Raw genomic sequence first — 72,089 nt, forward strand, 5'->3', positions numbered from 1 at the left:
ATACACTAAACTGATCCAGAAGGATGTAGGTTGCAGTAGGTGCTGGGAGATGAAGAAGCTTACACGGGATAGAGTAGCATGTAGAGCTGCATCAAACCAGTCTATGGACTTAAGACCACAACAACAACAATAACATACATGTAAGTCCAAACATCGACATAATCGTAACTGCCGACTTGTAACGTGGTGAAAAGTTCCATTGAAGAAACAGAAATCCACGCAAACGTCACACTGCAGGTGTACAAGTCTTAGCTGTAGCAGAGTTTCCACGCTGACAACAGAATCCGAAAATCAGTGAACTTGCGCAACTCTTCGCAAGCTGGAAAGCAGTACGGTACCTTCATCTAACTGCAGAGTCATTCGTTGTGTATTTCTCATGAAAATAAAAATGTACGAGGTTTGTAACTTTAACAGTGGCAACTATTTATTCACAGCTCGTACCAAGTAGATTAATGTTTCAAAGTTTTACTGGCCTTCAAAGTAGTCACCAGCATTATGTATAACTCGTTGCCAGCGATGTGGTAGTCGTCGGATGCTCTTAGCAGTGCCAGTTGTGTTGACAGTTCTAGTGGCGCGGTCTATTGCCCGACGAATTTGTAGCAGTTCTGAAGCGAATGCCGTGAAGTGTTTCCTTCAGTTTAGAAATCCAGTTGAACTCACGAGGGCTTAAGTCAGGGGAGTGCAGTAGGTGGTGTAGCACTTAGCAGCCCCATCTGTCAAAGGAATGAGTAACAGCTTGCACTGTACATGCTTGATCATTGTCCTGCAAAATGATGTTCAGGTCCTGCAGAAAGTGTGATCACTTCTGTCTCTAAGCTGGTCGTAGGTTGTGTTCCAAAAATGAACAGCATACAGACAGAAGTGATGACACTTTCTGCGGGACCTGGCTACCTTGCCCTAAAACTATGCTGTTTTTTGTGGATAGTCTCCCTTTGCATTTATTCTTTTTAAGGTTTGTGGAACGGCAGTAAGTCACTTCTTGTTTGTTTGTTAATCCCTTTGTAACTCAGTAAAGCCTGAATGAACTCTATTGTCTCAGCACTAAAAAGCGGACACTACTTGCCAGTCAAAGGTCAACTGCATTACTGGAATCTGGGAGAAAGCTAGGCACACTACGATCTGATGTGGGGACAGGGACAAGAAACTTTCCGCAGGAAATGGGCTTGGGCCTTCCCCACAATACGCCGCAGGTAGCGGTGGCCACGCCGGTGTATCCTACTTCTGGAACACCCTTTCCACTGCCTACAGTGTCCTGGGCTCCGTACAAATGTCAACACATTCTCTCTCCGTGCAAGTGTCACAAACTCGTCAAACGCTTCCCGGAAACCAGGAAATACTGCATCTACCTGACAGCCTTGATCCAAAGCTTTCAGCGTGACATGTAGGAAAAGTGCGAGTTAGATTTAGCATGAGGGATGTTCTCGGAATTCATGCTAGTTACTTATAGGACGTCATGCTGTTCGGAATACCTCAATATCTTTGAGCTCTTTATATGTTCTAAGATTCTACAACAAATCTATATCAAAGATATCGAACGGTAGTTTCGTGGATCACTTCTATGCTCTTCTTGTAAACTGGTGTGATCTGTGGTTTCATCCAACTTCTGGTCACGGTTTCTTGTTCTAGGGATTTACAATGGATTGCAGTTAACAGAGGGGCTAACTCATCCGCAAATTCAGTGTAGAATCTGATAGGGATGTCATCGGGCCATGGTACTTCGTTGAGTTTTAACGATTTCAGATGTTTCTGAATATCACTGAGACTAAATCTTATTTCGCTCATCTTTTCATTGGTAAGGGGATTACATTGGGGCAATTCTCCTGGGTCTTCCTTTGTGAAGGAGCATTCGAATACGGAGTTAAGCATTTCAGCTTTCGCTTTGCTCCCCTTAGTTTCAGTTACTGTCTCATTCGCGAATGAGTGGATGCTAACTTTGGTGCCACTAACGGGCTTTATGTTTTGTGAAACATCATTTGACAATATTCTGCCATGGTAGTCATTGAAGGCTTCACATATTGATCTCTTGACAGTCAGACGCGTTTAATTCAACATCTATCTAGAGCCCCACGCTTTCTTTTACACCTATTATGCAGTAGTCTCTGTTTCTTTAGAAGTTTCTGTACAGTGACTGTACACCTTGGAGGGTTTCTCCCAGTATGATCTGTGCTGCTGGTTACATATCTATCTCTTAAGTTTGAGCCATAGTTCCTCTACGCGTTCCTGTCCTGTGTTGAAAGTTTAAAGTTCCTCATAGGTAGAGGTCTGCGCGGATGCAGATATCCGCGGTATTCGTTACTTGGCGGATAAAATCGCGACCGGCGCGGATATCCGCGGGTCATCTGCGGACAATGAGCAGGGCATCTGCCCAGTACGTATGTTGCAATGTTGGTTCAAAACTTCAAGTCTGTTGACATTCTTGGAATCTTGCAGGGCCCTGGTAGAGCGGATGTCTGTTGTCCTTAGCCCCTGGCTACGACCGACGTAGCTGTGCCCAAGAGACCTGTGCCTAATCCGTTTCCGCGACCGTGTCTTTTGTGTGGCCTGTGAAGTGCTCTCTGGGTGGCAAAACTGCCCACTGTCTACCAGACAGGAGGTGCCCGTTGCAATTTTCCGCTGCCTTCAGTTAGCGCTGTGTAGCAAATATCAGTGATAGTTCTTTCTTCAAATGAACACCATATCGATGGATCCCCCCATGAACCATGGACCTTGCCGTTGGTGGGGAGGCTTGTGCGCCTCAGCGATACAGATGGCCGTACCGTAGGTGCAACCACAACGGAGGGGTATCTGTTGAGAGGCCAGACAAACGTGTGGTTCCTGAAGAGGGGCAGCAGCCTTTTCAGTAGTTGCAAGGGCAACAGTCTGGATAATTGACTGATGTGGCCTTGTAACAATAACCAAAACGGCCTTGCTGTGCTGGTACTGCGAACGGCTGAAAGCAAGGGGAAACTACGGCCGTAATTTTTCCCGAGGGCATGCAGCTTTTACTGTATGATTAAATGATGATGGCGTCCTCTTGGGTAAAATATTCCGTTTGAATTTGAATAGGATTGGGGAGAAGAGAAGTTTGTGGCACAACTTGACCAGAAGAAGGGATCGGTTGGTAGGACATGTTCTGAGACATCAAGGGATCACCAATTTAGTATTGGAGGGCAGCGTGGAGGGTAAAAATCGTAGGGGGAGACCAAGAGATGAATACACTAAGCAGATTCAGAAGGATGTAGGTTGCAGTAGGTACTGGGAGATGAAGAAGCTTGCACAGGATAGAGTAGCATGGAGAGCTGCATCAAACCAGTCTCAGGACTGAAGACCACAACAACAACATCGATGGATACAATTTCGTGTAAGGTGAAAAAAGGTGATTTTACATTGGTGAAGGAAAACAAATTGAAATCGCCAATTTGGAAAAAATTCGCATACGTATTTGATGGCAACGAAAAGATAAAAGATACAGTGGCTTGTTTTGCACGTAAAAATGTATATTCCTACACTGGACACAAAAGTGGAACTTCAAATTTGCTAAAACATTCGTGTGACGCTCGACAAAGTAGCATAATTATTTATTTAAATACCAAGAGGAACGTGAAAGTCCCTGAAGTTCCGCCAAATTTGAAGACAGCCGCGACAGAAAAACTTATCAATCTTGTCAGCAAAGACATTTTACCATTCGAAGTTGCGTGTGGATCTGGGTTTCTTATTGATGTGGGGGCCAAGTACGGTGCAGTGAGTGCTAAGGAACTGCTACCACATCCAACCACTCCTAATTTCTATAACCACTGATTTTGTTGTCACTCTTCGGAAGACGAGTTATTTCTTCCAGACAACGTCAATTATTGCTGGCAGTTTAACTTTTGCACAGGTGCGCCAGCGTTTTGCAGTGTAGGCTTAATACTGTAAATATTTTCACCTGGAAATGACGAGGACTGAACGCGTAAGCTATAATATAATCGTCAGCTGACAAGAATGGCTTCAAAATTTGACACATCCAAGCAGTGAGTAAAAAAAAAACTGTCGGTAAATGATGCAATGTGCTAGTAACAGTTTAAAACCGTCGTCATTTTCAGCTGCCTTGGCACAAGAGCAGCGAAATACAATTGTTTCTGCACACATATTTTCATCATTTAATACTATTACATTGAATTTTATTTTTTTTAAATAGCGTTTCCAATCTCACGAGATCCGAGCCGCTACTGTGTGTGCTCTGGAGCGCCAATGCTTTCCTGTTTGGAATGGTCTGTTTTAGAGTAGGTATGCAGCATTTCCTGTGATTTAAGAAGTCAAAAGTAGTTAAGTTGTCGCAGAAATGGCACCCTAACAACAACTATGTCATTACATACCATAATTCTAACAAGGGAACCTCCCCATCGCACCCCCCTCAGATTTAGTTATAAGTTGGCACAGTGGACAGGCCTTGAAAAACTGAACACAGATCAATCGAGAAAACAGGAAGAAGTTGTGTGGAACTATGGAAAAAATAAGTAAAATATACAAACTGAGTAGTCCATGTGCAAGATAAGCAACATCAAGCATATTTTCAGTTCAGGAGCGCCGTGGTCCCGTGGTTAGCGTGAACGAAACGAGAGGTCCTTGGTTCTAGTCTTCCCTCGGGTGAAAATTTTACTTTATTTATTTTCGCAAAGTTATGATCTGTCAGTTCGTTCATTGACGTCTGTGTTCACTGTAGTAAGTTTAGTTTGTGTGTTTTGCGACCGCACCGCAAAACCGTGCGATTAGTAGACGAAAGTACGTTCCTGTCCAATGGGAACCGAAAACATTTGATCGCAAGGTCATAGGTCAACCGATTCCTCCACAGGAAAACACGTCTGATATATTCTATACGACACTGGTGACGGCATGTGCACCACATGACAGGAATATGTTGTCGACCCACCTAACTTGTACACTTGGGCGAATGGGTAAAAACATTCTTCTACCTTGCCCGATTTAGGTTTTCCTGTGGATGTGATAATAACTCCCAAAAAAGTGATGAAAACATAAGAGTTTGTCACATAAACTGCAACAAATGAACGCAACAGTTTCACAGTCACACAGATTTCCCTGTGCTCTGTCAAAACATATGTTTTTAACGTTTTCCAATTTTTTCCGTGTGTGGACCGTCAAATCCTGCATACGTCCAAGCAAATCTGAACATGTCCTGGAATTTTCGAGAGCGAAGTTGATTGTGTGAGTGCCTGAACTTTGATAATTGACACACGTCAATTGCTAGAAAATAAAAAAGTTAAAATTTTTACTCGAGGGAAGACTTAAACCAAGGTCCTCTCGTCCCGCAGTTGCTTACGCTAACCACGAGACCACGGGCTCCTCTGATCACAGCGTTCTTGATGTGGCTTATGTTACACGTCGACTACTCAATTTGTATATTTTGCTTTTTTTTTTTTCATAGTTCGACAAAACTTCTTCCTGTTTTCTCGATTGATCTGTGTTCAGTTTTTCAAGGCGTATCCACTGTGCCAACTTATAACTAAATCTGAGGGGGGTGCGATGGGGAGATTCCCTTGTAAGTACTACTGTCTATTACTATTAATTACTCATTCAAAACTTAAATATATGCGGATGTGGATAAGGAACTTGTGGATGCGGATGCGGATGCGGATTAGGACCTTGCGGATGCGGTGCGGATGCGGATTGCACTTTTCTTATCCGCGCAGACCTCTACTCATAGGTCCAATAAGTGCCAGAGGGATAGCAGTCAGACAGCTGGTAGGATGGCTGCTCGTAGACGTGCAATTTTTGTGAAGGGAAGAGCGTCCAGGCTAGTGTAGGAGAGCTGGGCAGGTAGAGGGGACGTTTGCCGACACAAAGGACAGGCCGCCTCTCGCTCAGCAGGTAGCGGCAAGAGCTGGCCAGGCCGGAAGAGGCGTGCCGTTTAAAAGTGTTGCCACCAGCCATCTGCGCCCCAGCAGAACTCCCCGCTGCAAACAGCTCTCGCGTGCCCGGTATTAGCTCTGAGAAACACCTCCTTCTTCTTTGGCGTTGCCGCCCAGCAGTTAGCCTTATCCGACGTCCACAGGCCTCTTCTGTTCCGGTCATCCGGTCCTAGACTTCTGTCTTCCATTGCTTCCTCTACGTATTTTTTCCGTCTTAGCGCTGGCCTTCCACTCATTTTTCTGCCGACCGGCTACCAGTTCAACATCTTCCTTGGATACCCATGGCTGGGTATTCTTTGTACGTGCCCGTGCCACTGAAGCCATCTATTCTTCAAAATTTTGGCATGGAGCAAATTATCTTCATCCGCCTCCATACCTTGTCATTTCGTATCTTGTCTCGTCAATTGCAAGTGTCTTCTCATAACGTCTGGTCATATAGTCCATTTCCACTGTTCTGAATTTATCCTAATTTTCCTTGTCTAAGTTCCATATACGAGGGTCGTCCACAAAGTAAGTTGCGTTTCTATTTCTATCTGCGGCAGCGCTACGATCGCAATTGCGAGCATGCGCGGCAGTTACTCTGACTCAAGGAGAAGACACGTACGCCATTTTCAGATCGCTGCTGCCGACGTGTGCTTTGTAGTCAGCCGTAATTGAAAATCCTGCCCAGTGTCAAATCATATCTGTGATTGGTTTTCTAAATGCAAAGAATGTTGGACCAAAGAAAATTCATCGGCAAGACCATTAAGAAATTGCGCCGCGCAATAAAAAGAAGCGCCGAGGATTACTGTCAAAAGGTGTTTTTTCCACGATAATGACCGACCTCACATGGCGAATGTGACCAAACAACTCTTACGGGAATTTCACTGGGACGCGTTTGATCATCCTCCGTACAGCCTGGACCTCGCTCCTAGCGACTTTCATCTCTTCTTACACCTAAAATTTGTCCTTGGTGGTCAACACTTCAACCATGATGACGAGCTGAAAGAACATGTTACCATATGATTGAATACACAGGCGACAACCTTCTATGAAGAAGGCATACAAAAACTTGTGTCACGCTGTGACAAGTGCCTACAAAATTTCGGAAGCTATGTAGAAAAGTAGTTTAACAGGTATAGATTTTTGTACAATAAATATATTTTGTGTATCTGTACACGTTTGTTTTATATAAGCAAGCGGAAATTACTTTGTGGAGATACCTCGTAGAACTGTGTTCTCCATCACACTATGGCATTTTCTTTTCTTAGGGTGTTGCCGAATATTACTGTCCCATATTATTACACGCAAAGCTTTACCAGCTCTCTCCCCAGTGCTATTCGGGAACTCATATCCTTGTTACACGTACGAGAGTCATCTACTCGTATAGACACTTGACTCGCATTCGGGAGGACGACGGTTCAATCCCGCGTCCGGCCATCCTGATTTAGGTTTTGCGCGATTTCCCTAAATCGCTCCAGGCAAATGCCGGGATGGTTCCTTTCAATGGGCACGACCGACTTCCTTCCCCGTCCTTCCCTAATCCGATGAGACCGATGACCACGCTGTCTGGTCTCCTTCCCCAAAACAACCCAACCCAATCCCTTCACAATAACACCAACACCAACATCTACTCGTATTATCCTTCCCAAGTATTTGTAGCTTCTGGTAAATTGTATTTCTCCTCCCACTGAGCCAATTTTCATCAAATCCTGTCCCGTACACATACACTCCATCTTGTCCAGATTTCTCCCCCGAACTCTATTTTCTCTGCTCCTTCTTAAGCTCCTTCTCCGAGAGATGCTTAAGCCTCAAAGTCGATGAAAGAAACTGCGTTTCGAAGCACTACGCTAATGAGATACATAATATAGTTCTAGCCAGAATAGTAAAAATCACAAAGGACCCTGAGGGTCGATGGTTTTACAACCAATACCAATGAAGCGAATAACCCCCCAATTCCACCTCCAGCGAGTGCTACCTCTCCTTCAATGTTGTAAAGCCCCTGGGCAACAACCATATGAAAATCTGTCCGACAGTTGTGTTCTCGAGACTTCTACCTTACAGTCATCAACCATCCAATTCAACAGACTAAAAATCTAAAATACCTTTGACTAACACTTGACGGGAAGCTAACCTATTAACCATCCTAAAGAAAGCCCGCAATAATCTACTATTACAAGGTGAAACATTACACGACCGTCATACATGCCCACAACATCATCATACCAGCCATCCTCGCCTATGTAGTTGTTGCATGGGTCTTTGCCCCTCTCAGGATAGAACTACTCAACAGAGAAAATAGTAAATGATGTTTTTGTGAAATTTACTGAACGGTTTTGCACAAATAGACTAGCTTTAAGCTTTGAAAGAAGCAAGAAAAAGTTTAGGAAAGGTTTGAAATTTTTCTTAAAGTTTTTTGAGGCCTAATTGTGAGACATTGGATGAATGTGGTGTGGGTAATTTACGTTCCATTTTAAAATCTTTAGCCCTTGCCAATGTCAATAACGCATCTACCCCATTCTATCCAGGCAAACTGTGTTTCAACTTTTACCCGCCAAGTTAAATGTTACTGCGGACATCCGTGTCCGGACAGGTCCCTGCATATGGAGTCCGGTGGCAACGCAAAAACTAGTTTTGTTACATGTCAAGAACAGTATATTGTCTGAAGCAAGGCGTTGCCGCATTGTGCTACTATGAAGACGACACGGTACTCATTGTACCGATTTACTGCCGAAAATACTAATTATTCTCTTTCTTTTTCTATCACCCTCTAAAATATTCTTGAAGAATACAAAATACGCTAATTTCATGGCGTAATAAAATTAAACTTCTAACCATCTTTTGTTTCTAAGGACAATGAAATCGACACATGGGACATCAAGGAACGGTATTCGTATGGCCCGATCAGAGCTACACACAACAATCATTAAACCGAATATATCTTCCAAATCACCACATAGGCCCTGCATGGCCTGTGATGATGCTGACGAGAGGCATCTGTGTGCACTCCGTCTTTCAATATGTTGAATGCAGCACTGCATCTCTTTCTACTATTTACCAGTCTTTTCAATTCAGCATAGGCTTAATACTAGTATTTACAAGAATATTCTAATTTTGTCTGCTCCACCAAACTTTAGCCTCTGTTGCTTTCTTTCAACACATTTTCGTAGTACCGCATTTCCGGAACTAAACACTGCTCTAGGTTGCCACATACACTGGATCTTGAATGTTCCCCGCAACCAGTCTCTGACGTCGGCTGTACTGTTTCCACACACCAGTGCCGGAATTTCTATTGGCACAGTTTCCAGCTTGATGTCAACAGAAGTAATTCACTATGGATGGTAGTGCTGATTTTAGCTCAACTGCTTAGCGATGGCTTGGCGCAGAGGAAACGGGCACACGTGTTCAGTACGAAAGAGTATTTCTGCATCCACACTCTGCAAATACATGTGGGAAGTGTGGAAGGTGTTGCCCTTCACTGTACCGATTTTCAGGGCTTACTGCCGTCCCATTGACAGATGGGATGTCAGATGAACGAATGGTTGTATATTTCTGTACGAGCTCGTGTTTGTTTAGTTTTATCTGCCAGATCTGTATGGGACAGATACGTAAGAGTTGAAGAATATTCCTATTTTCTGCCATCGCAGTTCTTATAATAAATGAGCAAACACCGCCTCGATCAAATTTCCTTTTAAAAACGTTTTTGTTCTACACTGCAGATCACCTTCAGGTCTAAGTTCGAAAAGGAAAAAAAAAAAAGGCGACAAAGTAGAAATTACCATAGTATAACATTACAAAAAATACCACCAATGGTAGCACAAGTACTATCAAAAAAAGGTTCAGTTTGTCAACAGTGGTATGAATGAAATAAAACTAACGTAAAAACAGAAAGGAATTAGCTCGAAACTGACTATACAATTATTCCCATGCTGTAGCGTTTCATTCATACCAATGCTCGCAAACTAAACATACGGCGCCAGGTACGTCGTGGTTTTATGGTGTTTAGGTGTTATTTGTGCTACCTTTGTTGGTACTGTTTGTAATATTACACTTTTGTTATTTTTATTTTGTTGTCACTTTCTCCTTTTCCAACTTACATCTGAAGGTGATCTGCAGAGCAGATCGAAACTGGTAGTAGTTACTAACAGAAATTGTGATACAGACGCTGTTTCTTCATTTGTTACCTTCATCTTTTTTAAGTAGGTTCTCGCGAGATTTGTGGCGTCTTTCATCAAGTCTCAGACAGGATTTTTCACCGTTTCTGCTTCTCACATCAGTCAAACAGACCTGTGACCATTCATGGCACCAATCTTCGTATTTTATCGATGTCGCCTGTTAGTGAAGTCTAATATGGATCTAATACAGCTGAGGAGTATCGAGAAGTATTGGCCACAAATGTATTTTGTTCGTAGTCTCTTTCAGTGACAAAATGCGGTTTCGCGGTATCCTACCGTTCAACCGTTGCCTTCCATTTGCTTTACCTACAGCGGAGCCTGAGGCGTGAGTGTTCATTCGACTTCGTACTTCTATACAATGTTACTCTCATGTAATTGTCACATGGCTGATTTTAGCTGCGTCTCATTAACCCGGTAGTCAGCATTATATTTTGTCAAGAGCGCAACGTCTACACTGCCGGTTAGTGTACCAGGCTGATGTTTTGTCGAGATCTAACTGGATATTGCTGAAATTTTTACCGGGCAGAATTCCACCACAATTAACTGCCTCATCTACACAAAGCCTGTGGCTTCGACTGACTCTATACAGGGTGTCTAGAAAGAGGTGGCACGTATTCCTACGGAAGGTACTATTGGTCAGAACGAGAATGAGAACTCCAAGCAGTGCCGCATGTGACTGGTACGCATCCTGAGATATCCTTCAGCCCCTCTTCGCAGTGAATCACGCACTCTTTCAAATAAACCTCGCTCTGAGGCTTTCATTACAGTTGCAAAAGACAGTATTTAGCCCGTAAAACTTGTGCACCTCGCTCCATTTGGATAGCGTCTCATACACTGGTCACATCGTCCTCTAACGTATGCACATTGTCGATGGGTTGGGCTGTACAGTAACGCCTTTAAATGTCCCCTTAGTCAGAAATCCAACCGCAGCCGTTGTTCCTGCAGAGGTAGCATTCTCCAACGGCGCTGATAATTTATCGCGCAGAAATCAGTCATAAGCACTACAGTGTATGGCCATATGGTTCTGTCGCTGGCAATTCCAGCCCATACATTGGCAATGAAGCGATCCAGATGCCTCATCTCCATGATTGCTAGAGGATTTGCATCTGCCCACATGAGTATGGTGGTAATTTAAATGATGAAACACTGCACCAGTTACGTATGTTTTTGTGCAATATTTCCAAAAATAACTATTGTCACCATCATCATCAGTGTTCTGCCCTAGGGCAGATCTATGAGTGTACTCGTAGCTCTCCATGCAGTCCTGTCATTTGCTATCCTCTCCGTTTTCTCATAAGTTTCCTATCCTTATCCTGTCCATCGTCTAGCATCTTCTTCTTCTTCTTCTTTTTCTTCCATTCACCGTTCCTTTCGTAGCATCCATCAGTGTCCAAGTCAACTGTGCTTCCTCTTGCTGATTACCTTGAAGATGTCTCTCTCTCTTCCCCTACTCTTCTCAACATCTCCTCCTTTCTACCCATTTTATCCCACCGACCCTCCTCCAAATCCATACCTCAAATGCTTCTATTCGTCTTTCTCCCTCTTTTTTCTGTATCCATGTCTCAGCTCTGTATATTGCCACGCTCCAAATGAAGCACTCCGCCAGTCTCCTCCTCAGATCCCTGTCCATGCACCCACGTAGAAGCCCCTTGTTCTTATTAAATGCTTCCTTAGCAATTTCTATACGCGTTTTCAGTCTTTATTACATCTCATGCCGTCTCTGATAATGCTTCCCAAATACGTGACAGCACTAACATGTTCTATAACTTCCTGTCCTACCTTTATAGTCGTTCTTACTTTTCTTGCACTTATCACAATACATTTTGTCTTTTTCTTATTAACTCTCATTCCGATTATTTCTCACATGTACTATGTAATTCTTTTAACATTCGAGACATAGTTCTTCTGCTCTTTGCCAGTAATACCACATCATCTGCAAATCGACTACATTATATCCTTCTGCCGCGCGGGGTTACCCGAGCGGTCTGAGGCGCTGCAGTCATGGACTGTGCGGCTGGTCCCGGAGGAGGTTCGAGTCCTCCCTCGGGCATGGGTGTGTCTGTTTGTCCTTAGGATATTTTAGGTTAAGTAGTGTGTAAGCTTCGGGACTGATGAGCTTAGCAGTTAAGTCCCATAAGATTTCACACACATCTGAACATCAAATATCCTTCTAACATGAATCCACACGCATATATTTTCTTTCAAACGTCTGAATAATATGCCCCAGATGTATTTTAAATAGTATTGGTAAGAGACAGCAGCGTCGTCTTCCTCTTTGTATCTCTCACCTGTAATTCTCAGTAGTCAAATGGTTCAAATGCCCCTGAGCACTGTGGGACTTAACTTCTGAGGTCATCAGTCCCCTAGGACTTAGAACTACTTAAGCCTGAGTAATCTAAGGACATCACACACATCCATGCCCGAGGCCGGATTCAAACATGCGACCGTAGGAGTCGCGCGGTTCCGGACTGAAGCGCATAGAACCGCTCGGCCACCGCGGCCGGCAATTGAGAAGTCTCCAATGTCTGAATATAGGAGATACACTCCTGGAAATTGAAATAAGAACACCGTGAATTCATTGTCCCAGGAAGGGGAAACTTTATTGACACATTCCTGGGGTCAGATACATCACATGATCACATTGACAGAACCACAGGCACATAGACACAGGCAACAGAGCATGCACAATGTCGGCACTAGTACAGTGTATATCCACCTTTCGCAGCAATGCAGGCTGCTACTCTCCCATGGAGACGATCGTAGAGATGCTGGATGTAGTCCTGTGGGACGGCTTGCCATGCCATTTCCACCTGGCGCCTCAGTTGGACCAGCATTCGTGCTAGACGTGCAGACCGCGTGAGACGACGCTTCATCCAGTCCCAAACATGCTCAATGGGGAACAGATCCGGAGATCTTGCTGGCCAGGGTAGTTGACTTACACCTTCTAGAGCACGTTGGGTGGCACGGGATACATGCGGTCGTGCATTGTCCTGTTGGAACAGCAAGTTCTCTTGCCGGTCTAGGAATGGTAGAACGATGGGTTCGATGACGGTTTGGATGTACCGTGCACTATTCAGTGTCCCCTCGACGATCACCAGTGGTGTACGGCCAGTGTAGGAGATCGCTCCCCACACCATGATGCCGGGTGTTGGCCCTGTGTGCCTCGGTCGTATGCAGTCCCGATTGTGGCGCTCACCTGCACGGCGCCAAACACACATACGACCATCATTGGCACCAAGGCAGAAGCGACTCTCATCGCTGAAGACGACACGTCTCCATTCGTCCCTCCATTCACGCCTGTCGCGACACCACTGGAGGCGTTCTGCACGATGTTGGGGCGTGAGCGGAAGACGGCCTAACGGTGTGCGGGACCGTAGCCCAGCTTCATGGAGACGGTTGCGAATGGTCCTCGCCGATACCCCAGGAGCAACAGTGTCCCTAATTTGCTGGGAAGTGGCGGTGCGGTCCCCTACGGCACTGCGTAGGATCCTACGGTGTTGGCGTGCATCCGTGCGTCGCTGCGGTCCGGTCCCAGGTCGACGGGCACGTGCACCTTCCGCCGACCACTGGTGACAACATCGATGTACTGTGGAGACCTCACGCCCCACGTGTTGAGCAATTCGGCAGTACGTCCACCCGGCCTCCCGCATGCCCACTATACGCCCTCGCTCAAAGTCCGTCAACTGCACATACGGTTCACGTCCACGCTGTCGCGGCATTCTACCAGTGTTAAAAGACTGCGATGGAGCTCCGTATGCCACGGCAAACTGGCTGACACTGACGGCGGCGGTGCACAAATGCTGCGCAGCTAGCGCCATTCGACGGCCAACACCGCGGTTCCTGGTGTGTCCGCTGTGCCGTGCGTGTGATCATTGCTTGTACAGCCCTCTCGCAGTGTCCGGAGCAAGTATGGTGGGTCTGACACACCGGTGTCAATGTGTTCTTTTTTCCATTTCCAGGAGTGTAGTTAAGAAAACATAATTTGAATGGTCTATTGAAGCGCAAGAGACTGCAAAAAATATGTTTATAATTTCTTCTGAATGCCTGTTACTCGCATTATGCAAAACGTAAGGCACGAAGTTGGATGCTGTTTTGATACTTATATTGTTGCGGGTCCAATGTAAAATCTGGTACATATTTCTTCCTTATAAGCAGCCTAGAAGCAGAGTTATAACAGTTTTACCATAAGACCGTGTGCGGATACCAGTGTCGTAGCTAGGGGGTCGGCACTTGGCACCCACAGCCAGCACTCCGTTGGGGCACAGGCACGAAATTATTGTGGATTGAACACGATATTACAAAAAGCTATAAATGTTGACCATGTAACTGATAAATCAGACTCAGAAAAATCCCGAATACTGTAGACTTACTTTGATGAAAGCTCCTAGTTCTTCGAAATAAGCTTTAAAGAAAAAGCAAGTCGAAAATATCAGTTCGTTTAGCGTTACCCAGGGTGCACCACAAGGAGGCGAACTGATTCACACCCCAAAAAATCTTACATTTTTAATTTTTTTTTTTTTTTTGCTTTTTAAGTATATTTACAAAAAAATCATTTTATCCTAATATGTTTATATACATCTAAAAATCACAGGTATTTATTGTGTAGCTGCAGGTTTGATTTTGTATGAGACTGATTTTACGTACTGAAATCTGAAAATTTTACCAGCTTCGAAATTTTCCACTTGCTTTTCCACAATTTTTAAGTGTGGGCAATTTCTTTCCTTTTTCTTCGTTTTCGACTAATTTATTGCAATTTTAGAATCGAGCTGAGTTTGTTTCAGCACTTCAAGAAGTCGCATTGCGTCATTTTGGGAGGATTCGGTCCTGTTACCTGCTCACCTAGCTGGTTTCGGGACGATTCGGGGCTACGCCCGTGGTACTCCACTGTGCCATCTCTTGTGGATCCTGCAACATCTGTAAATGAAATGCAGGCTGGGAACTGCGGACCTACAACTATACATATCTCCGCAGGTATTGCTTTCCAGATAAATCGTTATAGGAACTTTTCTTCTAGTTTTGGCCAGTAGGAATAGGTGACAGGTTTCTTTTTTTTTTTTTTTCTACTCCCTGCATGTGCATTCCATGTTTCACACCTCCCCTCTTTGTTTAGCACTGGCTGGCATGTGACTCTTAATAGTCACGCAACTGCTTCTCTTTTTTTGTAAAGAGTTTTTTTTACGATGAGGAATATGCATGTGTGAAGGCCGGGCTCACAGTGTTTCTGCGTGGACAAGTGGTAGCGTGTGGGCTGGCTTAAGTTGTCAATGGCTGCGGAAAGCCAGGTGTAGACGGGAAATGGCATAAGGCGGCGAGTCGGCGTGGGAAGTCTGGCGGCGTGGTCAGCCCGTGTCGGGCTGCGGGAAGTCCCCCAGGAGGGGGACGTCAGCCGGGACGGAGGGTCCCGTGGGAGAGGAGGGCGTCCCCAAGGCTGCCACTATGGGCGGTCAGCGCGGAAACTGCACAACAGGCCGCCCGGCAGGAATGCGGGCCGCTGCTGACGACACGTATCACCAGAAGCCGTAATTCCTTGTCCTCTGACCACTCTGTTGTCGTCGTCTTCAGTCCGACGACTGGCTTGATGTAGTTCTCCACCCTACTATATCCTATGCAACATTCTTCATCTCCGAATAATTTCTGCAATCTGAACCTGTTTATTGTATTCATCTCTTGGCCTCCTACAATTTTTACATCCTCCACACCTAACCCCCAATACTGTACTACTGATTCCTTGATGGCTCGGATGGTGTCATATCAACCGTATCCCATCTCTTAGCCTTCTCTCCCCAATTCCTTTCAGTACCTCCTCACTGGTTACATGATCTACCCACTACCCATCTAATCTGCATGTCTCTGTAGCACCACATTTCAAAACCTTTATTCTCTTCTTGTCTGAACTGTTTATCGCCCACGTTTCATTGCCATATAAGGCTAAGCTCCAGACAAATACCTTCAGAAAAATCTTCCTAACACTTAAATAAATCTATGTTCGATGTTAATAAAAATCTCTTCTTCTCAAATTCTTTTCTTGCCATTGCCATTTCTGCATTTCATACACTGTATACTTCGGCCATCATCAGTTATTTTTCTGTCCAGATGGCTAAACTTATCTACTACTTTTAGTGTCTCGTTTCCTAGTATAATTTCCTAAGCATTTAATTCGACTATATTCCATTGACTTTTTATGCTTATCCATTACGGATATTTTAGAACCGTAACTGTATATAGAATGTAAATAAGTTATACAAAACAACGACCAGTCACTTTTTTGAATAATTATGCTTTATTCCATGAACCGGTTTTCGAACCTTTTCAGGTTCATCTTCAGGCGGTTTCAGGAAGTTACATCATTATTGCTAGCATAATGCTGGGTCAATGCTGTTTGTCAATGTTCGTCTTACACGCTCCTTCCAAGCCACTGTCCAGTCCGCTCAATTGCTCTGCAAGCCCGTTGGTATCTCTGACAGAATTACAATGTTATCGGCAAACCTCAATGCTTTTATTTCTTCTTTGTGTTAGCCGTGCGGTGTAAGGCGCTGCAGTCATGGACTGTGCGGCTGGTCCCGACGGAGGTTCGAGTCCTCCCCCGGGCATGGGTGTGTGTGTGTTTGTTCTTAGGATAATTTAGGTTAAGTAGTGTGTAAGTTTAGGGACTGATGGCCTTAGCAGTTAAGTCGCATAAGATTTCACACACATTTGAACATTTTTTCTTCTTTGTGAATTTTTATTCCCTTACCATATTTCTGCTTCCTTTCCTTCACAGCTTGCTCAGTCTACAGACTGAATAATATTGGGGGCAAAGGCTATAACCCTGTCTCACTCCCTTCTCAACTAATGTTTCCCTTTCATAATCTTCTGTACAAGTTGCATATAATCTTTCGCTTCTTGTATTGTACCCTTACTGCCTTCAGAATTTCAAAGAGTGTATTCTAGTCGACACTGCTGAAAGCTTTCTCGAAGTCTACAAAAGTTATAAAAGTGTCGTCGTAATTCCTTAACCTATCTTCTAACGCCAGTTTGCAGAGTCATATTACACACGTCACACTACCGTCGACATGGCCGAGAGGTTCTAGCCGCTTCAGTCTGGAACCGCGCGACCGCTACGGTCGCAGGTTCGAATCCTGCCTCGAGCATGGATGTGTGTGATGTCCTTAGGTTAGTTAGATTTAAGTAGTTCTAAGTTCTAGGGGACTGATGACCTCAGATGTTAAGTCCCATAGTGGTCAGAGCCATTTGATCCATTTTACCCTCGGCAGAGGAGTCAAATTTATGAAGTAAATCAAATCGAACAGCCTTTATTGAGTTGGCCACACTTACGATAACACCTTCACATACATTTTTTTTATATTTACACGTCATCACTCACGGTACATCAGGTTGTGAACGAGACAAAATGTCAACACATGTCACTCCCTGACGTCAGTCTTGACATAATTTGGAATGACGCTATGTTGCATTTCTTTTGGAGTATGCTATGTTGCATTTCTTTTGGAGTGCATTATCGACAGACATTTCGTCATAGGCTAGGAACATTTTTGTTAGTAATACATCATCCTCAGATTTATCTCTATATTTAAGTTAAAAATGTTACGGCGGCACAGTTCCATGCTATAGGAACACACTGGCGTTTTTTGGGCATTATACTGAGGCGGGATTTCTCCTTGTGTGTTTACTTAAATATAATTTTTTCTGTAATTGATGATATAAAGGGCGATCACAAAGTTTGCGTTTTAGGGCGTTGCTGCAGTATATATGCAACGTAGCGTTCCTCCGATGCGGGTATATAAGCACCGACATGTAGGCAAAAGGTTACAGGACGTCTGGCTTGCCTCCTTCCATTAATAATATAACACTATCTGCTTCTTGTCATGGCTAGAGATAAGCGGCACACGTGATTCTCTTCTCTTTATTTAACTCTGATTATTGTACTTAGTGCAGACTATGCGATAAAAAGTTCAGGAATTATCTGTCTGAACGCATGTCGCTTCGGCGTGGGAACCTTGGAATTCGTTTCCCCAGGAGTTGGGGAACGGCCGGGGCACACAACACCGGGAATAAAGGCGGCAATCCGCTCACCACTCAGAGGATTAAGTCCGTGGCTTCTGCGGGTGGTGGAGACACTCGAGCGACGCTTGCCCGGCTCCTACGTCATTCAAAGAAGGACGGGATTTTCGGTGTTGTGGCGTACGCTACTGTCTGGTGCCCGACTAGTGGGTTTCAGTCTTAAGGGCCGTCCACAGCCTGATAATGTCAGGTGACCACTCACTATCCTTGATGAGGCCCGGAGTGCTGCTGTGGAAACGGGATCCATTGGAGTTCTTGTTGCGTTCACCGGCTAGCGGGTTTTAGTCTTAAGGGCTGGCCCGCCACCTGATAACATCTGGAGACAACTCACTGCTCTTGGATAGGCCAGGCCTGCTGCTGTGGGAACGGGACCCAGTGGGTAGAGTTGTCGTCGCGTCCTCTTGGTGAGTTGGAAATTACGACTTGTATAAAAAATGCTCCCATTCTCCTATCGCCTCCTGACGTCAGATGGGGATTTCCACAATAAACTTTGAGAGGAGAGTGTCCTACGATTGGCCCTCTACTTGACATATTCCGTGGTGGGAATTTACTGAACATCGCAAGTGAACGCCATTGTGCAGAAGTAAATAACATTTCACCTGATTGGTGCTTGCTACCGTGCCGTCGCAAATCGGGGAGTCGGGGACAGAGAGGCATGTCGCCGACACTCTTGGATCGATCGTCTGAAAGGAGATTTCACGTGATCGATCGCTGAGGGGGCGATGATTCTGGTGTTCTGAGCTGGGACATCGTCCCGACGACCTAGCGCGATTGGCAGATTACAGGGTGGTGCAGATCTCGTGCTGACCCACGTCTTCACACCCATCGAGATCAGAAGAAACTGATGAGCATATTACACAGCAGCGGATCGCTACATGGGAGTTAACCAATTTATAAGGGTACACCTGAGTGAAAGTGAATAATAATTACAGGATCTGCTGGATGGAGAGAACATCCTAATGAGTGAAACATGTGGATTGAGAGTAAATCGAAGAAAGACGAAAGTAATAAGAAGTAGCAGAAATTAGATCAGCAATGAACTTAACATCAGGATTGGTGATCAAGAAGCAGATGAAGTTAAGGGAGTCTGCTACCTAGGCAGCAAAATAATCCATTACAGACGGAGCAAGGACATAAAAAGCAGACTAGCACTGGCAAAAAGGGCAAAACATAGGCCTCCATTTGAAGAAGAAATTTCTGAGAATGTACGTTTGGAGCACAACGGTGTATGGTAGTGAAACATGGACTGTGGGAAAATCGGAACAGAAGATAAACGAAGCATTTGTGATGTGGTGCTCCGGAGGATCGGCGAGGAAAGGAATATACAAAAGAGCCCTAAAAAGAAGAAGACATCCGTTAAGACATCAGGAAATAACTTCCATGGTACTAAATGGAGCTGTAGAGGACAAAAACTGTAGAGGAAGACAGAGATTGTAATACATCCAGCAAATAACTGAGGATGTGGGTTGCAAGTGCTACTCTGAGGTGAAGAGGTTAACACAGGAGAGGAATTCGTGGTGGGCCGCTTCAGACTGATGACTTGCCTCAAAAATAAAATAAAAAAAACAAAAAACTATTTAGAGAGAGAGAGGAAACATCGACGCCACAGTACGAAGATAAGTTCTTTTTATTTTTAGTTCAGGGACCAACCATCACAAAGGAAAGTTCAGATTCGTGGGGTTTATTCACACCGTTGAGGAAATGTGCAGCCTGAATCCATTGTACTTTCCTGGACAACATACTTCTGATGATTGTCTATCATGTTAGATTCGTACTGTCGGTTTTCTTGTGTACAGAGGCGAACTATTGCATTAAATCACCAATTTATTTTGATTTGAATTTCATTTAAAGTAGGTAGTGTTCCCTTCATCTCATTTTGATCATCAGTTGTTTCTGAAATATAGTTATTAAAAGAAGCTGTAGCAATTCCCTACCTAAGTATCTCATGTTAGGTCCAAATTTCAAATAGCTTGTTTCCCTCGTGTTAAGAGTATCAATTTTGGGTCTGAAGGGGTATGTCGGAGTCTCAGATTCTGGTAACGATTTCTAAGTACACGCTTGCAGAGTATGGTTTAGGAAGAGGTTAGTGTGGCATTCGTGCCTTACCTAGGTGCGTGCGATAATATGGTTGAAAATGGTTCAAATGGCTCTGAGCGCTATGGGACTTAACTCCTAAGGTCATCAGTCCCCTAGAACTCAGAACTAATTAAACGTAACTAACCTAAGGACATGTGAGCTATAAGTGACAGAAGAATGTTTACCTTTTCTGGTTTACGGCGAGGAATGATTAATTACTCAACACTTCTTATGAGACGCCAAAGCGCATGTAATTACTTTATGCTTTTTTTTCTCTTTAGTAAAGGACTATGCCCATATAATAATACATATCGGAAGTTGCGATCAAGTATCACTGGAAATCAGCGACTGTGAGTAAATTAAAAGCATTTGTTCCACTTGGTTATTCCTTCATACGAAGCTCCGAATTTATTTCTGTTTTCCGGGAAACCTGTTTGATTCGGATTAGTTTGTCTCCTAGGATCGTCAATATTTAGTTTAGTGTACAATCTTGTAAAATCAAGGCGTCCTTAGTAAAATCAGCGAAGGCAGAGGTTGCAGTATCAGCAGACGTATACATAAAATTGTAGGGTAGGAGCCGGCCAGAGTGGCCGAGCGGTTCTAGGCGCTACCGACTGGAACCGCGTGACCGCTACGGTCGCAGGTTCCAATCCTGCCTCGGGCATGGATGTGTGTGATGTCATTAGGTTATTTAGGTTTAAGTAGTTCTAAGTTCTAGGGGACTGATGACCTCAGAAGTTAAGTCCCATAGTGCTCAGAGTCATTTGATTTCGTAGGGTAGGAGAGACTCCTTTGTTTAAATACTTGGGTATAGAAAAACATTGCCAGTGGCCTTGCCAACGGTGGAGCTCCACCGACCATCACGCGTCACGTCCATGAACGGCAGTGACCGCATCTCAGCTCGCGCCTTCTACGAGTTAACCAGTCTCGAAAGCATCTCGTTCGAGAGCCCAGAAACAGAGACCGAATTTTGGCTGTCGCTATGTGGTCAGAAAACCGTGAAATCATCCACATAGCAGGTAGAAACAGATGGTTAGGAATTCTACGCATAATGGAAAAATATTAGACCTAATGGCAGCGAATACACCTGACCCCTTTGAGGCAGTTGTAGAAACAAAATACAAAGGGCAACTGAAACAAGTAGAAACATTTGTATGATCAGTAAAGAAGACATAGAATCAGCAGCGTCATATCTCCTCACGACAAGATCATGTAAAGGAACTATGGCTCAAGTTTCAAAGAACAGTTGACCAGGCACTGGACAGATATGTAGCCAGTAGAATAGTTCATGATAGCAGGGACACTGCGTGGTACACAGATACTGTAAAGAAATTCCTAAAGAATTCCTACAGAATAACAGTTCTAAAACAATGCAAAGGACTGTAAACAGAGCTATGTTGAATTAACCCCCTTCGACTGACAAAAGAGCAATGCGTGACTACATCAGCAGAAGATTGTAGAAATATCTTTCAGAGAACCCACAGTGATTCTGGTCTCATGCAAAGGCAGTTTGTGGCACCGATGACAGCGTACAGTCATTGATAGACGAGCAAGGAACTGAAATTAAGGGTAGCAATGCAAAATCAGAAACGCTAAATTCCGTTTTCGAATGTTCCTTTACAAATGAAAGCCCAGGAGTAGACTCCTAGAACAGAAAGCTGTGCCCAGTTTTACGTGGTGATGTTCTTCGCGGTTAGAGTGTGGTCTCCCTATTGTGCATAAGGAAACGATAAATGCGGAAAGATGTGAACACATCTTACAGCATTGTGCACTGTATGCAGTGGGGGAACAGTCCGGAAACGTTGATATGTCGACGTGAGAGTGCACCCTCTTATAAAGCAGCATCTGAGCGGCAGTGGTCTGTGGACAGACAACATCTCTGAAAATGAGTGCACTGACCAGAGTCCCGACCTGAACCCAATGGGATACCGTTGGGATGAGTTAGAACCTTGACTTCGCTACAGACCACAGCGTCCAATATCACTACCTTCTCTGGTTTCGGCACTACAGGAAGAAAGATCTGCCATTACTCCAGAGATTCAGACACCAGATAGAAAGTATCCCCAGGAGAATTGAAGCCGTCATAAAGGAGACAGGTGGGCACATTCCATATTAATGTCCAGTAATAGGTGTCCGGATAGCGTTCCTCCAGATACTCAGAATACTAAATATGGCCTGGAGAGTTTTCGAAACTGAGCTTCGGATGTGCGTCTGAAAGCGAAAATCTACTATGAGTTGTGCTCCACGTTTATTTTTGTGGTGGGTGGACAGGTACTTTCAGTAGGAAAACCATTCTAAAATTTAGCGTTGCTAAGGAAGCAGTGGAGACATACAAATTGAGAATTACTGGGAGATATAGTAAAACCAACAAATCGATCAGGGAACGCAGTGGAAAAGAAGTTTAAAAAATTGTTAAAATGGCTCTGAGCACTATGGGACTTAACATCTGGGGTCATCAGTCCCCTAGAACTTAGAACTACTTAAACCTAACTAATCTAAGGACATCACACACATCCATGCCCGAGGCAGGATTCGAACCTGCGACCGGAGCGGTCGCGCGGTTCCAGACTGAAGCGCCTAGAACCGCTCGGCCACAGAGACCGCCAAAGACGTTTAAAGTCTCGTTGACGACGATATTATTAAAGATGGGTCACAGATTCGAATTAGAAACCACTCTAGAATTTACCTTAAGCGATTTATGGACGTTATAGCAAATGGGCGTACGGGATTTCGAGACACCATTTTCTCGAATGTAAGTCCAGGGTCTCAACCAATGTCCATGTAGGAGCTGAAGACGTAATTACTATTGTAGTGATAATGAAAGACAGGTAGATGGGACATTTAACCATACAAACTGATGGTGGATGGCAAAGGAAACTTCGCGTGTATTCGAAAAGGTCATAAAAGACCGACACTACTATCTAACGGCACATGCGTACATTAAAATAAAAGTATGTAGCTGAAGAACGAAAGCCGCGCGGAGTGGCCGTGCGGTTTGAGGCGCCTTGTCACGGACTGCGCTTCCCCTCCCGCCGGAGGTTCGAGTCCTCCCTCGGGTATGGATGTGTGTGTTGTCCTTAGCATAAGTTAGTTTAAGTAGTGTGTAAGTCTAGGGACCGATGACGTCAGTGCCGGCCGGAGTGGCCGAGAGGTTCTAGGTGCTACAGTCTGGAGCCGCGCGACCGCTACGGTAGCAGGTTCTAATACTGACTCGGGCATGGTTGTGACTGATGTCCTTGGGTTAGTTAGGTTTAAGTAGTTCTAAGTTCTATGGGACTGATGACGTCAGCAGATAAGTCCCATAGTGCTCAGAGCCATTTGAAACATTTTGATGACCTCTGCAGTTCGGTCTCTTAGGAATTCACACACATTTGAACATTTTTGAAGAACGAAATATGTGGAGAAATCTAGAGACGAGGATCTCAAACGACTACATGACAAGGCATCAAATAAATAACATATTCTGAGTGGTCACCAAGAGAGAACGCTACACTCGAGCGTATAACAAATTAAGTTGTAACTGAAGTGTAGTTACAGTACAATTGTGAATCGCTTTAATAATCAGTGTAGATACTTGCTTATTCCGGATGATGTAGACGCAAGAACTCGGCTCATCGTACTTAAACAGCCCAGTAGGAATACAGAAATGCAAATCTACCGACAGAAAAGAAAATATATCGCTGCTGGGGAAACGAGCAAGATCACGCCACCCTCAACAACGTTGCGAGTTTCTATTTTTGGGAGTGTTGAAGCAGTTTAAATACCTGGGATGCACAGTCACTCACTGAAATGACACCTCGTATGAAATTAAACAGAGCCAGTAGAGCCTATTTTGCATTTAAAAATCACTTATCTCGAGGCTCTTAATTCGTATCAACAAATTAACGATTTATAAAACAGTTATAAGACCAGTTGAAACCTCCCCTTAGCAAAATTTATGAATGATTGTGTTGATAAACCTCTACGTTATTTGATTTTCAAACAGCTGAGCAAAACTGAACGTACTCAGACATTACTCTCTTACTTATTCTGATCAACACTAAACTGACACACGATATTTTTAGCGCAAGGCAATCTGACTTTCTAAAATCCCTACAAAAGAATGGCCCTGACTAACAATAACCTATACCTTTCATGAATCACTTATCTACAAAAATCTTCGTTGCTCGAACTACTGCAATACAGCGAGCGCCAATACTGCCAGCTAAATAAAAGATTCTAACAACTGAAGGGACTAACTACTGATAGGCATACTTAGCAAATGAAAGATACTGTATGAACCATGGACCTTGCCGTTGGTGGGGAGGCTTGCGTGCGTCAACGACACCGATAGCCGTACCGTAGGTGCAACCACAACGGAGGGGTATCTGTTGGGAGGCCAGACAAACGTGTGCTTCCTGAAGAGGGGCAGCAGCCTTTTCAGTAGTTGCAGGGGCAACAGTCTGGATGATTGACCGATCTGGCCTTGTAACACTAACCCAAATGGTCTTGCTATGCTGGTACTGCGAACGGCTGAAAGCAAGGGGAAACTACAGCCGTAATATTTCCCGAGCAGCTTTACTGTATGATTGCATGGAGAGCTGCACCAAACCAGTCTCAGGACTGAAGACCACAACAACAACAAGATTTTGATAGAGAACAATGTATTTACCTTAATAGTGTTCAAAAGTCATTTTAATATACAGGGCTATTACAAATGATTGAAGCTATTTCATAAATTCACTGTAGCTCCATTCATTGACATATGGTCACGACACACTACAGATACGTACAAAAACTCATAAAGTTTTGTTCGGCTGAAGCCGCACTTCAGGTTTCTGCCGCCAGAGCGCTCGAGAGCGCAGTGAGACAAAATGGCGACAGGAGCCCAGAAAGCGAATGTCGTGCTTGAAATGCACTCACATCAGTCAGTCATAACAGTGCAACGACACTTCAGGACGAAGTTCAACAAAGATCCACCAACTGCTAACTCCATTCGGCGATGGTATGCGCAGTTTAAAGCTTCTGGATGCCTCTGTAAGGGGAAATCAACGGGTCGGCCTGCAGTGAGCGAAGAAACGGTTGAACGCGTGCGGGCAAGTTTCACGCGTAGCCCGCGGAAGTCGACGAATAAAGCAAGCAGGGAGCTAAACGTACCACAGCCGACGGTTTGGAAAATCTTACGGAAAAGGCTAAAGCAGAAGCCTTACCGTTTACAATTGCTACGAGCCCTGACACCCGATGACAAAGTCAAACGCTTTGAATTTTCGGAGCGGTTGCAACAGCTCATGGAAGAGGATACATTCAGTGCGAAACTTGTTTTCATTGATGAAGCAACATTTTTTCTTAATGGTGAAGTGAACAGACACAATGTGCGAATCTGGGCGGTAGAGAATCCTCACGCATTCGTGCAGCAAATTCGCAATTCACCAAAAGTTAACGTGTTTTGTGCAATCTCACGGTTTAAAGTTTAAGGCCCCTTTTTCTTCTGCGAAAAAAACGTTACGGGACACGTGTATCTGGACATGTTGGAAAATTGGCTCATGCCACAACTGGAGACCGACAGCGCCGACTTCATCTTTCAACAGGATGGTGCTCCACCGCACTTCCATCATGATGTTCGGCATTTCTTAAACAGGAGATTGGAAACCCGATGGATCGGTCGTGGTGGAGATCATGATCAGCAATTCATGTCATGGCCTTCACGCTCTCCCGACTTAACCCCATGCGATTTCTTTCTGTGGGGTTATGTGAAAGATTCAGTGTTTAAACCTCCTCTACCAAGAAACGTGCCAGAACTGCGAGCTCGCATCAACGATGCTTTCGAACTCATTGATGGGGACATGCTGCGCCGAGTGTGGGAGGAACTTGATTATCGGCTTGATGTCTGCCGAATCGCTAAAGGGGCACATATCGAACATTTGTGAATGCCTAAAAAAACTTTTTGAGTTTTTGTATGTGTGTGCAAAGTTGTAATAACCCTGTATATATATATATATATATATATATATATATATATATATATATATATCCAGTCTTACAAATTTACTGTCTCTGATGGACACACGTCCAGATCATCTGCTCTCAAAACTCTGCCCTCTCTCTAACCACATCCACCACCGCTGGCGGCTCACCTCCAACTGCGCAACGCCACGCGCTGTTCACATCCAACTGCCCAACACTACAATAGCGAATATTACAACAATGCCAACCAGCCACAGACTGCACACAGCACAGCCAGTGATTTTCATACAGAGCGCCACGTGGCGTTACCAACATAAAAACCTAAACAGCCTACTTACACAGTGCTTACGTATCCCTCAGAAACTTGCTCACGAACATCATTAAACAATGCTGGACTGGTAAATGCCTTTGAGCTACAGGTACTTCGAAAAATCCTTGGCGCAACCTGTGAGAGACGAATATTGAGGAGGAGGTACAGTCACGAGCTGCACTCTCTATATAAAGATCAACCTATCAAAAGAATAGTGAAGTCAGCCACACAGAGGAAGGGCGCGGCACTTTGCACGCATGAGTGACACGGAAGCAGCTGGAACAACGTTAGATGGAAACCCGGGCGTCAAAGAGGACGCACTCAACCAGACGGATACATAGAGTCAAGGAGGTCCTGCAAAAAACGGGGTGTAGGGAACGGAAAGCTGGAGCGTTGCATCGTGATAATTGGTGGAGCCCTGCAGAAGAGGCAAACGGTCACAATGAACTGTAGAGCCACAGTAGAAGAAGAATACACCTGTTCGTACATAGGAACCATACTTCACTGTATAGTTATGACATACTTATCGGCATGACATGACAACAGCAAGTGAGCGTATTTAGCCCAATACGATAAACACATTTTTTTTAAAAAGCGTCCACACGTGGTGGAACGCCAGAGCGTGGCGGAGGGGCGTTTAACTGGGTGTCGCAGGCGCGATAACCGGGCGACAGAGCCGTCTGCTGCCAGCCGTAATAATTGCACGCTGTCACGATAATCAGTGTTTGTGGCCCCGTCACGTTGTGGCGTGCGAACTCCCCGGCGAGCGGCGAACAGTCAACAGCCCGAGGCGCGAGTCCTCGCCCCTTTACACGTGTCGGGGGCGACGCGGCCACGCTAGACACGTCCAGTCGAATGTCAAGGCTAGTCGCTAGACACGTTGTGAGCACAGCTGCAGCATATCAGTGCTACCTGTTCAGGACGTACATTGATTTCTATTAATCAAGGCTGCTCTTGACCTAGAATAATGTCCAAGTGTTTTGGAGCCTTAGTAAGTAGGACCAATGCGGATGGAACACTTGTGAGTTAAGTCATACTTCTGCGGAGTCTGGAATTCTTGCCCGGATAACCGGTTTTCGCAGGAACCATACAAGTACTACTAAAAACTTGTTTCCTGCCTAGTTCTATAGTGCAGCGTTCCGTAGTCTATGAGACGTATTGCTAGGAATTAGTTTTAATATATACTGAAAGTAAAACTGACGTAAAAGACCATTTGGAGAGTGGCTATATGGTTTACATTACTTTTTATTTAACTGTCTTGATCGAAAAGTTTTTTGAACAAGATTACCGGTTTCGGCTATGCAGTAGCCGTATTCAGAGTCTAAAATCGCAGAAAAAACAATTACTGTGTACTAAATTAATAAGTTAAAAAGCAAAACAGAAATTATAATATAAATCTGATTACCATTTTCATAATTATCACTTATTTTTCTGACCACAATATACACTCCTGGAAATTGAAATAAGAACACCGTGAATTCATTGTCCCAGGAAGGGGAAACTTTATTGACACATTCCTGGGGTCAGATACATCACATGATCACACTGACAGAACCACAGGCACATAGACACAGGCAACAGAGCATGCACAATGTCGGCACTAGTACAGTGTATATCCACCTTTCGCAGCAGTGCAGGCTGCTATTCTCCCATGGAGACGATCGTAGAGATGCTGGATGTGGTCCTGTGGAACGGCTTGCCATGCCATTTCCACCTGGCGCCTCAGTTGGACCAGCGTTCGTGCTGAACGTGCAGACCGCGTGAGACGACGCTTCATCCAGTCCCAAACATGTTCAATGGGGGACAGATCCGGAGATCTTGCTGGCCAGGGTAGTTGACTTACACCTTCTAGAGCACGTTGGGTGGCACGGGATACATGCGGACGTGCATTGTCCTGTTGGAACAGCAAGTTCCCTTGCCGGTCTAGGAATGGTAGAACGATGGATTCGATGACGGTTTGGATGTACCGTGCACTATTCAGTGTCCCCTCGACGATCACCAGTGGTGTACGGCCAGTGTAGGAGATCGCTCCCCACACCATGATGCCGGGTGTTGGCCCTGTGTGCCTCGGTCGTATGCAGTCCTGATTGTGGCGCTCACCTGCACGGCGCCAAACACGCATACGACCATCATTGGCACCAAGGCAGAAGCGACTCTCATCGCTGAAGACGACACGTCTCCATTCGTCCCTCCATTCACGCCTGTCGCGACACAACTGGAGGCGGGCTGCACGATGTTGGGGCGTGAGCGGAAGACGGCCTAACGGTGTGCGGGACCGTAGCCCAGCTTCATGGAGACGGTTACGAATGGTCCTCGCCGATACCCCAGGAGCAGCAGTGTCCCTAATTTGCTGGGAAGTGGCGGTGCGGTCCCCTACGGCACTGCGTAGGATCCTACGGTCTTGGCGTGCATCCGTGCGTCGCTGCGGTCCGGTCCCAGGTCGACGGGCACGTGCACCTTCCGCCGACCACTGGCGACAACATCGATGTACTGTGGAGACCTCACGCCCCACGTGTTGAGCAATTCGGCGGTACGTCCACCCGGCCTCCCGCATGCCCGCTATACGCCCTCGCTCAAAGTCCGTCAACTGCACGTACGGTTCACGTCCACGCTGTCGCGGCATGCTACCAGTGTTAAAGACTGCGATGGAGCTCCGTATGCCACGGCAAACTGGCTGACACTGACGGCGGCGGTGCACAAATGCTGCGCAGCTAGCGCCATTCGACGGCCAACACCGCGGTTCCTGGTGTGTCCGCTGTGCCGTGCGTGTGATCATTGCTTGTACAGCCCTCTCGCAGTGTCCGGAGCAAGTATGGTGGGTCTGACACACCGGTGTCAATGTGTTCTTTTTTCCATTTCCAGGAGTGTATATTGGAATATGTGAAACAGGCTAATAAACGTGTCCTCGAAATTAGTGCCGTCTTCTAACTTTATACATACCAGTTTAGAGTCATCAGAATGTCTTCGATTTTAGCATGATTTATGTAATCAAATTTTATTTTCTGAGCAATTTGCTAAACTCTGATCAGCTATACAATGTCGCAAAACCAATAGTTCTTTATATGGTTAAATACAAAATCTTTTTTCCTTACTTCCATACAACAGAGAATATTTTTAAGTGTACCTCTCAATAGCTTTTTAATTACTTTGTACAGTTATCTATCCGTTATGCATGCATCAACGTCCTCTCGGTTTGCACCCTACACGTACTGACTGAAGCATGCATGGCAGCTTCGTCTCGTTTTATTTTTACACATTTATAACTCATTGCAATGCAGCATAATGAGAGGTTTATCGTGTTTATATTACAATTTCGGTTTTGCTTTTTAAACTCTTAATGTGGTAGGCAGTTAAATAAAAATACATAAAAAGGTTGAAAAATCGGCGATGAGTCACTTTTTAATGATTATGGTAATTTATTTGGCCTTTTCCAGCTTCAGGCTGGTCTCCCTATCTTTCGACGGTGGTTACATTTACGATCACATTGTTTAACTCTTATTTCAGGTGTAGCAAGGATATTCAGAAAAGTAACAGCAAAACCACTTATCACAAAAAAATGTCTGGCTGCAGTTTTTTCAACCTTTCACCGTCACACCAGGGGAATGGAGCGATGATTCTCTAGAACAGGAATGGCGTTTGAGATAGTCTTTTCGGTCATCATTAGCGAATATTTTACAGATTGCTTTTTGTGTCGCTTCCAGCGAACACCATGAGCAGCCAGTCTCTTTCCGTCTCCTATTAAATTACTTACAATATTTATAATATTGCTGAAGAGCATGACGTACATTAAACTTCTTTTCAATATTTACATAATTTCCAGTGGTTGTGATGTTTTCTTCTTTGCTGTAATTTCTGAACGTAGGCCACACAAGTTAGAAATTATTTTAAGTTGCCGTCGATGTGGAGTCTTTTTAAAGCCTTTGCAGTAGTCTAGTCAGTCTTAATTGCTCACTGTTTCTTCTTTTCCCATCGAATTTAAAATTTTATGTCACCGTACTCTGCGTCTTCTCAGAGATTTTTTACTAAAGAGTAAACATTTGGATAAACTTTTGATGTTATTTATTTATCCTGTATCCATTCTTCGGAGACGTTGTTAGTGCGAGAGTGCCTTCCAATGCAGTCGCACATATCTCTTGGCATGAGCTTTTTATTGAACCACTGATCCACAAAATAGGTGTAGAAGTCCTGAAGCTTTTCATTTTAAGACGTGCTCTCCTCAATACACAGCCAGCCATTATTCATTATTACCAATGGAAGATATGCTAGAGCACAATACACTCTTATGTAACAGCATAGGAACAAGGCCGCAACAGTTTTAGGAAACAAACTTTCAGCTGACTGGAAGACAGCAATTTCCAAGTCCATACAGGCACCTTTGTTTTAATTGTTTTAAAAGCCATCTCGCTTTTTGCTCGGTAGGCAGCTGGAATAGTGTTTGTTCCCTCCCATCTCCCCCCTACCCCATCCTAACCCCACCTCGAAGTACTTTTAAGATCGGCGAGAAGTATAAACAAATGCTTACTCGAACTTTTGAAAGTTCTGTCCATAAGAATGATTCACATCGTTGCGCCGCAAATAATTTGCTGGATACAGCTGAATAAAATTGGACACCTGCCAAAGCTAATGCAAATGGCCACGGAAGCTGGTCAGTTTTGGCCGGCCAGACGAAATTACGTCAGGGGCTACCTGCTGGCATGACAAGTACTGTCTCCAAGGCATCCAGAGTCGTAATAGCATTGACGCAGAATGAACGTAGAGCTGGTAGTTTGGGTGAACTGACTGCTTCACGTCCTAGCTGTGGTTCTGTTACGGTTTATGCGATACAAATCGATGCTTTAGCATAACAAAGATGGTCCAAGCCCATATAAATACTCGTCATTTCTAGTTAGAGGTGTAACAGTTTACCAGCCGTCAGCTCCGAGGTGGGACCTACGACTGTCTACGAGTTTTCATGTGTAAACAAGTGACCACCTTGTAATATTTCTGGCTTAGTCAGCCATCATATTAAGCTCCAAGAAGCTGTTCCCAGAGCAGTGCAGATGGAAGAAGTATATAGATGACGAAATGTGGTGTGAGGTACCTGTGACAGATGTCATATTCGGTACCGACCGAGCGAGGTGGCACAGTGGTTAGCACACTGGACTCGCATTCGGGAGGACGACGGTTCAATCCCGTCTCCGGCCATCCTGATTTAGGTTTTCCGTGATTTCCCTAAATAGTTTCAGGCAAATGCCGGGATGGTTCCTTTGAAAGGGCACGGGCGATTTCCTTCCCAATCCTTCCCTAACCCGAGCTTGCGCTCCGTCTCTAATGACCTCGTTGTCGACGGGACGTTAAACACTAACCACCACCAACACCATATTCGGTACCATTCCCGTGAGAAAGACCACCTGCATAATGCAACGGTTCTGTGATTGCCTGCTGTGTTCCGAGCAAGAGCACCAAAACGTTGAAGTATAGTTATTGTCATTAGTTAAACTACTCATTGGAATGACTTCACTTTTCAATATAAATATCTCTCTTCAGCTGACTATCAATCAGTCATTTTTGAATATTAAAAACAATTTAAATCAAAAACAAAAGACTGACGAAATTGCACACGAAGCACTTCGGAAGCGTTCGGGTCACGCCTTTTCTGGTATGGCGCGCGAAGTGTTTCGGGCTGTTCGTACCTCTGTATTAGGCAGTCGAGAAAAACAGACATGTTGTCTGTCGTAGGATGTGTTTCCAATTTTTATTTAAGTTCCTTTTCGTCACTCTGGATTAGGCAGTCGAGATGTACAGTCATGTTGTCTGTGGCAGGATGTGTTTGCCAGTATTCAGTATTAAAAGATTCACTCCGGTAGTCATGAGGCACAGACAAGTGCCACAAATAGTGTAGCCGGCCGAAGTGGCCGTGCGGTTGAAGGCGCTGCAGTCTGGAACCGCAAGACCGCTCCGGTCGCAGGTTCGAATCCTGCCTCGGGCATGGATGTTTGTGATGTCCTTAGGTTAGTTAGGTTTAACTAGTTCTAAGTTCTAGGGGACTAATGACCTCAGCAGTTGAGTCCCATAGTGCTCAGAGCCATTTTTGAACAAATAGTGTAAAGATACATTTTCGTAAACATTGTGTTTCATCACATACTTTGCTGTATTAGAAGGTGTTGTATTAAGATCATGTAGTCTTCTCGTGTGGCTATATTAAAATACGCGAGTGGCATCCCAAAGAAGTGATACATTATTTGAGAACAGAACCTCGCTAAGAGTCAGTTTCAGCCTCAAGATACAGAACCTACGACCTGCGTGCTGTTTTCTGCGCTGGGGACATCGACTTTAAGACAGCAGGTCAGTGAACTATAACAGAACTTTCCTATTCCACACAGTGCAGTGGAAACAACTAGGCGCCTCACGTGTACTGCATGCACAGAACTAATGTGCTCAGTGACACGTTACCTGCAGTAATGCAGGGGAGATAAAGGAGGATGATCATTATTAACAGCAACAATCAATTCATTCTTCCTTTCTTGCCGTAACCTTCGGACTCTGCCACTGCCAGCTGTACCCCTGCTGCTCACACTAAGATCAATGCTGTGGACTTGGCGTCCTCCAACCTGTAGGTCACCTGGTAGCCTACAGTTCAAATGCCTCGCTACATGTCTTCGCTGTTGTGGGCCGACATTGGTGCTGTTGCGAGCCATCTCATCCGCACTGGATTTACACCATGATGTTGCGCACCTCTGTGGGTCCCATCCTGTGTGGCTGGACAGACATGAAGTCTGTATTGTGTCCCGCTAGCTGTTGCCGTGGTCGGCGTCCCCCTGAGTCGTTGCCGTACAACACTGCACTCCACCGGGCCACCTACTGGCGGTTGCACCTCTTCACAGTTCGCCTACCACTTACGACCAGGGCATCCTGGCTACTCCGATTACCATCACGAACATTGTAGCAATAAAGGAATGTTTTGACAGCCGGCCGGAGTGGCCGAGTGGTTCTAGGCGCTACAGTCTGGAGCCGCGCGACCGCTACGGTCGCAGGTTCGAATCCTGCCTCGAGCATGGAAGTGTGTGACGTCCTTAGCTTAGTTAGGTTTAAGTAGTTCTAAGTTCTAGGGGACTGATGACGTTAGAAGTTAAGTCCCATAGTGCTCAGAGCCATTTGAACCATTTTTTTTGTTTTGACAAGGATTACCAGGCATCCACTTGCTACTCCATTGCTACGCTGCCCATGGTGGTGGGCTATTGGCCTCCTGACCTCTGCAATCCGATTCTGCTGAAAGGTGGCGAGTCCTTTGGGCTCGCCTCTCTTTCACTTTACTGATTTCAGTGTTGATCTATATGCAGTCTGGGGCACTCGAGTCGGGTTAAGGACATACCGTGACCAACGGACAGTATGGAGATTTAACAGTGATTAGGCTTGGTTTTGGTTATCATGTAGTTTCGTACGCTGTATTTCAAGGTGAAGAAATTGTGGTTATGTTGTAAACGTGTTTTCCTCCCGGCCGGTTAACGCTGCTGTTTTGTGCGGCGGCTGCCACCAGGGTAGATAGCAAAACAGCCACCTTATCGCAGACAATTTAGAAAATGAGAAGGACTGAGATCAGATACGATGGGTGACAGGCGAAGACTCTAGGTCCCCGTTTCCCCTTTCTCTGCCTCGTGATGGCTGGGTGTTGTGTGCTGTCCTTAGGTTAGTTAGGTTTAAGTAGTTCTAAGTTCTAGGGGACTGATGACCATAGATGTTAAGTCCCATAGTGCTCAGAGCCATTTGAACCATTTGAACCCCGTTTCCCCTGTGAGTGGAACAGTAGTGGATGGGTCCTAGCAACGTGGAGTAGACCAGTGTTTTGCGGGGCACGATGCAGTTCATTACAGAGGTTGGCACCAGAGTTTTTATGGCACTATTGGCACAGGGCGGTAGTAATTGATTCCTGCAGAGGAGAAAGAGCATCTCAGCTTTCACAGATAGCCCCGACCACGGTTATTTCCATGATATTTCCGGACAACGTTATTTCAACGTGTGAAAGAAAACTGTTTTGCTTTGGTCACCGTAACAGGTCAACACAGCTTGACGTCCACTGTCAAGGAGCTCAAAAAAACTCCTGCATTTTTTCTTTGGGGGGCGCACTGGCTCCCACACCGCTGTTCCCGCGAGAACTGAGAAGCGATGTTCTGATTCGGGTGCTCACTGTGAAATCAAGACACATACCGGAGGGGACATGTTCGATGTCGCGATAGAGACAGAGGCAGTCCCAGGCATTAAAAAACACGTAACTGGCGGAAAAGGACATTCAAGGCCCCCACATAGGAGGCAGCTCCACGTGGAACGCATTGATTTGGAAGGAACGTAATAAAGCAGACTAAGGGCGAAACGTCTTGGAAGTTGTGGGGAGAAAAGTGGGATTCGTGTTTTGGATGTTGTAACTATGTGTTGTTATGTCGACTCATCGTATTTCACTCTTGTGTCTTTATGACAGTAAATCTGTGTAATCACACTCAGCATCTTTAATTTCAATAGAAATCAGAGCCTGAAACACCGTTTAAGGTAATTTATGTGGGATATCGTTGAAATAGTAGAGAATCTATTACATTACGCTCACTTCAACATCAACTTTAGGGTCAAAATATTAATTAGATAAAGTAAGATCTCAATTCCCACTTTACCGAAACCAACTCACACCACAGACATTTTGTACCACCACCAACCAAAGAGGCCTGCCACTCTGACCTCTATAACGATCTGATAAAAATGATTTTCCCCTTTCACTGGCAAATACCAATATTCTCTCATTTGGTCCGCTGTTGTCAGCTGCAAGTAAAAAATTGCAGCCACTACTCATCAATAAATTCTTTTCTTCATCAATAAATTCTTTTCTTCAAAGAATATTCCTCCATGATATGTAGTAAATTGCAGGTAGCGGCACATAGGCTGGTGTATCTGATGTCAACACATTCCATCTCAGCATAAGTGTCACTCAGCAGAAATTTCACAAACTCGAACTAACAGGGGGTTATGAACGGCAAGTGAGAGGAAAGATGCCAATGATAGGGAAGTATGAACAGATGTCAGTAGTGCTAATGGGGAAAGGTTGAGTTCATGATGTGATGCACAACTGATGGTTACCACAACAATAAAATGCATAAATCTAAGCTAACGCGTGACATAGTGATACTGTGTGATTGGCGAAGTGTTGTGATCCTTGTACAGCAGCATATGTAAATCTAATTTAGTTTAAAATAAATACTGTAGTATCTAGCAATAATATAGACTGCGTCATCTATAACGGTTATGAATAAACGTTATCAGAGTCGCTCGATAACTGGATGATTAATTATAATTACAATATTAAATTTTTAATGTCTGTTAAGTCGAATAATATACATTTTGTATCATACCTGTAGGTAGCTGTGCTAGGTCAGAACTCAAAGAGTCATATACTGTCCTAAGGGCTAATCATACTACAGAATACTAATAGTCTATATTGCATTAATACACTCCTGGAAATTGAAATAAGAACACCGTGAATTCATTGTCCCAGGAAGGGGAAACTTTATTGACACATTCCTGGGGTCAGATACATCACATGATCACACTGACAGAACCACAGGCACATAGACACAGGCAACAGAGCATGCACAATGTCAGCACTAGTACAGTGTATATCCACCTTTCGCAGCAATGCAGGCTGCTATTCTCCCATGGAGACGATCGTAGAGATGCTCGATGTAGTCCTGTGGAACGGCTTGCCATGCCATTTCCACCTGGCGCCTCAGTTGGACCAGCGTTCGTGCTGGACGTGCAGACCGCGTGAGACGACGCTTCATCCAGTCCCAAACATGCTCAATGGGGGACAGATCCGGAGATCTTGCTGGCCAGGGTAGTTGACTTACACCTTCTAGAGCACGTTGGGTGGCACGGGATACATGCGGACGTGCATTGTCCTGTAGGAACAGCAAGTTCCCTTGCCGGTCTAGGAATGGTAGAACGATGGGTTCGATGACGGATTGGATGTACCGTGCACTATTCAGTGTCCCCTCGACGATCACCAGTGGTGTACGGCCAGTGTAGGAGATCGCTCCCCACACCATGATGCCGGGTGTTGGCCCTGTGTGCCTCGGTCGTATGCAGTCCTGATTGTGGCGCTCACCTGCACGGCGCCAAACACGCATACGACCATCATTGGCACCAAGGCAGAAGCGACTCTCATCGCTGAAGACGACACGTCTCCATTCGTCCCTCCATTCACGCCTGTCGCGACACCACTGGAGGCGGGCTGCACGATGTTGGGGCGTGAGCGGAAGACGGCCTAACGGTGTGCGGGACCGTAGCCCAGCTTCATGGAGACGGTTACGAATGGTCCTCGCCGATACCCCAGGAGCAGCAGTGTCCCTAATTTGCTGGGAAGTGGCGGTGCGGTCCCCTACGGCACTGCGTAGGATCCTACGGTCTTGGCGTGCATCCGTGCGTCGCTGCGGTCCGGTCCCAGGTCGACGGGCACGTGCACCTTCCGCCGACCACTGGCGACAACATCGATGTACTGTGGAGACCTCACGCCCCACGTGTTGAGCAATTCGGCGGTACGTCCACCCGGCCTCCCGCATGCCCACTATACGCCCTCGCTCAAAGTCCGTCAACTGCACATACGGTTCACGTCCACGCTGTCGCGGCATGCTACCAGTGTTAAAGACTGCGATGGAGCTCCGTATGCCACGGCAAACTGGCTGACACTGACGGCGGCGGTGCACAAATGCTGCGCAGCTAGCGCCATTCGACGGCCAACACCGCGGTTCCTGGTGTGTCCGCTGTGCCGTGCGTGTGATCATTGCTTGTACAGCCCTCTCGCAGTGTCCGGAGCAAGTATGGTGGGTTTGATACACCGGTGTCAATGTGTTCCTTTTTCCATTTCCAGGAGTGTATTTGCAGGCAATGAGCATATGGTTAGCGCTGCAAGAGAAATTCACTTTAGCAGCAAATTATAACGTATATTTTTGTTTTTCTTTAATTTCATTATTTAGTTCCACTTCATATTATTTAATAATTTTTGACGTATACTTATTATCAAGTATTGTTGTATAAACTAATAACATTATTATACGTACTATTGTTATATAAACTAATAACGTTATTATACATTATCGGACTGAATAATTTTAAAAAGTATCATTATGATTATTATTATTATTATTCCGCTTCTTACATTTGCTCTCTCTGAAGTCGAGATATCCTTCACTCTTTGTGTGTGTGGGCTTGCCTACGCTCCTTCGTCCAAAGGGCACCGCATTCTGTGTGTGGCTGGTCATCTCGGTGTAGCCCGTCCATCTTCTTACAGAATATACCCCTGTCACAGGCGTCGTGGGGTTCAGTTTGTAGGAGTTGGAGGCCTTCTCTCGTATTGCTAAAGCCAGGGTGTGAGTACCGGGCGTGAGTCGTGCTTCGGTAGCTCAGATGGTTGAGCACTTGCCCGCGAAAGGCAAAGGTCCCGAGTTCGAGTCTCGGTCGGACACACAGTTATAATCTGCCAGGAAGTTTCTTGTTACTTCCTTTTTACTCGACGACTTTTCGTCAATTATTACGAATTCTGACTTCTCTGATTAACTAATCACGAATGCAGTAATAGAGTTCAGACGTTATTCCAGAGGTTCACAATTCAATTATAAGTCGCTTGTGAGGAACGGTGTTAAAAGCCTTCCGGAAATCTAAAAATACAGAATCAATTTGACGTCCCCTGTCGATAGCACTCATGACTTGGTGAGAATAAAGAGCTACTTGTGTTTCACACGAAACGATTTTTTTACCGGATAGTTTATTTATAATCGTTTGAGGAAGATTGCTGACTGGCCAGCTTGCGCGCCTTTCCGTCCACGCAGTCAAGCGAGCCTGCTGGCTACCGCGCCGGATCAACGGGTTCCTAGGGACGACAAAGACGGGCGCAGGTGGAGCAAACCTGTGTGGTTTGGACAACGGGATAAAGGCCTGCCGCAGCTAATGACCTCACCTGCGGCTCGCCAGTGTGCAGTGTGCAGTGCCTCATTGCGTGCTTTATGCACTGAAGCGCCAAAGAAACTGATATAGGCATGCGTATTCAAATACAGAGGTATGTAAACAGGCAGAATACGGCGCTGGGTCATCAACAAGTATCAGCGTGCGAACCGTTCAACGAAACATCATCGATGTGGTCTTTCGGAGCCGAAGGTCCACTCGTGTACCCTAGATGACTGCACGGCACAAAGTGGTACGCCTCACCTGGTCCCGTAAACATCGACATTGGACTGTTGGTGACTGGAAACATGTAGCCTGGTCGGACGGGTTTCGATTCAAATTGTATCGAGCGAATGGATGTGTACGGGTATGGACCCACCCTCATGAATCCATGGACACTGCATGTCAGCAGGGGACTGTTCAAGCTGGTGGAAGTTTGTAATGGTGTGGGCGTATCCAGTTGGAGTGATACGGGACCCCTGATACGTCTAGATACGACTCTGACAGGTGACACGTACATAAGCATCCTGTCTGATCACCTGCACGCATTCATTGTGCACTTCGACAGGCTTCGGCAATTACAGCGAGACACTGTAACACCCCACACGTCCTGAGTGTCTCCAGGAACACTCTTCTGAATTTAAACATTTCCGCTGGCCATGAAAGTCCTCAGAGATGAACATTATTGAGCATATCTGGGGTGCCTTGCAATGTGCTGCTCAGAAGGGATTTTCACCCCCTCGTACTCGTTTATGGACAGCCCTGAAGGATTCATGGTGTCTGTTCCCTGTAGCACTACTTCAGTGAACCAGCCCATGCCACGCCGTGTTGCGGTATGCAGTGTGCAGCGGTGCTCACAGAAGCGTCACGTTTCATTCACCACAGACCAGCTCAACGGCTGTTCTATGACAGAAAAAACTTGGAAGAGGCGAATCAGCCAATCAACAAGACGAATTGTTTAATGATTCCAGACGTCTTCTCCAGTCAAATTCAGGAAAGACGGCGCTTGTTTCTCCGTCCCCAAACTTTTTCACCACAAACGCGTTCTTCGTGTGTGAGTCGGAAGTAGCTAATCGCGAGGGCACCCATTGCGCAAACCTACACAGACGAAGACCTGCCTGAGCAACGCCTCCAGCCAGCTTTGGGAATTCTGCCGTTCTCAGGCCTCTGCTGCAGAGCTGAAGCAAGGAAGTCCACCTGAATTCACCAAGCTGCGTGCTTTTGCCATTAAACTCACAGTCCTTCAATCTAGCGGTCACCCATGCTTGGGACGCGTGCTTACAGGTACGTGGTGTGCTAATACCAAATGCAATAAAAATGAAAATAAAACACACTCAGTTTTGGTTCATAGTGTGATCATCCTCCCTGGAATGGAAAAATATGAGAAGACAAAGGTAGAGAAAAGATGTGCTGGACTTGGTAACACCAACCGAATGGAGCAATACTGCACTCCTCTCTGTGGTGAGCTACGAATTATTTCTGACGTTTCCGTGTTATCTCGCAAATATTGACAATACTGCCCATTCCGCTCCTCCAAATCTTCAATATCATAAACTGCTGTGCCCTATAACGTTACGCGTATGTAGGCGAGTTATATGTCCGCCTAGGAGGGCGTGGTGAATTTGTTTGTGCAGCTGAATGCTAGCGGGCACCCCCAGGTCCTCGAGAATGGTGCGGCCAGGCCAGCCGGAGCGAAGGTTGCTGATTGGCCCAAGTAAAAATACAGTCAGTGGGTGGGCGCGAATGGTAAATCCGAAAGTATGGAGAATTTTCACGATGGTTATTCACATATCGGAGTGTATAAGATGGGCCAGAAATTGGGGAGTGTCAGACAGTCCGAAACACGGCTACTTACTCTCTTAGAAATTCTACAATAAATCAGTTAGATAATACTGTAAAGCAAGTCTGGATACACATGCGATATCAGAAAAATGAGGCCCATCCAGTGAATCAATAACGTTTTCAATAACTTAAAAACTATAGAAGTTAATAATTTACAGTGACTAAATGTTGTCACAGTGGATCTTAGACGTAACAGTTTTCAAATGCTTCATGTGATTTCAGCAAATGATACCTCAGACAACAGCACTGCACTATAGTTATCGTCCCTGAAAGCTATGTATCTGTACCTAGTTTATTTATTAATTTATTACGTTTTTTATATCCTCATCTTTAACCAAATATTTGTCAGAACATCCTATTCCTCACCCTACCACAGCAACAGAATGCTGCGCGAATACCTCGTACTTGAAAAGTTGTTTAAGCAATGGGTCACTGTCTCTACCAATAACTTTATTTAAATACAATTACAGCCAATATGGAAAAACCGACGTAATTTAAAAGTGATCAGTCACATGTGCTTCCTGACACCATTACTGAAAAGAATACCTAAGGAGGCTTCTATCAAGCAGACATAATAACTGCTTAAAAAATATTTAAGGACAGTCTGTTGTCATTTCATGTGAGTGTACTTGCGCAAGAGTACCAGCTTATTTATGTATGAATATTTATTGTGAATGGTCTGAATGTGACAAAATGTTTAAAATACTTATTCATTTAATTATCGTTATAAAAAAAATAAGATTAGTGAGGAAAAGGTCAAGTTGAGTCAAAATCATGTCTGCAGAGCATAAGGACGACGTATTTTCGGTGGAGACGGCTTTCGGAGAAGCAGACAGTGTTGAAGCACTGCTGGAGTCAAATGGAAATGAACACTTTTCGTGTGGTGTGCTCAGGGAACCGATTGGGACACTTTTGACGTTAGATCTTGAAGAGGACTTTCACGTTTGAGCTGGAAGAAGGCACACCTGCATGTGGTAAAATGTGTTATTTGGTTGTGCAACGATAGATTCTCGGCGCTGAACGACTGCAACAACAGTACTTTAATTTTTTGAAGGCTCTAGTTTTGCGAGGTCTGCATGTGCTCCGCTTCCATTACACAATTGAGAGTAGACAAAGTATGAGTTTCCATTCGTTATTTTTCGTTTGGTGCCGTCATACAGAAATCTGAATTTTTTGAATTGACGAATGTTTCACGTATTATGATCACGACTGGGGGAGTAGCTTTTAACATGGTCTGGCATTTTATGTGACTGATTTTATTGATGTGACAAGCCCTTGATTTTAGGGGCCTGAACTTCTACAAATGGATGTACAGGTTGTTGCTGATATGTTTCATGTGGAGATGTTAGATCACTTTACCAACTGACTGTTTGCTAATGTTAAGCTTGTTCCTTGTCCTGGTGAAGAAGACAGATTTAAATCCGCTGGAACCATGAATGAGGTTCCTGAAAACCACCATTTACTGCAGCTGGTCGGCTGTCTTATTCACCTGCTATTCTGTAACCCTTGCTCAAGTGCAGGCATGTTCAAAAAAATCTTCACTACTGGTTATAACAAGAGATTCGATTTTTGCATATTAGTGTATATACGAGTAAATACATTTATAAGGGGTTAGTACATATTTACCTATTTTGTGCATATTTATGAATAAATTTTACTTTTATATTGTTTTTGAAGTAGTGACTGTTCTTTTTATTTAACTAAAGTAAACACTCATTATACAGGCCCTGCCATAGTTATAGGTGCCCTGTGAGAAAAATTTCCAGATTATACAACCTTTACAATCAGCTACTCATAGAAATGCTGTTAATAAAAATGTTTCCAAGACTCAAACAACTTTATCAGCAGCATTTTTTGCAAGCAGAAGTGGAAATTGTGGCCATCATAAGTTTTCAAAAGGTATCCGGCAACCATTATTTTCAGCCAACAATCCTTTGAATAAGTTAAATAATGTAGAATTTTGGAAGCTCCTGGAAAAATATTGCGATCGAAAATGTCCTGATGAATCAACTAGATCTACACCGGCAAAAGTTTTTAAAGAATTAAGTTTCAAAATTTAATGCAATTAGTTTCTATGTCAACTAGCCCCCTACCCCTACCCCCCCCCCCCTCCTACAATATTTTGAGCTTTAAAAAACATTGTCAATTATTTAAAACTTTTAAATGTGTTATATAAAACTACTTTTAAATGTAAACATAAAATGTATGAACTGTAGTGCCACAGAGTTTGATTTAGTTCAGTCTTTGATGAGAAAACATATTTTTTATAAATGTTTAAATTTATTCGCCCCAAAAATGATACCCCAAATTTTACTCCTGAAGTTTACTAATTTTCAATAAAATAAGTCTTTTAAGGTAATACAAGAAATAAAGAAACGAGTTCGGCGACTCAAACTTGTGGTTTTCTGCAGACGAAACAACCGATTGGTCTGGTAGATTTATTAGCAACGTCGTTGTCGTAAAAATGACGGCATCTGCAACAGGAACACCCCCTATCGTTGTCTCTGGAAGAAACACATCATTCAATGTTTTGTGGCCTGCTAAAGAAAATGAGAAATAATTTTTGGTGATAGTTACAGATACTGTAGCACACATGATCCAATCTGCTAAAGCTTTGCAGGTATTTTATCCTAAGGTAGGTCATACAACTTATTTCGCACAGTGTCTCCACCGGTTGTTACAGGAAATTCGAGCAAATTTTCTGGAAGTAAATGCCTTTATTTCCTCCGCGAAAAAAGAGTTAGCTAAGGCACCATCAAGAGTGAAATTATTTACTGGTATGATGGAAGATACTCGTTTAACCTCGCGAGGTGAGGAACATGGACCGAAACAGCTGTATATTACAGTGATCGATTAGAAGATGTGAAAAATGTGCTCGATGTGATGAACGAAAAGGAAACATAAAGTATCCCTGCTGAAGTTAGTGCGGGCAATGAGAAAAGTCTCCAGAGAAAATTAGTGTTTATTAAGACCTGTTTTAATAATCTGCAAGCTGCAGTCATTGTTTGGAAGGAAAAAGGATGCGTCTAACTTCTGCACATTTCTGTATGTGCTCAGTGAAGTGTATCCTCATCTCACAAAGCACAATCACAATACTCACTTAAGAACTGCTATATCTGCAGAAGGCAGGCTCACTATAACACTCAGGTTTCTTGCTACAGGAGACAGTTAGGTATACGAAACAGCTATACGTGGAGAAATAGCGAAGTGTCTTCGCAAGAAAACTGAGGTAAGTAACGCAAAGAATACACGTTTAATGTTCCTCTGGAATGTAAACAAGGTGGTACAAGCAAAATCTGAAAAACAGCTTAGTGCTTATCCTGCAAGTGACGTAGCCTCTTTTCGGTATTATACTTCGTGTTCACAAAAAAATAAAAACATTTTATGTTACGGAAAGAAATCGTCTCTTCCAGAAAACTGTAAAAATATTTAATTCTGTACTATAAAAAAACAACTAATACTAAATAGCCGAGAGAGAGGGATACAGTAATAAATATTAACTTTGTTAACGGCTCAATTAAATGATAAATTTACAATTTGATAACCTCTTCAAGAATAATAAATGTGAGAAAGTCGAAATAATGTATTTTATTTTTATGGATATTGTAAAGGTTTTAGGAAACGAATATGTGTGGAACACTGACAAGAAGGACGATAGGACATATACTAATACAACAGGGAATAAGTTCCATGGTACTAGAGGGAGCTGTAGAGATTAAAAATCTGTAGAGGAAGACAAGAGTTTGGAATACATGCAGCAAATAATCGACGACGTACAGTAGGTTGCAACTGCTACTCTGAGATGAAGAGGTTGGCATAGGAGGTGAATTCTTGGTACGTCACATTAAACCAGTCAGAAGACTGAAGATGTTAAAAAACCTTTTTTAGAACATATTTACCAGATTTTTAATGCATAGATGCATACATGTATTCACACTTCATAATGCGTATAAATCCGAGCTCTAGTTATCATACACACTGTATACTGTGCACTGAAGATCTGCGTGTACTGAAGTAAGCAGAAGCATCACTTTAGGAAAAATGCTACAAAATTTATTATCTTCTGATTTTTCGAAAGGTACCACACGGTTGAGAAGCGAAAGGGAAAAGGCGGAAATGAGAAGCGACATTGCGACACAGCTGCGCGGCGTATTAGTTAGCCTGAAGGGCAGGATCTCGGTGTGTTGCTGCAGATAGCGGGCAGGTGTTTCATCTAACGATAGAGAAAGTGAACGCTAGATTTACATTAGAAGCTCTCTCTACTGCTCTGAGTGGTCGGCCTCTCAGTGCACGATCTTCGCAAACAATGAGCCCAGTATGTGGTCCCTTTGTAAGGTACCCCTTATTTGCAGATAAGCGTGCACTTTACTTCATTTCCAGTTTTGCTGTTTCACCTACTGAATGTATCAGCGCTGCAGTAGGTAAGGAGTAAGGCCGGTACTACAATATCAAATTTCTGTGTCAAAGATTTGATCAAAGATGTGATCAAATATTCGTCAAATATATTTGACAAAGATCTTTGACGTGGCGCTAAAAAGGGGTATTACACTGTCATATTTTTCGTCATAGTTCAGGATGGCTGACAACAACGATTTGTTATTAACCGCAACAGTTGCATGTACCACAATTGCACTGTGTGCACATGCGGAAGAGAAGCGGGGGAAAAAAAGGAAACATACCTGGGTGATGCCGTGGGTTTTACGACGACACGATAAAAGCATCTAGCAAAACTTGTTACGTGAGCTTATAGTGGAGGACGTCAAGTGGTACATCAATTACTTAAGAATGGATGACCATACATTTCTGTATGTGCTCAATGAAGTGCATCCTCATATCCCAAAGAACAATATTCGCTTAAGAGCTGCTGCATTTGCAGAAGACAGGCTCACTGTAACTCCCCGATTCCTTGCTACAGGAGAGGGTTAGGTTAGGCCGGTATTACACTATCAAATTTCTTTGTCGAATATCTTTGTCCAAAATCTTTGTCAAAGATATTTGATAGTGTAATAGGGACTTTGTCAAATGTCGTCCAATATTTGATCAAATCTAGGGCCTCGCTGTATATTTGATCAAAGAAACCGCTTGTCTTCTGTTCACTGCAATGTGACATGTTACCACATGGAGCGCTAGCATCGCTGCAGCGTTCTGTCGTCTGTAGTGTTTTTATAACCATTGCCGGTAAATACAATTGGTGTGTGCCGACAACTACAAATCTAATAGAGATGTCTGAAGCTGATGAGGCGCTTTACAACGTGAGGCACCCTGAATACAAAGATAGATTAAGAAGATTGGAGACCTAACCTGACCTAACCTAACCTAACCTAACATAACCCTCTCCTGTAGCAAGGAATCGGAGTGTTATAGTGAGCCTGTCTTCTGAAGATGTAGCAGTTCTTAAGTGAATATTGTGCTTTGTGATATGAGGATACACTTCATTGAGCACATACAGAAATGTATGCTCATCCATTCTTAAGTAATTGATGTACGACTTGACGTCTTCCACTGTAAGCTCACGTAACAAGTTTTGTTGAATGCTTTTATCGTGTCGTCGTAAAACCCACGGCTTCACCCAGATTAGATTAGTTTTTCGTTCCATAGATCCGTGCTGAGGAGATCCTCGTGGATGTGGAACATGTCGATTTTTTTAAGCTGAAATAACAATACTAATAGTATGAATAAATACATCATTTGTTTCTATTAAAAATTTCGCCAATGGAGTAGAAGAAGTTGGCCAGTAGTAAGTCTTTCAGGCTCCTTTTAAACTGATCTTTATTTCTAACTAAATTTTTTATGTTTCCTGGCAAATTATTGAAGATGAGTGTTCCTGAGTAGTGGACCCCTTTTTGAACTAAAGTAAGTGCTTTTAAGTCCTTGTGCAGATCATTTTTGTTCCTGGTATTGTATGTATGAACTGAGTTGTTTGTTGGAAAAAGAGATATATTATTTACGACAAATTTCATTAAGAAGTAAATATACTGAGAGGCAGTAGTTAGTATACCCAGTTCTTTGAAGAGGTTTCTGCAGGAGGTCCGTGAATTTACTCCACAAATAATACGTATTACACGCTTTTGGACCTTGAAAACTTTTGTTTGACTTCATGATTTGCCCCAAAATATTATCCCATATGACATTATGGAATGAAAGTATGCAAGCTTTTTCATTTTTATGTTGCCTATGTCTGCTAACACTCGAATTGCAAATACAGATTTGTTAAGGCCTTTCTGCAGTTCTGTGGTGTGCTCCTCCCAACTGAATTTATTATCAAGTTGTAATCCCAGGACTTTTAAGACTGTCAACCTCGTGTGTATGGTTCCATTTTTCCCCCCCACTTCTTTTCCGCATGTGCACACAATGCAATTGGAGTACGTAGAACTGCTGCGGTTAATAACAAGTTGTTGTCAGCCATCTTGAACTTTGACGAAAAATTTGATGACAGTGTAATACCCCTTGTAGCGCTACGTCAAAGATCTTTGTCAAATATATTGGACGGAATATTGGAACACATCTTTGATCAAATCTTTGACAAAGAAATTTGATAGTGTAATACCGGCCTATAGGTTAGGTCAGGTTAGGTTAGGTCAGGTCTCCAATCTTCTTGTATTCAGCGTGCCTCACGTTGTAAAGCGCCTCATCAGCTTCATACATCTATATTAATTTTGTAGTCGTCGGCACACACCAATTGTATTTACTGGCGATGTTTATAAAAGCTTCATACATCTATATTAATTTTGTAGTCGTCGGCACACACCAATTGTATTTACTGGCGATGTTTATAAAAACACTACAGACGACAATATGCAGCGATGCTAGCGCTCCACGTGGTAACATGTCACATTGCAGTGAACAGAAGACAAGCGACTTCTTTGATCAAATCTACGACGAGGCCCTAGATTTGATCAAATATTTGACGACATTTGACAGAGTTCCCTATTACACCATCAAATATCTTTGAAAAAGATATTGGACAAAGATATTTGACAAAGAAATTTGATGGTGTAATACCGGCCTAAGGAACGAGCTGTAGGTTGTGACGCTGGCTAGCAGAGGCAGATGCCATCTGGCGCCTTCAGAGCCAGTGGGATGAGGTGCCGACGCACAAATCGCTCGTGACGTCAGCAAAAAGATACGTAGGGAAAGCACATTCATTCTGGCGCGAATCAAGTAACAGTTATTAATAAATATTTATTATGAAAACTTGCCTTTTGCCACTCAGACATTAGGACTACGGGTGACAAATACTATCTTTCAGTACTTTTACAATGCTACGAAACGTCGACATTAATAAATAAATGAGTAACTTTGGCATAACCGAAGACGTACGATCTTATACGAGTTCTACTAATCGTATGCCCAAAAGTTACAGACTGTGCGCCACAGTCGGCAGTCGTCGATAGGGTGCCTTTCGATCTAGTGATGCGGTAGACCACGCATTGCTACCGTTAACGGATAGCTTACAATCACTGTGCAAAAGTACATATTGCGGTGTTTCTTAATTAAATGCACCATAACGGTATCCCGTGTGGAAATTATTTGCACAAAAGAATTTCTTCCGCTTCATTACGCAAAACATAGGCAGCAGTATTGCACTTTCAGAACCCGACGCCGCTGCTACGGGTCTGCAAGCGGACATAAAACAACGAGAGCATCTCCACATAACAGGTACGAAGAATTCGTAAGCGGCGGCTCATTAAGTCAGTTTAGGGCCGGATTGGCTTGATTATCGCAAAACTCGAGTTATGCTGTACGCCCTTTATACCACCATCTACGAACTCACCGGCTACACTGACACATTTCTGGAGATTTAGTACGTGTGTGTGTGTGTGTGTGTGTCGGGGGGGGGGGGGTGCTTCTTGCACCTTGCATTAGATGCTTTAATACACGAGGCGGACATTACATGTTAACTGTGTGAGAAAAGCGAAATAAGTGAGACTGGATGATCCTACTGTGTTTGTTTGAAGACTCTGTTCCAGCAATAAAGCAGCATACTAAAGTGATTGGCACTATTTTCTATTACCCCCAATAACGGACGTACCTACAAAGAAACCAGATCACTTTTAGAAGCGAATTATTAGCCAACTCTACATACAGGTGCGTTTATAGGTAAATGAATGAGCAGAATGATTTTAAATTGATATGTAATACAACTTTATTATTAATTGCATTCAAGAAATTAACTGCATAAAATCTTAGTATCAAAGTATTCAGATATGCTTGGATAACGATTGAGGCATCTAATATCCAATATGACATTAAATTAGAATTACTGACTCCGATTATGTAAGCTGACATTTAAAGATTAAACATTCTCGAAGTGTAATTTGACTTCAAAGTAAATCAAACAAAAAAAAAGGTTCAAATGGCTCTAAGCACTATGGGACTTAACATCTGAGGTCATCAGTCCCCTAGAACTTAGAACTAGTTAAATCTAAGTAAGCTAAGGACATCACACACATCCATGCCCGAGGCAGGATTCGAACCTGCGACCGCAACACCAGCGCCTAGAACCGCTCGGCCACAACGGCAGGCAGTAAATCAAACACTCAGAAATGTTATCTGACTATAAAGTTAAATGGGCACCTCTGATTCACAGTGAAGACAGTGGGAAGCAGGTATCTCAGTCTCATGCGCATTTCAAATAGGAATAATAGTTGAAATCAAGCCATTAGGAAATGCAAGTTTGAATCTGGATTCTAAACTGAAATAAGTGAAGCTTACTGTGCACTGATCGTCCAGTAAATCTCCTTGCGCCCTAATTGCTGCTGATTCGGTTCAAATGGCTCTAAGCACTATGGAACTTTATATCTGTGGTCATCAGCCCCCTAGAACTTAGAACTACTTAAACCTAGCTAACCTAAGGACATCACACACATCCATGCCCGAGGCAGGATTCGAACCTGCAACCGTAGCGGTCACGCGGTTCCGGACTGAAGCGCCTAGAACCGCACGGCCACACCGGCCGGCTGCTGATTTGGCCTCCCCATGCTATCTGTTGAAATACTGCAGTCTTAGGTCTGTGAAACACGACGCCGCCTGTTGTAAACTTACAATCTCGCGAGGGCTGCACCGGATCACGCCGGTAGGCCGTTACGACAGGTCGGCAGCGGCGCTTCTCGGACGAAGTCAGCAACAACAGTCTTACTTGACGTCAGAAACACGAGTGTCACATCCATAGTTAGGGGATTTACTTTTACGGTTCGGTTTATGGAGGTGAGCTGCCTCTCCAGTTAGGCAGTGTGGATTTTAGAGGATCAGGATTGTTGTTGCATGCAATTTTGTCATATGATGACATGATTGGAGACCGTGGCTGTTATTTGAAGACAAATGTTGATAGTACTGAGACAGCAAAAAGGAATCCATGATGTAAACACCTCCAAGCCTCCCTACCGTAAAAAAGGAATATACAAACTCAAATGCGATACATGCCCAAAATTATACATTGGACAGACAGGTAGAAGATTTGAAATTAGCTACAAATAACACATTGATTCTTTAAGGCTTGGCAACTTGAACAAATCTGCATTGCTGAAGGAAACCATTCAGTGAGAAACATTGAGAACAACTTAAAAATTTTACATCTAGCAGAAAAAGCAGCCACTATGAATATACTAGAAGAAATAGAAATAAACACACACGAAAACAGCACCCTAGTTCGAAACACCCCTTTCCAGAAAAATTTCCAAAAATTATTTTCCAACCTCCAAAGCAAATAACATTCCTACGCCTATCTGCAGATCAAGTAGCAAATTTATATGTTACTGTAATTCTCATGATGCTAAATGTAATTAAATAATGTACTCTTTTACCTATACAGTACTTCAAAAAAATAAAAAAAAATTGAACAACTTTATGATTAATGTAACAGTGTCCGCTCAAAAACTCAAAAAATCAGTCTCTCTGTACTAGTGTAAAAGGCGTTTCAATTGCGTAAGTGAATATATGATCTTTTTCCAAACATAGGACATCTTCAAGTGTTACGATACATCATAGCATCTTTGATACTCATATGTTTGTAAGCTCTTTGTATGTATCAAAACATGTGGTGCATGGTAGAAATCTTTTCAGTGACAAATCTAAAGTGTTCAGTGAGAAAAATTTACGTGTCCTACAATAAGAATGCAGTGGGAATGTATACACATCTGTTGGACGAATGTTATGAAAACAAACACTCCAAACCGACATTTCACGTAAGTCACATCCAATGAAAGTCTGTAACACAACCATCTGTGTGTGGCGTGCTTATAATTATGTATTATTTATATTTTAGGGCAATTAATCTGTAAAAAAACGCACCACATGTTATAAGGAAAGCATGTAAACCGTCTGAAGATGAATCATGACGATTCGAAACCGGTAACGGTACCCTTTCAATAAAGGATCTGAAAGTAAATTTGTGGCTGGTTGCTGTCCCAACACCATCAAGGATTGTTCTTACTTTTATAAACTTCTCCTTACGATTCGTTAGTTTATTGTGTTTTTTTCAGCGGGCAGAAGTGTCCTCTCGACTTCCACTTGACTATTTCCAGCCGCTGGTGGGGTTCGTTTCAAATTCTAACATTTTCTTTCCTCCCTTGTTACAGCCATTTTCCGTCTCCCTCTGGCTATCTGCAGCGCTCTCTACCCGACAGTTTCTACATGATAACGAATGGGAAGCTAGTAAGCAAGTAGAAGAAATCCCTGCATTCGTGTTTCCCTTTTACGTGGCTAAAATTGAAAAAAACCTCTGTTTTGGGGCAACCTGTTCTATCAAGAGGTGTCAGGTGTATACGTCAAACAGTCTTCTAGATCGGGTATTTCCTTACAATAAGGAAGCGAGCCTTACCTCGGACCAGAGTGGATCCGCTGATCTTTCCGGGTGCGCGTTGTCTCCGCAGGTGCTGGGACGGCCGGACCTTACACTTGCGGCTTGAGCCCGGGAATGTAACCGTCAGCGGCCGCACAGCCATGCGAGGGTTGGTTCAAATGGCTCTGAGCACTATAGGACTCAACTTCTGAGGTTATTAGTCCCCTAGAACTTAGAACTAGTTAAACCTAGCTAACCTAAGGACATCACACACATCCATGCCCGAGGCAGGATTCGAACCTGCGACCGTAGCGGCCTCGCGGTTCCAGACTGCAGCCATGCGAGGGTTCCCGACGTAAACTCACAGGCTACAACTAAATGGAACTTCGAGTGAAATAAATAAATAGTAGTACGTCCTATCGAGCGAGACTACGACTCATTCCTATCAGTTTCGTAAACTTCATAGCACTGTGGCTGAATAACACTCCCTGATTGACATACGGTTCCACAGACACACCTCTATTAGACTACCGCTAACTGCATGATCCTAATCGCCAACAACGTACCAGTAAAGGTATCCTTGTGCTCATCGCGTCCTGATTTGTACAAAGGAAATTATCTAACGCTGACCTCTTCCTTGATGAAAATTAATAATTATAAACTGAGAATAGTGACATAATGAAATAACACAAATACTTTCGAATCTAACTAACAGTATTACTATTATGTTAGCTAGTGCACACCTCTCTCTCTCTCTCTCGCGCGCGCGCGCGCTCTCTCTCTCTTTAAAACAAAACAATGCCCTTCAAAAATGGCTCTGAGCACTATGGGACTTAACTTCTTAGGTCATCAGTCCTCTAGAACTTAGAACTAGTTAAACCTAACTAACCTAAGGACATCACACACATCCATGCCCGAGGCAGGATCCGAACCTGCGACCGTAGCGATCGCGCGGTTCCTGACTGTAGCGCCTAGAACCGCTCGGCCACCCCGGCCGGCCAATGTCCTTCAGTTACATTAAATGTCCTTGGTTTCGGGGCGTATAATTACATTTAAGTCTCCATCACTGCACTACGATCAGCGGACTGAGACTGAAACCATTAAGCAAATGCGTTATCATTGCAACGAAATTTAAGTTTACTATTTTCTCTTCCAGTGCCAAAATATTTTGTTGTGTCCTAATATCCAACACGATAAAAAAATATGTCAGAATTTCCACAGGACGATTTAGTTTCTCGTTTTCCCCACACATTCTCCTGGGGTGGAAAGGTAGAGAAATTGGTGTCTTTCGCCCTCTACCAAGCACTAAATTGCAGTGATATCATGCAGAGGTAGATTTCGGAACGAAACTCCATCTCTCCGTTTTCTTCTTCTTTCTCTGTCTGTCAGAGTAACAAACTGTGGTTTTCGCCGCTCACAGCGCTTCTACAAAGATTGTAGAGCTGACTTTATAACACTAACGTGCCATGAAACACGCTAATGTTACCCACTGAGAGGAGTTCAAAGTTCGATCGTGCGTGTGTCTAATGGAAAAGGGTATCGAACTACAATTTCGAATTTTGACAAAATTGGATACTAGTCCTTGAAGTTACTTTTGTTGCGACTTCCCTTTGAATAACAAAGAGGATACAAACTGACAAAGTCCACTCTGTACTGTGTGTAGTAGCAGTTACCAATAAAACACACACCAGTAAACTATGGGAACTAAAATTGCACCGAATTAATAGTAATGACGGCCACAATCATTAGCATTACTTAATCAAAATACTGAAACATTACTGTATGGAATGCATAACAAATTGCCGGCCGGCCGGGGTGGCCGAGAGGTTCTAGGCGCTACAGTCTGGAACCGCGCGACCGCTACGGTCGCAGGTTCGAATCCTGCCTCGGGCATGGATGTGTGTGATGTCCTTAGGTTCGTTAGGTTTAAGTAGTTCTAAGTTCTAGGGGACTGATGACCACAGCAGTTAAGTCCCATAGTGCTCAGAGCCATTTGAACCATTTGAGCATAACTAATTTTGGACACGAGGGGCTTCTATCTTGACTGACATGAATAACACAAATAAAGATGAATAATATCTTAAATACACTGTTTAAGCTCATCTGCATGTATCAGTTTTCCTTAGTAACAGTAATAGTTCTTTTTTTTCTTAATAGGAGAACAATATGATGGGAACATATAAACTAGTACAGTTTCACTAGCCAAGGCTCTTTGATTATTACAAAAGTGAAAACTATCTCTAAATTCTAATCATTCACTTACATTACTTTGCAAGGTAATAAAATGCAACACGGGGCTTAATTAACTTCAAAAGGAACCATAAATGATGGGTATCGAAACTACACTATCTTTGAAGATGTGGACAACTTCACTCCTAATAGTACTACCGCAAACCAGTTCATTAAAGATTTGTATGTACTTGTACTTTAACCACCTGTGAAGCAGGTATTTTTGGCTTTAATATTTACACAATCTTGCACTGTAATCCTGCAAAACTACATTTTATGATAAACTAAGGATACTTTAGCAAAAACCTATCAAACTTCATTTTTATGGTTTTTAGCCATTAAAGAATTAAGGTTTTCACTTTCCTATGGACTGATCTTTAAATTTTTGTATTTAAACTTCCTACCTTAACAGTTTAACTTGAAGTAGTCCACAAACAAAGCACCCAAATTTTACCCTTACTTTAACGTTTACTACTCCCTTTTCTTTAGACAAAAATTACTGTTAAACACATGAACGCCAGAATTGTTCATTTACATCCGGATACTCGGTTTTTATAGCACTTAGGTGTGGACCCTACGTAGGTTCGCGATCAGGATTGAAGATATGGCTTCGAACACGAATTGACGTTTTAAGTGATTATTATTGAAACAACACTCAAATTAACTCGTTCTTTCCAATATACATTACGTAACTGAATGTATGAAGTCTGTGAAGCAATGGCGAAGATTGTTGGCAGGCGAAATGGCGGCTAACTGTACTCGAGACTCATGACGTGTGAATGCTAAAACAGCTCTTCTTGGCGTCGTATTTTCAACATATTAGAGCTATTCCATTATTCCGTGAATACCAAATAATAGCCAGATTCACATCCGAGGCTAACCCTTTCTAATGCAGCTTCCAATTGCCTCTCTTAGACCGTCGAGGTGTACCGTGCTAAGACTCGCCAAACACTGCCTGCCGTTCACACGAAAGAGCCGCTCAGTTCGACCGCCAAACCCACCTTTCGCATCGCGCCATGCCACTTTCGTTGCGGAGGGACTTCCCTACAGCGTTTACATGTCACAAATACAAGTGCCCTAAGCATGAACCAGCTTTTAACAAACATACATCTTTCATAAACATATTCATATTATAATAATTTAAAATTTCAAAATATTCTTTGGCTTCTTTCATACATACATTACGAAAGTCTAATGTTCTTGCCATGCATCAAGGACTTCAAACAACACAAAATACACACTTCACATATTGCAGATACACAGTTACTTAAAATAAACCTACTCCTAATCGATATAAGTGTTACAACTTGTCTCTCGAATTTTGTTTCCTGCGATCACAGAACCTACACTTGATTTCGTTCTGCGTTTTTTTGTTTTGACGACATAGATACGTCTGCCTTTATGAAGTCATTTTCACTGTTCCGTCTGCTACTTTTAATCATTATATGCGACCTCATTTCGGTATTTAGGAGTTCGCGTACAAACGTTTTTCTTCGTGGTTTGCCGGCCGCTGTGGCCGAACGATTCTAGGCGCATCAGTCCGGAACCGCGCGACCGCTGCGGTCGCAGGTTCGAATCCTGCCTCGGGGATGGATGTGTGTGACCTTAGGGTAGTTAGGTTTAAGTAGTTCTAAGGGACTGGTGACCTCAAATGTTAAGTCCTATAGTGCTCAGAGCCATTTTAACCATTTCTTCGTGGTTTAGGAAGCTGACCCGTACGATGGAGGAAAAATAGAAATCTTAGAGAATTTCAGTTAGGTTTCTTTCCACACTTCCCTTCAGCTCCTCTCCCAGACTTTAAATTTATAATTTTGAACTTAAATATGACCCGGTCAGCAAATTTAACACCACTCACCTCCGTTGCCTGATCCACAGACCATTATAGGTTGGATGATTGTTTCGGTTCAAGACGCTCGACCATTGAGATTATTAGCGTCAAAAAGTGATACCTCCTGGATGAATGTAGCCAAGTACTCATCCAAGAATAAAATAAAAGTACTGAGACTTGTTTTCAGATTTATGTGGCTATCTGATGAATGATGTCGATAACAGGACACATACTAAAATATGCCCTTCCCCTCATCGACACACACACACACACACACACACACACACACACACACACACACATATACTGATAGACATATTGTTTCGTAATGATAGAGAGTTAACAGTAAAATAACACTATTAAAATTGTTTTTCAGCTACATGTGACTGGCGGATAACAAATGAAAGCGGGAAAGAACCAGTACTTCTGATATACATTACAATCTGCAACCTAACAACTATGGGAGGAGTCTTGGTACCTCAAAAAATTGTAAAACTTGCTCTGCACTCGTTCACCTCTCAAATAAAAGAGAGGGTAACTCCGTAACTGTTCCTAGGATTGTGCTCACACCATGAGGTTTATGACGTGACTAGAACATCACAAAATGAAACTCGCTATACAGCTTCACTTAGCAATCTACAATACTTCTGACTCCTGTTCAGTTTCTGATCCCTGCCATACACTCACACTGTACCACCATAATTTAAACATGCTCAGGAGACAACATTATCAACGCGATATGTGAAATAAATTTACCAACCACCGAATAACGAAGCAAATATGTATTTTTAGCTTCTGCGATGGCACAATCCAAACAAACATGACAATGAACCATTCTGAAATTGTGAAAAATATATCAAACAATATTTTAAGAAACACGTCAGAAACTGATAGAATCCTTTTTGGACGTTCGTATAGTTATCCGCACACAGTTGCGGTCTCAGCTTACAGGTTAATCTCAGGACGTCCTGTATGTTACCACAATACGTTCACAATCCCGTAGTATGTTGCATCAGTGCACTTACAAAGTAAAATGAATACTCAAGTAGCGCATCATACTGCAGTGCAGGACTGCCAACAAGTCCTCGAGGTAAGAGCTTGTACCAGAAGACAAGTGGATGACACGCAACTTTGGTTCGTCCCCCACTCTTCCGGGCAACTGAAAACACACAAGCCCTAAAAGCTGAATCTGGGTATTTCTGAATATGGTGCTATACCAAAGCATAATTTTTATAAAAATGGTTTACACTATTTTAAAGTATTTTGCCACACGTATTTAGTGGGTTAATTTTGCTCTAACTCCATGTTCTGTAATTTTTAACGTGAAATTTGGTTTATGTGAAAATAGTTAATTTTAATAAATACTATTTGAATCTGTTTATTTTTAATTTTAATATCGATTTTGTAAAACGTTGTACTGGTAACTGTGCCTTGCTGTTATTGGTATAGGGGGCGTTGCTCTACCCATATGACGTAAGATGCTGCTGCTTGAAGTGCTCTGTAAACAACAGCCTTTGCTAGAATCTGGCCGCATACGTCCCAAAGTCCTATAGTACCGTGTTGTCATACGCTTGGCGAGTCTATATGACACAGTGTGCACGGTACGTTGCCTAACTTTATCACAACTATTGTACAATGTAGTTTTAGTTTACATCTTTTAAGTACTGATTTTTTTAAAAATATTTTCTTGTATTTTTCAGCACTGAAGACAGCTATTCAGTAGCTGAATTCTAGATCTGCAATAAGGATACAGATTGGATTTGCGACTGATTGCTGAATTCCTTTTTCTTTTTCTAATTATATCCCTTCTCTGCGTGCCTTTATTTTCTGCATATTGTTGTTGTCTTCAGTCCAAAGACCGGTTGTGACAGCTCTGAGCCGGCCGCGGTTGCCGTGCGGTTCTAGGCACTTTAGTCCGGAACCGCGTGACTGCTACGGTCGCAGGTTCGAATCCTGCCTCGGGCATGAATGTGTGTGATGTTCTTAGGTTAGTTAGGTTTAAGTAGTTCTAAGTTCTAGGGGACATGACCTCAGATGTTGAGTCCCATAGTGCTCAGAGCCATTTGAACCACTTTTTTTTTTTTTCGACAGCTCTGCACGGTAGTCTACAGGGTGGTCCATTGATCGTGGCAGAGCCAAATATCTTATGAAATAAGCGTTAAACGAAAAAACTGCAAAGAACGAACTTGTCTATCTTGAAGGGGGAAACCAGATGGCGCTATGGTTGACACGCTAGATGGCGCTGCCATAGGTCAAACGGATATCAACTGCGTTTTATTAAAATAGGAACCCCCATTTTTTATTACATATTCGTGTAGTACGTAAAGAAATATGAATGTTTTAGTTGGACCACTTTTTTCGCTTTGTAATAGATGGTGCTGCAATAGTCACAGGTAATGGCTCACAATTTTAGACGAACAGCTAGTACCAGGTAGGTTTTCTAAATTAAAATACAGAACGTAGGTACGTTTGAACATTTTATTTCGGTTGTTCCAATGTGATACTTCTACCTTTGTGAACTTATCATTTCTGAGAACGCATGCTGTTACAGCGTGATTACCTGTAAATACCACTTTAATGCAATAAATGCTCAAAATGATGTCAGTCCACCTTAATGCATTTGGCAATACGTGTAACGACATTCCTCTCAACTGCGAGTACTTCGCCTTCTGTAATGTTCGCACGTGCATTGACAATGCGCTGACGCACGTTGTCAGGCGTTGTCGGTGGATCACGATAGCAAATATCCTTCAATTTTCCCCGGAGAAAGAAATCCGGAGACGTCAGATTCGGTGAACGTGCAGGCCATGGTATGGTGCTTCGACGACCAATCCACCTGTCACTAAATATGCTATTCAATACCGCTTCAACCGCACGCGAGGTATGTGCCGGACATCCATCATGTTGGAAGGACATCGCCATTCTGTCATGCACTGAAACATCTTGTAGTAACATCGGTAGCACATTACGTAGGAAATCAGCATACACTGCACCATTTAGATTGCCATCGATAAAATGGGGGCCAATTATCCTTCCTCCCATAATGCCGTACCATACATTAACCCGCCAAGGTCGCTGATGTTCCACTTGCCAAGCCATCGTGGATTTTCAGTTGCCCAATAGTGCATATTATGCCGGTTTACGTTACCGCTTCTGGTGAATGACGTTTCGTCGCTAAATAGAACGTGTGCAGAAAATCTGTCTTCGTCGCGTAATTTCTCTTGTTCCCAGTGGCAGAACTGTACACGACGTTCAAAGTCGTCGCCATGCAATTCTTGGTGCATAGAAATATGGTACGGGTGAGATCTATGTTGATGTGGCATTCTCAACACCGACGTTTTTGAGATTCCCGATTCTCGTGCAATGTGTCTGCTACTGAAGTGCGGATTAGCCGCGACAGCAGCTAAAACACCTACTTGGGCATCATCATTTGTTGCAGGTCGTGGTTGACGTTTCACATGTGGCTGAACACTTCCTGTTTCCTTAAATAACGTAACTATCCGGTGAACGGTCCGGACACTTGGATGATGTCTTCCAGGATACCGACCAGCATACATAGCACACGCCCGTTGGGCATTTTGATCACAATAACCATACATCAACACGATATCGACCTTTTCCGCAATTGGTAAACGGTCCACTTTAACACGGGTAATGTATCACGAAGTAAATATCGTCCGCAATGGGGGAATGTTACGTGATACCAGGTACTTATACGTTTGTGAGTATTACACCGGCATCTGTCACAAAGCGATAAAAGTGGTCCAACTAAAACATTCATATTTCTTTAAGTACTGCACGAACATGTAATAAATAATGGGGGTTCCTATTTTAAAAAACGCAGTTGATATCCTTTTGACCCATGGCAGCGCCATCTAGCGGGCCAACCATAGCGCCATCTGGTTTTCCCCTTCAAGCTAGACGAGTTTCGTTGTGTGTAGTTTTTTCGTTTGAAGCTAATTTTGTGAGATATTTGGCCCGGTCACTATCAATGGACCACCCTGTATATTGTGCAAGCCTCTTCATCTCTGCGTGACTAATGCAACCTACATCTATATCTGTTCTCTGCAAACCACTGTGAAGTGTCTATCAGGGACGGTGCTGTGCAGTGGCGCTCGACTCGGAGATGAGTCCGTTCGAATCCCTGTGGTGGAAAAAAAAAAAAAAAAAAAATTTGGCCCCCAAGGGAAGGAGACGTTATAGCGTAAAGTTCCTGATCGTCATCGTTTGTCGAAGTCCTAGATTAAATTCCAAACCCTTCCACAGTGTCTCATGACGTGAAGGCATGTGACACTATTCATGGTGATCCGCCCTTTGGATGGAGACGTTAAGATCGGCCATCCTCTTCATGCTACCTGAGAGGAGAAGGCTTTGTGCTGCCATTGGGTTTCACATCTCCTGTCATCATACAACACAAGGACAACAATATACTAACAGAAGCATAACAATGCACTATCCCAACGATTACACTCATCCAACGTCTCGATACTTCCCAAGGAACGGGGACAGCGTACAAGGAGGACGAATAACACGTCTTTCCGATATGTGGCTGAACTCACCCCATGTGTTACCCCACCCAACAATCCCACACGACATTTACATTTTTTACTGCTGTAAAGAGACAACGATTCGCTTCACAGCAGTAATTCCTCTCTTATGGTATTGTTCTGCCTAGCAACAGCTCCAAAATTCACGCTATGTTGAAGTATTTATAGTCCAATTTCGGGTAATCACGAAAAATTTCATCTTCCATTTCGGTTATACACTGAAGCGCCAAAGAAACTGGTATAGGCAAGCGTATTCAAATACAGAGATGTTTTAACTGGCAGGATACGGTGCTGCCGTCGGCAACGCCTATATAAGACAAGTGTCTGGCGCAGTTGTTGGATCGTTTACTACCCTACAATGGCAGGTTATCAAGTTTTAAGTGCGTTTGATCGTGGTGTTATAATCGGCGCAGGAGCGATGGGACACAGCATCTTCGCCGTAGCAATGAAGTCGGGACTTGCCGGTACGACCATTTCACGAGTGTACCGTGAACAACAGGAATCCGGTGAAACATCAAATCTCCAACATCACTGCGGCCAGAAAGAGATCCCGCAAGAACGGGGCCAACGAGGACGGAAGAGAATCGTTCGACCTGACAGGAGTACAACCCATCCGCATATTAGAGCAGATTTCAATGGTGTGCCATCAACGTCCGCGTGCCAACTATTCAATGAAACAACATCGATATGGGCTTTCGGAGCCACCCTTGCTGACTGCACGAGACAAAGCTTTACGCCTCGCCTTGGTCCGTCAACACCGACATTTGACTGTTGATGGCGGGAAACGTGTTGCCTGGTTGGACGGGTCTCGTTTCAAATTGAATCGAGCGAATGGATGTGTACGGGTATGGACTCAACCTCATGAATCCATGGACACTGCAAGTCAGCAGGGGACTCTTCAAGCTGGCGGAGGCTCTTGTAATGGTGTGAGGCGCGTGCAGTTGGAATGATGTGGGACCGTTGTTACATCTAGATACGACTTGGACAGGTTACACGTATGTAAGCATCATGTCTGATCACCTACATCCATTCATGTTCATTGTCCATTCCGATGGACTTGGCCAATTCCAGCAGGACAACGCGACACCCCACACGTCCAGAGTGGCTCCAGGAAGAGTCTTCTGAGTATAAACAGTTTCGCTGGCCACAAACTCCCCAGACTCGATCATTACTGAGCTTAACTGGGATACCTTGCAACGTCCTGTTCAGAAGAGATCTCCAACCCCTCGCACTCTTACGGATTTATGGACAGCCCTGCAGGATTCATGGTGTCAATTCCCTCCAGCACTACTATGGACATTAGTCGAGTCTATGCCACGTGGTGCTGCGGCACTTCTGCGTGCTCGCGGTGGCTCTACACGATATTAGGCCGGTGTAACAGTTTCTTTGGCTCTTCAGTGTATCATACGACTAGACTAATATCGCTTCATGAACCGCTGTTGCCCCAGACCATTCTTTTCTCTCAGAGTAGTGGCATTTAACGATGCTACAAGCGCAATATAAACTTGTTTACCTTGTAACCCGTTCGTGTCTACGTTCTCGACACAAGCCAAGAATGATATGAAAGCATCGGGTGCTAAGTACAGCACCTGCCTGCTGTATCGAACGAAGTTCGTTTGACCGTCATGTACACAAAGCAGAAACCGATATTTATATAGACCACTTAATTTGTCTGGTAATGGAATGTAGTCGAATTAAGTTGGGTGATGCTGAGGGAATTAGATTAGGAAATGAGACACTTAAAGTAGTAAAGGAGTTTTGCTATTTGGGGAGCAAAATAACTGATGATGGTTGAAGTAGAGAGGATATAAAATATAGACTCGCAATGGCAAGGAAAGCGTTTCTTAAGAAGAGAAATTTGTTAATCTCGAGTATAGATTTAAGTGTCAGGAAGTCGTTTCTGAAAGTATTTGTATGGAGTGTGGCCATGTACGGAAGTGAAACATGGAAGATAAATAGTTTGGACAAGAAGAGTATAGAAGCTGTCGAAATGTGGTGCTACAGAAGAATGCTGAAGATTAGATGGGTAGATCACATAACTAATGAGGAAGTATTGAATAGAATTGGGGAGAAGAGTAGTTTGAGCCACAACTTGACAAGAATAAGGGACCGGTTCGCAGGACACGTTCTGAGGCATCAAGGGATCACAAATTTAGCATTGGAGGGAAGCGTGGAGGGTAAAAATCGTAGAGGGAGACCAAGACATGAATACACTAAACAGATTCAGAAGAATGTAGGTTGCAGTAGGTACTGGGAGATGAAGAAGCTTGCACAGGATAGAGTAGCATGGAGAGCTGCATCAACCCAGTCTCAGGAGTGAAGACCACAACAACAACAACAACAATTTGTCCGGCCTAAATTTTGTACTAGATTGTGTGGGACATTTGAAATAACGTAAATAAAAGAAAAATAGTTCCTCAAAGTCACCTGGAAACGCATTTCATTACCTATTGACAGCAGGTCACGTCCATTGGTTAGATGCGTGGCACGAGGGAAGTGAAATTCATATGGCGGCTTCAGACAACATGATCTTGGTTTGTTACCAGTCCACCTGGAGCGCTGGGGGTTCATCAGTCCTTCCTCATATTGGATGACTTAAAATCTTCCTCATCTGCTTTGATTTCATAGCAAACAGAAGACTGTTTCCGTGTATTATGTTCCTAACTACGATTTCTTGTGTCTATTTCATTCTTTGAAGTGGTCTGTAACTACGTTGCTCGTGTTTTGACTGATGTTTGTTCACATAAGTAATATTGAGTGTGGTAAATAGTTCTATGAGGTGCGGCAATAAAGTAATGAGACTGATGTGAAAAAAAATGTTGCTTACCGTTTTACTCAAGTTTAGTGTTGTCTCCTTCAAAGTAGTTCCCTTCTGATTGCACACACTTTTTCCAGTGCTTCTGCCATTGATGGTAACATTTATGGAACTCATCTTCTGTAATATCCTCCAAGAGCCTCGTTACAGCTTTTTGGACATCTTGTGTTTTTTGAGAATGGTGTCCCTTGACCGCCGCTTTGAATCTTGGAAATAGAAAAAAGTCGCACGGATCGATATCTGGTGAAATAAGGTGGCTGTAGTAGTACTGCAATTTGTTTTGAGGTTAAAAATTGCTATACTGACAGAGCAGTATGGGATGGCGCATTATCGTGATGCAGAATACAATTATCAGCAATGTTGTCACGGACACGAAGAACTCTTTTACGAAGCGTTTCTAAAATTTCTTTGTAGTAATAGTGGTTAACTGTTTGTCCAGTAGGTACCCACTCTTTATTAACAATTCCCTTGGAATCAAAGAAGCACACAAGCATGCATTTCACTTTTGACTTTGACGTGCGAGTTTTTTTTGGTCTGGGTGATCCCTTTCAGCACCATTGCAAAGTTTGGCATTTTGTTTCTGGATCGTACTGAAAAAAAAAAAACAACTTTCATCACCAGTGATAACATGGCTCAACAATGCTGGATTGTTTTCCGTTTGCTCTAAACAGATCAGCTGCCAGATTTTTCCATGTTTCTCGCTGTTGTGGTGTGAGATTTTTGGGGACCATTTTTGCATAAATCTTTCTCATACCAAGGTCTTCAGTTATTACTTGACGAACCGTTTCTCAATTGATGTTCAGTTTTTCTGCAATCATTTTTATGGATAATTTTCCATCAGATCTTACGAGTTCATGCACCCTGGCCGAGTTGACATCCGTCCATGAGGTTGATGGTCGTCCACTGCGGTCTTCATTTTTAACATTCGTTCTGCGTTCACTAAACATTTTATGTCAACGAAAAACTTGAGCTCTTGACATAACCTCCTCTACAAAAGCCTTCTGAAGCTTACCGTAAGTTGCCGTCGCGTTTTCACGCAATTTAAAGCAAAAAGAAATGGCGTACTGTTGTGCAATATTGTGCAGTTCCATCTCCGTGACGAGAGACACACACATGTGTTAACGTATTACAGCACAACTCACGAATGAGCAGTTGCATCGATGTGCCACTTGGACTAGAAGCAGCTTATAGACCAAGGTCAAAGATATTGTGCCTACACAAGCCTGCAGGGTTGCCACATCTTGCAAAGAAAATCGGTCTCATTACTTTATTGTCGCACCTCGTATATTTGTTTTTGTTTCATATAAAACAAAAGCTGTTTTCATCACATGTTGTATTGTGGACTCACGTATATTTGTTCCTATTTACAGAGCCATGTTTGAACTGCTAGAGCTAAATACATTGTAAGCATGTGCTCAAATTCCATTCCTTTTTTTTTTGTTGTTCACAGACATTTTCTGCATTTTCTCACTTTTAATGGAGAATTTCATGTTAGTAGCTTTTGATACAATTGTTTATTCAAATTTATTACATCTTGTCACGAAATGAGTACATACTACAATAAGAATTTTGGAGATCTCTGTTAAATGCGAGAAGGTATGGAAGACAAGTGTGAATGACATGAAAGTAGAAAACGAACAAAATACTTACGATTCGTTTAAATCGAGCAGTTCACATCTGGATTCGTAAGCTGGAACAAATATGCATCACTGCAGAGAACACCATGTGATGAAACCAGCTTTTTCTCCATATGGGATCATTTATTTCAGCCAGTATTATGGATGCGAGAAGAAATGAAGTAGATTGCAAGTAACATACTTACACTGCAAGTCAAAGAGTGCATACCCACAGGAAGCCGTAATCAGGAACACAACATGATGAAACCAACTTGTGTGTCACGTTGATGATTTTCAAGTTTTGACATGTACTAAAGCGCGATTATTTCCATTTCAGAGGGTAACATAATCGCAGTTGTATTACCGGGTTGTAGAAACAAATAATTTTACAGCCAAGAAGCGACCACAATGTCATTTACAAAGCTTTACACGGCTGCGAACCCCAGTTGTGTGAAGTTAATCTTAGTTTATGATTTGAGTTTTTGTGAAATATAGTACTATGCAAGGTCAGAAAAAAAGAACTGTACTGGGCGGGCACTTTACCTCTAGACCGTCCAAAAGGCATGAAAACTGTTATCATCAGTGCCGTCCGGTGATTATTCAGATAGCCGAAGCACTGAATGTTATAGTTTTAAGTAAACAACAGTAAATCAATGGACAGGTTCATCTCGATAGACTCACAATTGGTAATATTTTAAATTAAAACAATTACTAATAGAGACTGAAGTCACAGCTGATAATAGTTTAAACTGAAAGAATAAATATTGAAATAATTATATCTAATATCAATATCTACTACAATAAGCAGACTTTTATACAAAATACTAGTTTCTGTCTTTAAACTCATCCTTGACACTTCGGTAGATATCCGTTGCAATATCAACGTAACTGAAGTTCCATACTTATCTCCTGGAAAGCAAATTTGGTAACCTCCTCCTTAAGAAATGTCCCTTCTTTCTGAGCTCTCACAGTAGGCGAACTTCAACTGAAATAATTCCAAGCTGAGACAGTTTCTGTTCTCCAGCAGAATTTCGAGAGTATCTTTTGATTCTCTTCAGCGCTGAAAATGAAGACGCTCTCATAGGGATTGTATATATTAATGACACTAATATTTTAAACTGCTGAAAACTTTTGACTAACATTGATTTAGTGCTCAGTAGTTTTGCGAGTTATCTTACGGTTTTATTTACAAACTCTTTAGTACTGTACACTACAGTCAGTTCATTTTTCAATCAAATTGCATTGAAGAACTTTCCATATGTATCTAAGTGGCTTTGGAAGCTGCTTCCGGAAACTGATTAGAACATTGGCCATAATTTTCTTGTGGCAATAAATTTAACTATTCCAATTTATATTAATTTTGAAATATTAATTCCAGTGGCTATCAATGTTATCAAACACTCTAGAAGCGTTTATAGATGATATTTTTCCTATTCGAAATTTCTCGTACTTGAGATACAGTTTACTGGAAAACTTGTTCACAGTCGTCTCGTAGGGCAGCTACGGAGCGGCGAGTTTCTTGGGTTTTCTGTTAACAGTACAACATATTACTTGCTTGGTTCTGAAGAATGTGGTACAACACATTGATGAAGATGAATATTTTATCGAATGTATCCAAGAGAATAACAAATTTTAAAACTAAAAACACCACAAAGCCATTAATGGGTGCTGAAATACCTGAATTAGTTTCTCGAGGATGTTCTAAACACATCTCAGTTTAGTTCAGTTCCTGAATAAAGAGTTTACTAGTCTTGATGAGTAATTTCATTGCGTTGGCGGACTTGTGGAAGACAATGTTGCAAAAATTTATTTAAAAATTTCACACCTTTAGCAGATCTTGGTAAAAAAAGCTGCAAGCCCATTAAGCAAACTAAAAGATAATTTACACTCTGGCTTATAACTGGCACTTTGAGACAAAACGAAATTTTATACATGGGCACAACACTAAAAAAAATACGGCTATAGGATGTGTGACTATGCTTAATGTTTGAGCCCCATTCAGATTTCCCTACATAAACACCGCACCGTCAAACGTTAGTGTAATCAATTCTTCATTATCTCTTAATTCTGATAAGAAGTGCTGCATAGGTTCTGCAGTAGTCTGGACATGTTTGCCACTACATATATCACAGAACCCCAAGAATCTTTCGTTTATCTCTCCTCCATACATATAATTCAGGGCAATAGAAAATTGCTTTACTTTTCACTTCTGAAGTTTCGCCAACCATGACGGCCTCAGAAGGAACTTCCACAATTTCTCGCTTTATAGCAGATAAATTGATTGAAGCAGTCGCTTGTATTTGAGCACTCTGAATTCGATTAGAAATTTTTTTTAACAGATTATACATTCTTATGTGCTCCGCTAAAAGAGGGTCGTACTTTGCAGTGCACTTCAGCAGCTCCACACTTTTTTTAATTAATAGCATTTGTTGTTTCATCGTGTCCTCAAAAAGCAAACTCTTTTGTTCCCCCGAAAACACATTGCATTAATAAGCCTTTTAAGGATGTCCCTGTTCTGCCTTACCTCTTGATTGTGTAGAGATATTTCATTTTTAAGCTGGTCATCAAGTGCAGTTTCTATTCTATATTCCCCAAAAGCAGCTATAGCTACAGACAATCGTAGATGGTTCACAGACAATCCGTACTCAGTTACTGACTTTACCAAATTTCCCAAATACTTGTACCCAGTTTTGGCCCAATTAGCATTTCTATCCTTTCCAAAGAACGAACAATACCAGCAAAACACCACATCTGGTTCTGCCCTATCGGCTAAACAGTCACATTTGATACATGTACTACACTTAAAATGTCAAGTGAATTTACGGGTCTTTTGAACCAAGTTCGGGAGATCTGGTGATGGCCGTCAATTTTTAACTGTGTCTCTTTTCTGAAAAAAAAAAATTGCCAGAAAATGCCGTAGAAAAAAGCAATTTTCTTATACATGTAGGTCCGTAAACTAAACAAAACAAATTATACGTCCGTCCAAAGCAACATCGGTTGCAGAGGAGAAAAACGCAGACGACCCCTACCAACACATGTAACGCGCAAAGTCTCTAGCTGCTCAGCTAAGCTGCACGGACATTGGTTCAGCTCGGCTCATCATGCTCTACCAATAATATAAAGCGAGGAACGTATTAATTCAATTTGACTCAAAGAAATGTATTGGTTTTATGTAGATATTGCTGAATAATCGTGTGATTATAATTACATAATATCCTGTACAGTTATTGATACCAAAACAGTCATCTAATACTCGCTTCGCGCCACATTTCCCTGTATTCGATGTTCACCCCAGACCACTGGCAGTGCTGCTGTCATCTGTTTCGCATCGGTAACACTGATAGTGCAGTACTTATATTGTCGAGTTCTGCGCGTGGCACTTGCCACCTGTCCGATGGGGCCACTGTGCGCCGTGTTTTGTTTTGGCGCTGCGCTCGCCGCTGCGGTGTTACGTAAAGCTCGCGGTATTGCGCAGGCGCCGAGCGGCAGCCGCCGCGTGCAGCACGTAGCGCGTGGCGACACAGCCGAGCCGGCCGTGTCCGTCTGCAGCCCACTCCCACATCGTAACAAATATTTCGGGCGCATGTGGCGGACGGTCCCCTGGCGCCGCTCCTGATCGCAGCTGCACCCACCAGTCATCTTGTGCTCACTACATCCGACTTGAGTAAAAGCGACTGCGGGTGCAGGACTGAGAGAGTCAGCGGAGCGACGGTGGGGCAGCAGGTGTGTGTGTGTGGCGCCGTGCTGTCTGGCGCGCATCGCACGCCTCCTGGAAGATCTACGTCAGTACTGTGGGAATCACTATTAAGTGCTTGATACAGGTTTTCCTGCCTTTTATTCATCAGTCTTCCTACTGGTTACATCCGGCGCTACACGGTTCACGATTTCCTATTGAGCTCCTCCGATTCGATTTTCAAAGTCTGAACAGCTGCACGAACACTTTATACACTACTGGCCATTAAAATTGCTACACCAAGAAGAAATGCAGATGATAAACGGTAATTCATTGGACAAATATATTATACTACTGTAACACCCCACCCATCACCTATCTGGTTTTGGCGTGTATTCACCCTAGCTAATTGACTAACAGATCAACAGAGAGTGCAAAACTGCCGCAATGTCGGATAACGCAAAGAAAGTAATAAGGCCCTGCGACTCCTGATTGAACTGCGGTGGCAGTGTTGACATTAATTGATTCATAATTCATCCCTTTTCATTATAAAGGGGTGCACACTGATGTTATATTAAGCTATTGAACACCATATGCAAATGTTAAACATAAAATTAATTAAGAAAGTGACTTGGGATTTCAACTACTTGATTCAAAACAGATGCAGTCGATTAGCACAAATTCATTTTTACTCCCGACCTTCCAACATGACATTACATGACTCTCCTATCAGGCAGTGGTAACAAATTTCGTTTACGTGGAGTAAAGCGCGATAATCAAAATTAACTCCTACCGACTGACCCAGGCGTATTGCTTAGTGCGAGAAGAATTCCCCAATACACGGCCCATGAAACCCTCGTGGAAACTTTGCCGACGTGATCCAACAAATTAATCAGTGGCCTAAATCAAGCCGGAGTGGGTGCAATATCACCGAATACAGCGTGGTGGGGCAGCGTCGTTGTGAGGATGTCGGCCGGCCTCGTGGTGCTGCAAGGCTGCGCTCGTCTGTTCACTCCTAGCTATCTTGCTCAGTACATAGATGAACCAAAACTTTCTATCTCCAAGCTCAGTCGTTCCATTTGCTAAGTCCTAAACTGCAGAGATGCTCACTCTTTCTCAGGCAAGCTGAGTAAAGAACGCCACATCCGCACTCTAGGGAAGCTGGGAACGGATGACCTCTACGGAGACTTCTCCCAGTCCGCTCTTCGCCTCGGTTTCCCCTCCAGCAAAATCACTTACGCCAATTGCAGCACAAGTCGCGTTAATTATGCGTCGCTTCCCAGTGCCAACCAATGCCTGCTCTGGGAAGTGAACAAATTCCCACAAAATTTCCCTTCCTCTCAACTTCTGCTATTTAGCTCCTCCCAGGCCACCCATCAAGGTTAGCGTCTGCACAAAACACCAATTTTTCCGGAATTCTGACTCCCAGGAGAGTACTTCAAATTCCTCGGTCCTATGTTCCCATCGGAGGCCAGCGTATTTCATTCTGTCGCTCTTCACATGATTTGCTTCATACTCTGCGGACCGTAAATTCAGCGTGAAGTTGCTATAGTCACGAACATGCATATTTTGACCTTTGTTGACTGCTCCACCGTAGCTTTGCCCGGCTTGCTCGCATGATTCACTGAAAACGGTACGACGGACATTTATCAACATGTGTACGAGTTCTCCATCTGCTTCCCGGTACACCAGCATGGGGTCAACCACCTACTCACTGTGACACATCTTAAGGCAGCTGGAGGCCGCGCCCCGTTACCGCTTTCTCAGAGTTTGAGCCGCCCTAAGCTGCCTATTGTCACTTCCCTTCGCCGCTCCCCAGCCGGCCACAGTCAACTCTGTATACTTCCCTGGAATAAACTAGCCTCCAGTAAACCGATGCGTTTCCAAAAAGTTTTTCATGTCGTGTGAATTACTTTAAAACCATCACCCGACATTAATTATTCCAGTATGTCCATACTATACCCTCTACAAGATGCATTGTGCCTTGTCAGTCATTTTTGTTCAGCCTAATGTTCGCTGAACGTGAGTTAGGTGATCTTTAATGACTTCATGTAAGGGGCATAGTTCTTGCCATCTTACACTACAATGTGATTACATTTTCACGCAATTTGGGTGCATAGATCCTGAGAAATCACTACCCAGAACAACCACCTCTGGCTGTAATAACGTCCTTGATGCGCCTGGGCATTGAGTCAAACAGAACTTCGATGGTGTGTACAGGTACAGCTGCCCATGCAGCTTCAACACGATACTGCAGTTCATCAAGAGTAGTGACTGGCGTATTGTGACAAGCCAGTTGCTCGGCCACCATTGACCAGACGTTTTCAATTGGTGAGAGATCTGGAGAATGTGCTGGCCAGGGCAGCAGTCGAACATTTTCTGTATCCAGAAAGGCCCGTACAGGACCTGCAACATGCGGTCGTGCATTATCCTGCTGAAATGTAGGGTTTCCCAGGGATCGAATGAAGGGTAGAGCCATGGGACGTAACACATCTGAAATGTAGCGTCCACTGTTCAAAGTGCCGTCAATGCGAACAACAGGTGACCGAGATCTGTAACCACGCCGGGTGATACGCCAGTATGGCGATGACGAATACACGCTTCCAATGTGCGTTCACCGCGATGTCGCCAAACACGGATGCGACCATCATGATGTTGTAAACAGAACCTGCATTTATCCGAAAAAATGACGTTTTGCCATTGGTGCACCCAGGTTCGTCGTTGAGTACACCATCGCAGGCGCTCCTGTCTGTGATGCAGCGTCAAGGGTAACCGCAGCCATGGTCTCCGAGCTGATAGTCCATGCTGTTGCAAACGTCGTCGAACTGTTCGTGCATATGGTTGTTGTCTTCCAAACGTCTCCATCTGTTGACTCAGTGATCGAGACGCGGCTGCATGATTCGTTGCAGCCATGCCGATAAGATGGCTGTTATCTCGAGTGCTAGTGATACGAAGCCGTTGGAATCCAGTACGGCGTTCCGTATTACCCTCCTCAACCCACCGATTCCATATTCTGCTAACAGTCATTGGATCTCGACCAACGCGAGCAACAATGTCGCGATACGATAAACCGCAATCGCGATAGGCTACAATCCGACCTTTATCAAAGTTGGAAACGTCATGGTACGCATTTCTCCTCCTTACACGAGGCATTACAACAACATTTCAGCAGGCAACGCCGATCAACTGCTGTTTGCGTATGAGAAACCGGTTGGAAACTTTCCTCATGTCACCACGTTGTAGGTGTCGCCACCGGCGCCAACCTTGTGTGAATGCTCTGAAAAGCTAATCATTTGCATATCACAGCATCTTCTTCCTGTCAGTTAAATTTCGCGTGTGTAGCACGTCATCTTCGTGGTGTAGCAATTTTAATGGCCAATAGTGTAATATTTAGCCCTTTCAGCCTCAGGAACAGAATTCTGGATGCGCGTCAGGCATTTCCTTTTCCCACAAGAGCACTCTTCAGCAAAGAGCTGCTTTCTGCCGTGGCTTTTCAAAGTGTATTTCCAGCTGGTGGTGGAAAACAGCTCAACGTCTCCAGAATGGACAAAAGCCTTCATTCGCCAGATACCCGAATCTGGCTCTGTCATACACAGTAGCCAAGGAAGCAACCCACAAGTGCAGCAGCCAGAAAACACGTTCCAGTGTCTTGACACTGCCGTGACTGTCGCCCAGGTGCGCAACGACGGTTCCAACGCTCCTTGGAAATCTGTGGTTGGCATATCAGTGATGGCCTAGCAGTGAAAAATATTGTTGTGTGTTAGCTTTTCCCCTAGTCCTGGAGGATTCCTGGCACTTTTCCACCCTTCCTCCGTTGATACTCTTGGCTCTTGTTAGGGAACACTGTAGGTAATATATATATATACATATATATATATATATATATATATATATATATATATATATATATATATATATTCTCCTTCGCGAATGGCCTCGAAAGCTAACACGCTAAGTTTCCCTCAACGCTGCAATGTGCTTTTCTTCAGGAAACTAATCTCCTATTGACGGTTGTGGAATAATGTTAGCAATTTATTTATGTCGTACGTACCAGAGTGACTCCGTCTTTCATTGTGCGTTTTATTCAGGTGAGTAAGTGCTGATACGGAATCATACAGCACGATGATTTGTTCTTCCAACTGTTTGCAATCGTGAATCAGACTGTTTCTGAAGACACAGTGAACTTTCCTTCTAGTCAGATCTCAGGATACTGTTGTCACAGACGATGGTGTCAGACACGTCTGTGGAAGCTGCGAGGTGCGGAAATTATTTAGCAACAATCGCTGCATTTTCCCATTACTCATATATGTGATTCTAAAAGATTTTTTTTTTCAGTTGTTGGTCCTGTCATACCAGAATAATTGCTCTGCCCTTG

The sequence above is a fragment of the Schistocerca americana genome, chromosome 1 (genome assembly GCF_021461395.2).
Source record: "Schistocerca americana isolate TAMUIC-IGC-003095 chromosome 1, iqSchAmer2.1, whole genome shotgun sequence".
Lineage (NCBI taxonomy): Eukaryota > Metazoa > Arthropoda > Insecta > Orthoptera > Acrididae > Schistocerca > Schistocerca americana.